The sequence below is a fragment of the Arachis hypogaea genome, chromosome 2, assembly GCF_003086295.3.
Source record: "Arachis hypogaea cultivar Tifrunner chromosome 2, arahy.Tifrunner.gnm2.J5K5, whole genome shotgun sequence".
NCBI lineage: Eukaryota > Viridiplantae > Streptophyta > Magnoliopsida > Fabales > Fabaceae > Arachis > Arachis hypogaea.
Window position 1 is genome coordinate 94,812,727 of NC_092037.1, and position 72,089 is coordinate 94,884,815.

General features: G+C 32.2%; 5 protein-coding genes and 2 long non-coding RNA genes across 9 annotated transcripts; 5 read left to right on the forward strand and 2 right to left on the reverse strand.

Annotated features, from left to right (window-relative positions):
- Positions 1-7,164: 7,164 nt before the first annotated feature.
- LOC112752164 (auxin-responsive protein SAUR36) lies at positions 7,165-7,638 on the forward strand. The gene has a single exon (XM_025801526.2). It carries the CDS (start codon positions 7,165-7,167, stop codon positions 7,636-7,638), a length of 474 nt encoding a protein of 157 aa, XP_025657311.1.
- Positions 7,639-12,353: 4,715 nt separating this feature from the next.
- LOC112752180 (O-fucosyltransferase 30) lies at positions 12,354-16,211 on the reverse strand. The gene is made up of 3 exons (XM_072220753.1): positions 15,300-16,211; positions 14,480-15,125; positions 12,354-13,963 (listed from the first exon to the last, which is right to left on the reverse strand). The coding sequence occupies exons 2-3, from the start codon at positions 14,887-14,889 to the stop codon at positions 12,904-12,906; spliced, it is 1,470 nt and encodes a 489-aa protein (XP_072076854.1). The 5' UTR covers positions 14,890-15,125; positions 15,300-16,211; the 3' UTR covers positions 12,354-12,903.
- A 2,934-nt stretch (positions 16,212-19,145) lies between these two features.
- LOC112752196 (plasmodesmata-located protein 8-like) lies at positions 19,146-20,673 on the forward strand. Its single transcript, XM_072210488.1, has 3 exons — positions 19,146-19,838; positions 20,011-20,180; positions 20,621-20,673. The coding sequence occupies exons 1-3, from the start codon at positions 19,192-19,194 to the stop codon at positions 20,671-20,673; spliced, it is 870 nt and encodes a 289-aa protein (XP_072066589.1). The 5' UTR covers positions 19,146-19,191.
- A 6,941-nt stretch (positions 20,674-27,614) lies between these two features.
- LOC140177397 (secreted RxLR effector protein 161-like) lies at positions 27,615-28,328 on the reverse strand. Its single transcript, XM_072210489.1, has one exon. It carries the CDS (start codon positions 28,326-28,328, stop codon positions 27,615-27,617), a length of 714 nt encoding a protein of 237 aa, XP_072066590.1.
- A 4,413-nt stretch (positions 28,329-32,741) lies between these two features.
- LOC112752213 (uncharacterized) lies at positions 32,742-35,633 on the forward strand. 3 transcript variants are annotated; one of them, XR_011874282.1, is made up of 6 exons: positions 32,742-33,233; positions 33,326-33,470; positions 34,177-34,610; positions 35,036-35,071; positions 35,218-35,284; positions 35,386-35,633. It is a non-coding gene; the product is annotated as an uncharacterized lncRNA (long non-coding RNA). The 3 variants fall into 3 exon arrangements; XR_003176679.2 differs by lacking the exon at positions 35,036-35,071 and having other exon boundaries at positions 35,218-35,260; XR_003814200.2 differs by lacking the exons at positions 35,036-35,071; positions 35,218-35,284.
- Positions 35,634-56,891: 21,258 nt separating this feature from the next.
- LOC112728609 (uncharacterized) lies at positions 56,892-63,800 on the forward strand. The gene is made up of 4 exons (XR_011874283.1): positions 56,892-57,899; positions 57,973-58,074; positions 58,155-58,298; positions 63,512-63,800. It is a non-coding gene; the product is annotated as an uncharacterized lncRNA (long non-coding RNA).
- Positions 63,801-68,242: 4,442 nt separating this feature from the next.
- LOC112752244 (uncharacterized) lies at positions 68,243-69,918 on the forward strand. The gene is made up of 2 exons (XM_025801529.3): positions 68,243-68,475; positions 68,608-69,918. Exon 2 carries the CDS (start codon positions 68,610-68,612, stop codon positions 69,081-69,083), a length of 474 nt encoding a protein of 157 aa, XP_025657314.1. The 5' UTR covers positions 68,243-68,475; positions 68,608-68,609; the 3' UTR covers positions 69,084-69,918.
- Positions 69,919-72,089: the final 2,171 nt, after the last annotated feature.

Consider the following 72,089-nt stretch of genomic DNA (forward strand, 5'->3'; position numbering starts at 1 on the left):
ATGAACTGGAGCTGATGCCCCAGAACTATCGACGCCAACCTCCAACTTCGCGAACAACTCATGTATTCTGACCTCCGGAAAACTCCTAACACAATGAAACAAAACCCTGATATCTTCATCAGCCGCTAGCACAAACGTATCATACTTAACACCGGTCGAGACTACTGTGATGGGAATCTTGTAGAATAGCTTCTTCACCCACTTGCTCCCAAATACCCCAAACTTCTACAAGATGTTGTTCTTGACATCTGACAAAGTGCTTGATGAACTAATGAATTCACTCAATGGTTCTCTGTCAGTGAACTTCACACCATATTTTTTGCTTCTTTTGATTTTTCCAAAGCAATGCACTAAGACAAGAAAACTCTCTTCCTCACTTGACATTGTGATAATGATCTCTTCACCAACTTGAATCTCACTCACATATATATAGAATTTCTCTCCTCATAAACCGTGGGAGCTAACCATGGTTTATGCCCATTCGAAATCCTTCATAAACCGTTGCTGCTAGCCCCGTTTTATGCACATTTGTCTTCATAAATCATGGCTACTTCCAACGGTTTCCATCTCGCATTCACCAAGGGTAAACCGTGGCTGCCTACCACGGTTTACGTTGAGCTCTTCTTGCATGTAAACCTTTGCTGCCAGGCACGGTTTATGTATAATCTGAAAATCGTGGTTAGCTCTCACGAATTATATAGAAACTGAAACAAGACATGCACATAACCATTTTCCAATTATTGTAATCAGGTAAACGTTTCTCAACTTTATTTTATATAAGTCAATTGCCCTATTTTTTAACTTTTTCATTATTCTTGTTAATTTTTTTATAATTATATTTTTTATTATTGTATTTTTCTTTCTCAATTTTTTTAATGACAAAAATAAATAAAAAAATAAATTTTTATAATTTATTTTAATTTATTATTAAATAAAATATAAAAAACTAATTTTTATATTTTTATTTATTTGTGTCTTATTTTATTTTTAGAGCCAAGCTAAGCTAAGGTCCTTTTTTTTTTTCCGTGGACAAGTTTTAAACAAGCCTCGGGAACACAGGTCAAGCATTGGGAGTTTGGGACAGAGTGTAGTAAATATAAAAAGGGTTCTAGTAAATATAAAAAACGTTTTTTTCTAAAGATTATTATTTTCACTTACATTACAGGACATAATACATACACTTGCTTAAATATTATTAAACCCCTAGTATTTTTATTCTCAAAAGATTAGGGGGAATACCACCTAAATGTACAAATCTAAAACAATAAGACAGACGATATCTTTTTAAAATAGTCTCTCAAAATTTGAACTATCGGCCTTGCAAATAAAAATGGTCTAGAATCCACATATTTTCGTTAAACTGAATGGCCTTATTTGCATTTTTCATATTTAACAAAATTTTACGGAAACAAAATGAAGAGAGAAGCAACGGAAAAAAAAGGAAAAAATCATAAGGAAAAAAAGTACAGAAATATTTTATGCTAAATTGAAAAAATATGATGATAAACACATAAATTATTTGAAAACAAACGCGTAGATGTTTGAAGAAAAATTATAAAAAATAAACATATAAAACTTTTTAATTGAGCATATAAATTTTGTGACAATAAATACACAAATTTTTAAAAGAAACATAGAAACCAAAACATATAAAATTATTGACAGAAAAAAGAAGTTTTTGTGACGATAAAGGTAAATACACAAACTTTAGAAACAATCATAGTAAACAAATATATAAATTTATTGATGATAAATACATTTTAAAAAAAGCAAATATAGATATTTTAGAGATAAAACATAAATGTTGTGATAATAAATACAATTATTTTTTAAGATTAACGCACAAAACAAGAAAAAAAATTTAAAAAACAAAAGCTAAAAAAATAAAACAAAACAAAAAGATCGTAACAACAGAAAAACACATAAAAGAAAAAGCAAAAAATAAAATAAAATAAAATAAATATAAAATTAAAGTACATGGCTCACTTACAAATTCACTCATAAATTTATGTGAATAGTTTTTCTTTTAAGTAACGGACCAAATTTGAGCCGATTTTCATTACAAACGTTTATGAAGTAGTTGTAGACTTTTATAATTGAAGTGATTAAAGATTTTTATGATCAAAGTGATTGTTTGTTTTAGACTTTTAGCAGTTAAATATTAAAAACAAAACTCTTTTATAATTTAATTTTAGGATTACATTATTTGAATTTACATAATATGTAAATATAATTGTGAAACACTATTGTATTAGATTTATAATTATGTAAGATTTATTAAATATATTATATTTTAAAATGCAATGTTCATATTATTTTCATAGATTTTTTTATTCTATTTTGAGGTGTAGATTTTAATATTGTAGTAGTTATTTATTTATTAGGATCAAAGCATTTGGAAATGGTTTATATATAAATTTGTTTATCTAAAAAAAAAACATGCTACAGGTATCGCGACAGTTGAAAAACGCTACTAGTCAAGGTTAAATTCAAAATCCTGTTTTACGGCGGTTGCCTAAACTGCCGCTACACATCTTCCATTCCTATTTAAAGCACATAGCGGCGGTTCCAAACCGTCGCAATTTTCCGAATGTCTCTGGCGACAATTATTCCAACGGTTCTTCAAAACCGACGTGGCTGCTTTGCCAACGGTTGACCTGGCCGCGCTTTGATCACCGCCGGAACCCGAAAATAGCGGCAGTTTTAACCACCCAAAAAACCGTCGCCACTTCTCTGTTTGTTGTAGTGAACGATGAGCCAAAATTTAAAAACATAAGTTGATTCGTATTTTAAACGAGTTAAGAAAATGTCAATACTTGACTTAATTTTTATGAATTAACGAGTTAAACGACATGGTTCGTTTTTTTTCTTTTAAAAAAATATTACACAATTTTATCAATTTTTTAGTTAATATTCATATAAATAAAAAATAGCATATACATTCATATATTTTCATAATAATAAGTTATCTATAATAAAAATAATAAATAATACAAATTCATCAAGTTTTACATATATAACAAAAAAAATCAAACAAGACAATTCGTATTTATTTGACATATTAATATATTATTTAACTCTTCAATTATCTAAATGGATCCAAATTGACTTATTTCTAAATAAGTCGTAATTTTATTAGTTCGATTCATTTGTATTTACAATCGAATCGAACTGACATACGAATCATAATTCGTTTTGATGAATCTATTTGCTTGAACCAATTAATTATTGAGTAAATGGTCAAATTCATCTTTGAAAGAGTATGCGATTTTCAAATTAGCCATCGAAAATTTTTTTAATCAAATTTATCCTCGAAAAATTTAGTTAATCACGTTATTAATCCTTCCGTTTATTTCTTAGTTGACGTCATTAACAAAAGCTGACTGTTCTGTCTCATCAGCACATTGTTAAACGACGTCATTTTGATGTTACAATGAGAGTTTGATTAAAACGGTGCCGTTTTGACTATCACAGCCTCCTCTTGAATTTATCTTCCCATGAGAAGAGGAAGAAATTTTCTTCATAGGTGTAGTTTATCAAAGGAGAAACTGGAGGCACTATTAGAGGCAGGGAGCCTTAGATAGCGGAAGAGAAGCTCGACACGAGATAGATCCAGAGGTGGCAACCGATCTAGGGACAGTGACCGATCTAGGGACAGTGACGTTGGGCAGAGGTGGTTAGCAAGCTTGAGGCAAAGCTAATTGGCCGACACGGGGTTCAATTACTGATCTGAGGAGGATTAGAGAGGCGAAGCAGAGCTGACCTTAATGAGTGAGAGAACTAGTGTTTTCCTTAGCATCGTAGAATGCATTTTCAGCAAAAGTCTTAACATCTTCTAATGTGACTCCAGCGTCTTCAACAACAACAACATCATTCAAATTCCTGCAAATTTTTACACACATAATCATACATACAATTACTACATACAAGCCAAAAAAGAGGTAGAGCACCAAAAATTTTGATGCTAATGTGAAGAGACTTGAACATTAAACTGAAAGCAAAATCCATCATCTGAAAACAAGACGCAAGGAAGTTAGTGACTATGAAGTTTCAGGTGGGATTTTTGGGACGGGTGGGACTGGGTCGGATGGGTTTAAATCTTTGTTGGATTAGTCTATAAAAAAAGTGACGTCGTTTTATGTGTTAGAGATGTAAATTCATGTCTGTTAATATTGTTAATAAAAAAATTGATAAAAAAAATTAATGTGATTAACTAAAATTTTTCGAGAACAAATTTAATTAAAAAAGTCTTTTAAAAATTAATTTAAACATCGTGTGATTTTTCATAAACGAATTTGACCATTTATTTATTAATGGTTAGGTTAACCTTATTCATGTTCACGTAGCACTACCGAATTCCGTTTACCATGATGTTGCGTATGTGTATGTGTATCGTATGTCATACTTTCCAGGAAACAACGTGCAAATGTATTATTCTACATTTCTACCAAGCGTGTGAACATTAATCGTGAATCATGTCATGAATCATCATCATTTTGATATATATATATATATTTTTCCATATGAAACCTACCTATGGTAGTGCCATTTAAAGTCGTCTCGACTCTCGTCACACATATTCTTTTTACATTATTTTATGTCACACTTGTTATCTTCCTATTGAATTCAATTTTGAACTTGTACATACACGACAATTTACTCATTGTACTCCACCCGTTACGGTCTGAATATTCCGTACATAATTCATGTAAAAAATGTGACATTTTATATGACACTCGATTTTTTAAGTCTATATATAGTTTTCCTTTTCCTTTTTCTTAATTTGATCAATTCAAGTTTCTAGTAACTTTCTACTATTATCTTAGTAATATAAAATGCACAAAAAAATTAAAATTTATCTTATTTAATATTTATTAGTTATTATAATAATTAATAAATATTAATAATTAATAAATATTAAATAAAGTAAATTTTAATTATTTTTGATTAATTTTTTTATTATTAAATATTTCTGTTATCTTATAATAGTGATTTTTCTTTTTCTGGTATCTAACATTTTTTCTAAAATACATATATATATATATATTATTTATATTTTAAATAAATATCATAAAATATTTTTATATTTATAAATTTGTACACAAAACCATTAATTGTTTTTTAACCATAATATACAAAAAATTCACTAATGGGTCCATTAATTCATTAGTATTTATAAAAAAATATTTTCTTTTATAAAATATAAATATATTGAGTATTATATAAGCTAAGATTAATGAGTGTTATATTTTATAAATAAAAACATATTTGATAAAGGAGTGTTGTGTAGTATTATCTGATTATTATCATAGAAAAGACTAGTTACCAAATAGTCATTAACAAGAATTATATATAATATTTTTCTTAGTCAAAACAAAGACTAATTCCTTAATTATAATCAGAACGTCAAACTTATACTCTCAAATGCTTTTTTTTTCAATAAACTAAACAGAAGATTATTCTAGGATTATCGGATGTCTCTACCAGACTACCACTACATATTATATTTAGGAGATTTGAAATCTTAAAACCTTACTTAATTTTCACAAAAAGAATTCAAAATGCTTGGACAAATCATCCGATTTATAATTTATTAAATATTAATTAATTAATTATTCATATTAAATAACTCATGAAGAAAAAGTCTACATGTACGGCAGTTAGCATCAAACCAAATTGCTTATTATATATTAGAAAAAGTATAGGTACCAACATATTATCCGCCAACTTCTGCAACTTTTATTTATATTTGTATTTCTTGGAAGTGTGTTCGTAGATGTGTCTAATAATTAATATATTTTAAATACATATATAAAGAGACACATCTAGAAAATATATCTATAAAGACACTTCTATTAAACACAGTTATAAAAAAGACATTTTTATTAGACACATCTACGAACACACTTCCATAAAAAACAATTATAAATAAGAGTTGGCAGAAGTTGGCAGATATGCTGTTGGTAACGTAACGGAACCGTATATATTATCATTGGTGGAAACTACGTAAATCAACTTCACATAAAGTTGATAACTGAGAACCATTAAATGATTTGATTGATTTGACTAAATTTTTATCTAATGATTCTCAGTTATCAATTTCACGTGAAGTCGACTGCATCTGAGTTTTCACTATTATCATTAGTGTATCAATAGACACTAACAAGTCTAACGGTTCACTTTTTTATTTATTAAATATATAGAAACATAACAAAAATTAAATTAGTTGAGATAAAAAGTAGTTTATAATCTTATTTTTCAAATATTAAAAATAATATTCTTTATGAATTATATAACAAAAAATAGTTTAAAAATAAAAATTAAAAATATTTTTTATATATTTTTATTAGATCAAGATCCTCTAAAATAAAAAAATTTATAAAAAAATAAAATAAAAAATAAATTATTTTTAAATTAAAATAATAAAACACACGTCTAAAAAATATAGATAAATAAATAAATTTTTATTTTATCATTTTAAATTTTTTCACCTTAAAAAATCTAAATTCATTTCCGTTATATATAGTAAGTAAAGATGAACCATTGAGTCCTTAATTAACCTTAGGTATCTAGTATTACCTTGCTTGACTCTGGTTCCTAATTACTACAACTAACACCTTTTCCGATTCTCTTTCATTATTTTTATTATAAATAGAGATCCCCATATGTTGCGCCACTTCATTGGCGTGTGGACCGCACAAAACACATTTCTCTTCACTTAGCTTCCTTCTACCTTCTTTCTTTCTTTCTTCAACATAATCGTCTTTATCTCTTAGATTCTAATATTCTATACTTCATCAACATCGATCATCGCACTTCTTCTCCCTATATACAAGCTTATGCATGGTTTTGAGTTATTAGATATCTATAAGTCTATATATTCTGAGTTTTTAAGGTGGTGGTTGTTGGAATGAAGCAACCTTCAACTCATCATATCATTGGCAACCATGTCAAACATACCCACTTCTCTCTCTGAAATTTGTCTCACTCAGTTTCGCTTAGCTATGTCCATAGCAGATCCATGGCCCTTCTCATAAGCCTCACCTACACCTTAGCATAACCCTCTCAATCTCACCACCTCAAAAAAGAACCCATAACTTCTGTTCTATAGCTCTTTTTCTTTTTGTTTTTATTTTTATTTTCTATTTTCTACTCTCAGAAAGCATGAGATTCAAGCTCGGGAAGCGTGCGCTTCGGGTCACCCGCTGGGTCTTCAGACGGATCAAGATCCGACCCGTGTACCAACGGTTGGACGGGTCATCACGGAAGCCCATGTCAAAGCTTCTCAATTGGGGCCGCAAGTTGACTAGTGGGGCGAAGTTGTTATGTAATTCTACAAAAATCGGGTCGGGCTATACTCGGGTTGGGGCTGACCCGAATCCTCCTGTGCCTAAGGGATACTTGGCTGTGTATGTAGGGCAAAAGGACGGTGGCGAGTTCCGGCGCGTGCTTGTGCCGGTGGTTTACTTCAACCATCCCTTATTTGGAGAGTTGCTTCGCGAGTCGGAGGCCGAGTTCGGATACCACCACCCGGGCGGGATCACGATACCTTGCCGGGTCACTGAGTTTGAACAAGTCAAGACCCGGATTGCATCCGGATCGGCTTGTAAGAGGCTGACGTGGCTGCGGCATCATTAATGATATATAATTGTGGTGGTGAATTCATTGGAATTAGATTTTAATGATATTAAAAAAAGAAAAGAAAAATGGATTCACTTGGAATTTTGTTTATATATTACTAGGTTGTAATTATTTCTGACCCTTTTTTTGTCAATAAAAAATTTGGGGTTACTCTTTTTTCAAGTTTTTTTTCCTGAATTTTTTTTTATATGCTATAGATATTTGTGATTGAATTGAACATCTGGTTAATGGAGCTTTGAATGTAACTACAAAATAGATTTTAATTTGCTCCTATCATGCTTTTGTTATATAGCAATTACGTAGTGATAATATGTATTGTCAATTGACAAATGACAATTACAGCGATATTGATAGTGTCTAATAGCAGGTTCAATATAGCCAAAGAAAGCAACAGTACTAGTAAAATAAATAATATTTAAATTTTAAAATACCCTTTCTTCTCATCTCAGGTTGGAGACAGTATTTAGATAAATTCATAGACGTGTTGACAAACACCAATTCTAGAATCCAATAAAAGGAATTAATTATAATTGTCTATTTTTTTTGTCTACTATATTTTCTAATCTAATATAGACTAAATATATCTTCGATCTTCTGTCTATTTAAAGATTTGTTAATTGCCATTGGTTAATAGATTGTCACATTTGTTTAAAATGATAAGTGAGTTAATTATTTGACTAACTTAAGGTGGTCAATTTTTTAACTTTTTTTATTGTTGATAGTACTCCCAACACAACAAGTAAATGATTAATATGTTACGGATCTAAGTCCCATTTAAAAAGGTTTATTGTTGGTTAATAAATTACTACATACATAATATAAAATTTAAATTCTGATACTTATTTAAAAGAATAAGTAAACTTATTATTTGATCAATCCAAATTGATTAATTTTCTAATTTGTTTAATAAAAAGCTATAGAACAAGAAGATTGGTTTCTAGTTGAAGCAAACATTAGTGGACTCAAAATAGGGTGTGACAAAGAACAATCACTGTTTTTTCTGTTGGGCCTAATTGTGCCTGTGGAGGCAGGTACAAATTGCAAAAGGTAGAACCAATCAGAACATCATCTTTCTTATCTTGCAACTAACTGTTACACACACCTAAGACACACAAACCAAATTTCACACGGAAATTAAATAACAAGAGACTCTACCTATAAAATCTCTAGGGAATTATTTCTGTCTCTCTTAAAATTTTGAAAATAAATTTTTCTTTTTTATATATTTGTATAATATATATATATATATATTTAATTATACATAATGAAATAATATTTTTTTATATAAATATGAAATATCGTATTTGAATTAAATCTTAGATAATAATTAACTTATTGTATTGTTTTTGTTATCACGAGCTTATAAAAATGAGAGAAATTTTTGTGTAATTCTAGAGTATATTTGATGTGTATTGATTAAATGTATGATTATTTGAAGTATTCAAAATATGCAAAACAGATTTATTATATAATAATATAACAAATATGATGATTTACTCCCTAATTTTAAAATAATACCAAAACATTGCCGATTTTTAGTACTATTTCCTTGTCTCGCATATTGAACTAATTTTTCATTTTTAGCAATTAAATGTATTTAAAAAAAAAGAGTGATCAGAAAGAATATATAACAATATAACATAACTCCTTTTCAATTTGTTAGAGTTCATTATCTAGGAGCACTAAGGGTAGAGAATTTGGTACGTTGGTTCTTCCTTTCTGCTTTCTTGTTTGCATATTTAATTCCTTGAAAAAGATTGTCCAAGGAATTAACAAAGACCTGCTGGGAACCTTTTAATTTCTCACCAAAAGTGTCCCTATCACCAAAGATAATGTGGGTAATGCAAAATCATATATATTTTGTTTAGGCACAGATCTTCTTGTATGAAAATTTCATAAGACTATTGTCAATAATCTTATTATTTTTAACTTTTCAATCAATAATAAAACTTAATATATAGTAATTATTATGTGAAATTTTCATAGAATAGAATATGGGATTGTTTATTATACTTATTCATATATTTTATGAAAGTCGCATCTGTGGTTGATGTGAGGAAATCAATCGCCATGAATGGCTGAAAAGGATTAATATTTATTAACAAGAGGTGGCTGAGTTTATTTTGGTTGATGTGGTCCATGCAAATTGTGACACTCTCAAAAGCCTAACTTAAACATGTCTTTGATGAAAGGGATTGTGCTCATATTAGGATTCTTTTGGAAGAAGTTTGGTATGTGGTGCAACTTGGGTTTCCACTTCAATCCGAATATTTTGTTTGGTCTTATCAATTTTTCGTTGAAACTTCTCTCAATTTTAAAAATTCATTTGATCTCATCGATTTTAGATTTTTACTATTGATTATAGATATTCTGAGAAAATCTGCGTTTGAGCCTATTTTGTTTATGATTTTTTGGAGAATTAGTGTTAATCAAAACAATCCATGACTTATAGAAATGATCAAATTGGTTCTTGAAATTGTAAATGGTAAATTGTAAATCTTTATTCGTCTTTAGTTCAACTATCGTCAACACAATGCTGACATATAATGTTAAAGCGTCAATGTGACATCTCTAATAATAAGGTGATGTGATTAAAAATTTAGTATGATTAAATACGTGTTTTAAATTAGTTAATTATACTCATTTTATTTAATTGGTTTCATATTAGCATAGATATTAAAATAAGTTCAATTAACCAATTTAAAATACGTATTTGATCATACTAAACTTTTAGCTATGCTACCTTAGCATTGTGGATACCACGCTAGCATTGTAACACTTTAAGTTAGCAGTGTGTTAACAACAATTGAATTTTAGGCAAATGAAAATTTATAATTTGTAAATTTAAAAACTAATTTATTCATTTTTAAAAATCAAAGACTATGTAATAAATGCTGAAAATTTTAATGACTAAATTGAGACTTCGATAACTATATATGATAATTGAGATTAATTACCTAGTTGCAGAGAAGGTGCAGTCATTCAGATACATTCTCTGAAAAGGATGTACTTTGCAAAGATTTGAAGACAAGAAGACAATCAAGTTCAGATTTTGTATTGAAACATAATCTAAACAGTATCCAGCTGCTCTTGTTTTCACTTAATGTTTTTTTTTTCACTGTCAATGATTTTCAGAATCATGTTGGTCGGTTTGGCTACTTAGTACGTATTAGATGCAAGCCAAATTCTGGTCAGTGATTGTTCTAGATTTTCATTCAAAATTGGTCTAGAAGCAATTAGTTTCAGCACTCTTTTGAAAGAAAAATATTAATTCTTTTACGTTTTCCGTTAGGATAAGTTAAGTTATCCATTATAATTACAAGAAAATTACTCTAGTGTTCTAGGTAAATTATGATCTCATGTATTATCATATAAGAATAGGGGTCTCAAACGGGTTGAAACTCGTTGGAACGACTCGCGTAATTCACTAAAAAAGGCGAACTGAGCTAGAAATTTGAGACCACTATAATAAAAAAAACACTCACTTAACTCGTACCATTTAATCCACGAATTTTGACAGATTTAGACAGGACGGGTTTACACGGTAGGTCCACCATTTTACAAGAGGATGAAAATGATAATTAAATTTGGAATATTACTTTTATATTTATATTTGGAATGTTTGTTTGTTTTGGTCCACTGTTCTACAAAAAGATGAAAATGATAATTAAATTTAGAACATTATTTTTGTATTTGTATTTGGAATGTTTGTTTATTTTATTCTGAGTTATAATTTTTTGGTTTTTATTCTGAGTTATAATTTGAACTATGTTTGATTGATTAGAGATTTAAACAATGTTTAATTTAATTATATATTTTAAATAATTAAACAATATCAATTTTATTATTTTGCTTCAAAAGACTTGATTAATAATTATATTTATTAAATATTTAGAATTATATAAATTTAAATTTTTGTGAATTTAAAAATTATAATTTTTTTGTTTTTAGAAATTATTTATTCAAAATATTTGTAAAATTATATATTTATTTTAATATTTAATGATTTAATAATAAAAAAACAAAGATTAGCGAACTTGGTCGCCAACCCGCCATTAGGCGAGGCGGTCACTAGGCGAAGCGAGGCAGAATAGCCCATTTACTACCCCTGTATAAGAAATCTGTTTTGTATACTTTTAATATAAAATAATAAAAAATTTAATCAATTTAATACAAGGTAAATTTTGAATATAAAAAGCATCTAAATCACGTATTAAATATATAAATTTAATTTTTAATAGACTATTAGTGTAAAGTAATTTTACATACATCTTTCACATTGATCGAATAAATGATCCTCTAAAAGAATAGATATAATTGCACAACTGTATAAAACGTTTTTTACTATCAGTGCATCAAAATTAAAATCTAAATATATTATAAAATTACACAAAAATCTCATGAAAATGTTACAATAAATTAATTATCTAAATCTAATAAATTTATTTCATATATTAAATGTGTACAATTAAATTTATTATGCAATAATATGTATAAATATAATCGGAGAATTGCCTAATTCGTAATTACAATTATTGGCATCCTACGCCTTAAAATTACAAACTTGGACAACCTGATTCGTCGTCCTCATCCAACTTTGAGAAATGATGTTTTGACTTGTAACCCTTGACATAGATATTAAACTCGAACCAAGGATCAACTTGCTGATACGCGCCAGTTGAACCAATAAAATACTAGTTGAACCGGTTAAGTAAGATATAATGACTGATGAGTAGTATTAACTTGCCTCACATAATTCAAACCTCAATCCACAGTATTAAGCATTTAAGCCTCTAAATTACAAACAATAAGTCCTAATGCTAGAAGGGACAACCACTTCAAACTTTAATAAACATGTTCATTCATCAGCCTACAGAAAGAACTAACAAAACATCTTTGTTGGTGGTGTTTTGTTTTAGACGCCAAAACAATAAAAAGGTTCTGAATTCTAAGTGCTTGAAAAGAAAAGTTACTTTTTCTATGGACACCATCCCCATCCAAAAGGGGTACCAGCCAAGTAAAATGTGAAACACTTGCTGCAACTACATTTTAGATACCAACATTGTTAGTTGAGATTCATATCCAGAGTATGAAAAACGGCCTCAACCGAAGTGTATCATGTTTCTTGACACGACTATGGTTTGGAGACAACCGATAACAAAATACCAGTCATGAAATCATCTCCAGGCACAGCATAATTGAATTTCAATTCCAATCAATCCAATAGGACTCAAAGATTGAAGGTGATCTTCCATGTAGGTGTTAACTCCGACAATAATCGGAGCCATATTTTCTCATTAGTTCGATATTTTCAGCAATGGTCGATCCAGAAGTTCCAACAAAACCAAGAGATGCACAGCCACAGACAGCCTGCTCAACATAAAGAAGTACATCAGGTAATGATGGATTGGAACAATACTTTTTACCGGCCACAGTTTTGGAGTTCGTAATGAACCTCTGCCCATGACCTGCCGCCATGAGTTTTACGGCTGCTTGTCTGACCACTTCATCAGTGTCTCTTAGGAAATACACTTTATAGTTATGTGCATCATTAACTAAATCACCTAAGTAGGTTCCGGTCCAATTATCTCTTGGCAGATCAGTCATTATAAATATATGGATTTGTTCGGAGCCTTTCTGCCCTAAAGATTCTAAGCTTTGTCTTAACCCTTGAAATGTAGCCTTGTGATGATTCTTAAACTGCCCGTCCAACAATCTAAGCTGTGCACAAAGAAATGGAGCTTTTATTGTTCTGCGAGCAAACTCCTTTCCAGCACTCATAATTTCCGGGACGAATGGAAGATACTTGATTTCTCTCATCAAAGATTGTAGCCTTTGATCCTGAGGAGATTCACGAATATCCATGTATAGCTCGGATCCTTTGTATGGGGATGAAAAAAGGCTTCCAAATGCCAGTAGTGAGGCTGATTCAACCTTAGAACCAGGTCCAAGAGACTTAAATACATCTCTCCTTTTCCGAACGTATGATAAGTTCTTTTTCTTCTTAAGTTGCTCATCTGGTTGGAATGGATCTAATGTGCCATCCTCACCACCACCTTGGTCATAAATCCATACTGTAGTTCTGCAGTCGTTACGGATAGCATGTACACACTTGTTATCACTCCCACGAAGCCCAGCTATAAGGGATCCACATTGCTTCAGGGTTTCAGAAACAGAGGATTGTAATGTTGAATCATTTAAGCAAGCCGAATCCAAGCTGATGCCACACCATATTGACACAAAATCCCTAAGGTCTATCACTCGGACAAGAGACTTAGAAACTAATGATGAGACATCTATAATTTCGGCAATAGAGATATACCTGCAAAAGAACAAAATTAAATTGTTAAAATTTCAAAATTTATACAAAACACTAAGGGGCAGTATTAGTGTAGTTTCAAACACACTATTTTTGTGATACTAGAGTAATTGAAGAGAGGCAAAAGGGAACGAAGTTTCATCAACTATACATGAAAACGAAACTACCATTTGAATGTTTGAACAAAACTGCTAATTCGCCAACTCTTGTCACAATTTCTGTGATGAAAAAAAAAGTTTCAAAATGCAATTGGCCTGTGTGGAAAATTTTGATCAATAACTATTCTTGATTATCAAATGAAACCCAGCTTGAAACTTCCCTTTATCCCCCCATTCCAGTTTCAAGACAACATAACAACCAAACTTTTCATTGTTCTTTTGAGAAGAACTTCAAGCACAAAGACCACGAAACAAAATTGTGTTATCAAAATCAATTAGCGGCATCTTTACCATCCAATATTCATTCATCAGGACAAAAGCTCTTAAAACTGAAAAAGAGGGACAAAAGAAGCTTACTAACCTTCTCTCGCGCATGAGCTCAATCACATGGTTCCAAACAGAAATCCGAATCTCATTCGGATCGAAAACCCGAAACTTCGGACAGCTGCCTAGAGCAACAGCATGATGATCTAAAATAGGAGGAACAATCAAGGTTCTATTCAGTATCCCTGCCATTAGAATCGCATTCTTGAATTCCGAAAGCTGGTTGCTGAACCCGCTGTGTGGCGCATACCAAACAAATTTCTCCCCTAATGCCAATGCTTGGCTAGAGCATTGCCCGGAATGTAATGCCATATTTTTGGACAATCCATTGAGGGATGAACTAAGCGTCATATAGTAGTAATAGAGAAACAGGAATGACACAACGATGATAACAACCGACACAGGAACAAGGGGAACTCTGTTCTGTGGTTTCCTCTTAGACAACATTCTGGTTAATATACTAGGATTCAATAATAACAATAATAATAAAGAAAATTGAATTGTCTGAATCTATCAACCTACGTTGTTATCTGAACTCAACTCGTGTATGCAAATGCTACCTTTTCATCAAATGCAAGTAATGTGAATCAATTGTTAAAAAATCTGAGGCACATAACTTGAGTTCAAAAACCCCCAAAATCATATGATCAGTCGCATGATCAAGCAGCAAACTTTATCTGTTTCTGAAACAAATTTCCAAAAATGAAAAACACCCATCATCAATAACCTAGCAAAGAACATATGATTAAGATGTAAAATTGAAGCTATGAGAAATGTTAGTGGGAATTGCTGTTAGAATCTTGATAGAGAAGGAAAGAGGCAAAAGATGAAGGTTAGAGTTGAGAAATCCATGAAACCTGAGAAGAGAATGAGTGAGATTCAGAAATGGCACACTCTTCGAATCAGAGAACTTGTTCCGCCGATGGAGTTCAGGGTGCGAACTTGTTCTTCACGGTGGTGCTCTCAAGCTTCTTGTTGCTTTTATTTTATTGTTTTTGGTCAAGACCCAAACCGCCAAGCCGGCCCAGATCTAAAGGGAACGAAGCTCCAAATCAAACCCGACCCGGAATCGCTAAAACACACGGATTTGTCTATGAAGCACGCGATTTAGTTTTAAGGTGCGATCTATCTCCTCTGTGAAGCGCTACTGCCCCTGTCTCCGCCCGTCACGCCGCCGTCGTCCACTTCATCGCCTTCGCCTGCCACGTCGCCGTTGGCTGCGTCACTATCGTCGGCCGCAACCTTCCCCACGCCTGCGTTGTGGTACTTGCCTACCGTCGTCTGCGCCTCTATTTCCGAACGCCACGCCGCCGTAGCCTGCATCACCGTTGTCGTTTGAAGCCCGAACAAAGTCTTCGCCGGTTGGCATCTGTCTCCACCAGTTCTTCTGAATGGTTGCTGCGATAACCACTGCATCTTCTTCCATTGTCGCCCCTGTTGAAGACGTTTTGCCGTCGAGTTTCAAAGAAGCTTCGCGCTTATCGCCCGGCCGGAACGAAGTGATTTGCTGCTCCCTCTCTTCCTGCGCCGCTGGACCTGGACATTGCATCACGTGTGTTCATTTCTCATAACCCGGCCCATATAGAGAACCCAATTCAGCTCACATAGTTGGACCGGGTTTGGGTCTATAACTTTTCTCATTTCTCTCTCAAGTTCAAAATCATATAAAACTATATATTTTCTTGTGGCTTTTTTCCCTCCTCACAGCAGAAACATAATTTTGTTTTCCTTTGCATATTCTTTGTTTTTAAGATAATACAAATTTATTTAAAAAAAAACCGAAAAAAGATAATACTCTTATTATCAATGATAATGATGAGCGCTTAAATAAATTCAACACAACTTATTGTTCTGTTTCTGAATTTTATTTTTTAAATAATAATGCTAGAAAAACAAAAAAAATAGTATAAATTTATCTTATTTAATATTTATTAATTTTAAAAAAATAATAATAAATATTAAATAAGATATATTTTAATTATTTTTTATTAATTTTTTTTGTTATTAATCATTTCTGTTTTGTAAAAGTGATCTTATTGTAATTCATTAAATATTTTGGCTTTTAAGCAGTGGGAATCATAGAAGAAGTGGATGTCAGAAATCACCAAAAGATGGTAAAGTAAATATTCAGCGCTTTAATAGAGTATGATTAAGTTAAGTTCTCACATGTGAGTTCAACTTGTCATTTTAAAATAGTTAAAGATGACCATTTACTTTTCAGAATGCTTAAAAGTTCAACTAAGAGTAAAGATAGTAAGTATTCAAAATGCACATTTATCATTATGCAGCTTTTTATGCTTCTTAGTTTACTGTTTTTTTTTTTTTTTCAATAGCATGTTCTGCCTGTTCTTTCTTAACTAATTTTGATAATTCGAGTAATAGAACAATTTTTTCTATACAAAAGTTTAAATAAGCTTAAAAATAATCCTATTAAAATTTAGAACATAATTTAAATTGTTTTCAAACATTTACAAAGATACGCATAATTAAATTACCTACTAAATTTAGTCTTTATTAATATAACTGTTTTTTTTTTTGTGATAGACAAGATCATTTTCTTGAAATATGAAATATGAAAGCTTTTCTATCTACCTATAATATGTAAAACCAACTTAGCCCTTGTTCTTTATATTGCTATTAGGATGAATAATAATATTTTAAAATATAGTCATAATTAATTCTACATTTATTAAATTTAAATAATTTTTTGTTACATAAAAAAAACTGGTTTTATTCTTTAATTTCAGGACAAAATAAAAATCAAATTCAATTAGGTAAATAAGTCTTATAAATTTATAGTAAAAAATCACATTGTAACTAATCAAAGGTTATAGACCTCACAAAATGACAATTCAAATTCGTTTAAGTCCTTCCCTTCTCATCATATTCAACCAAAATATTGTAACATTTCTTGATTTTGACTACTCTTTTACTATTATATTCTAGTTATTTTTTAAATTAAGTAAATATTTAAAAGTAGATGCTTAATTTAATATGGAGGATTAAAAATTATTTAGGGGCATTTGTCAGAAAGTCAAGTTGAAAATTTTGATTTTTTTACTCATTAAAAATAGAAATATCTTTTTAATCATTTCTACAAAAGTATTTTTAATAAATTACATAAACACCTAAAAATTAAAAATGTTAGGATGGTAGTTATCACTAATCATTGATAGATTAATTTTGACGGTATAATAAGAATGGTTTTAATATAAAATTAAAGTTTTACCTCTTCATGATCAACACAGTAAGGTAGTATTTGTTTTGAAGTACTGAGATAAAGATTAGGAGACTGAGATTCAATATTATATTTGTTGGTTTAAAGACTGATACTAAAATTTCTGTCTCTATTCCCAAAATTTCAGTATTAATACCTCCAAAAAATGGGAACACAGGAAACTAAAATTTTTAGAGATTAAGACTAAAACTTTAATAACTTTTTATACCTAAAATACTTTCATTTCAATTAATTGATTTCAATTTTACCCTTTGTACAAATTAAATTAGAATTTCATTCTTGTTTCAATTTCTGTCTCCCACTTTGCACCAAACAGAATACTGAGATTTATTTTGATCTCTTGTCTCTTAGTCTCTATCTTTCAGTCGCAGTCTTTTCGTCTCTGTCTCTCCACCAAACGATAAAACACTATATCAATGGTAATTTTCATTTTATATATATATATATATATTATTTTTGCTAAGCTAGTTATTGGTAAATTAGTGATTTTGACGAAAAATCAAACTTCAAATTTAAGTTAAAATCACTTGTGTACTGTCCACTAATTGTTGATTTGTGTTTTTACAACAAAAGTTGTATTCTAATTTTATATTAGGATCACTCTTGTTCTGACATTAATGTGTGACCAATAGATGTTTTGGCAATTTAAATTCTAATTTCATATTAAAATCATTAAATCACTATTGTATAGCCAGTTATTAGTCGCAATTAGTGTTTTAACAAAAAATTTAACTCTAACTTTATGTTAAAATTACTCATGCACTGTAAATTAATTGTTGATTAGTGTTTTGATAAAAAAATAAAATACTATAATATTATATTAGGATCACTCTTATACTGCAAGTTAAATTATTCAGTGCTTTAACAAAAATCTTATTTTAAAATGACAAGTTGAACTCATCACATGTGAACTAATTAACTTAACCATACTCAAAATGCATATTTGGCATCATGCAGTTTTTTTTTTCTTCTTAATTTACTATTTTTTTTCAGTAGCATGTTCCGCCTATTTTTTCTTTTCTTCCCTGACTAATTTTTTATAATTCAAGTAATAAAGCATTTTTTCTATACAAAAGTTTAAAACTAGTTTTATTTCGAATATATTTTAAATTGTTTTTAAGTATTTACAAAGATATATACATGTCATGAATTCACATTTTCATAAAAAAAAAATTGTTCATTCGTTATAACTCGACTCATTAAGATGACATATAAATTTAAAGTGATAAAAATAAATATTTATTTAAATAGACTAATAAGTCAATTACTAGAATTGATATTTGGAACCTCTTTATTTTCATTTGGATTTATAATTTTATATAGCATGACATGATAGTATATGTATATAAAAAAACTTTATAAAAAGAAAAAAGGTATCACGTGATAGAGCTTTGAAATTACCAAAAAAGAACCACATCTATACCTCACTCTTACTCAGCATATTATTATAACTCATAATGAAGAAATGAAGAATATAAGATAATCCATACAAGCTAAGAGGGGAAAGAAAAATGTTTACAAGAACGCTTCAATTTCAATTCCAATTAGACTCCATTGATCATAGAACAATTTTATTAGCTTTTAGACGCACTCTACTACTATTTCTCTTTTCTTCTTCAATTCTTATTAGTAGTAGTGTCCATGGCTACACCACAAGATCTTATATCTTCATCTATGCAACTTGTTCTCAAGAGAAATACCAACCAAACACACCCTTTGAACCAAACTTAAATTCTTTATTATCTTCAATTGTTACTTCCTCTTCAGATGTTTCTTACAATAGCTTTTCCATTGTTAATAATAATGGAACCTCATCATCAACACCTTTATTAGAAGGTTCCATATATGGCTTGTACCAATGTAGGGGTGATTTGGACCCAATTGAATGCTCAAAATGTGTTCAAAATTCAGTTAACCAAATAGGGCTAGTTTGTCCCTATTCACTTAGTGCATCTTTGCAACTTGAAGGGTGTTACATAAGATATGAACATTTTGATTTCTTAGGAAAACTTGACACAAGTCTTAGGTACAAGAAATGTAACAAAAATGTTGTGAGCAATGATGTTGAGTTCCTTAGGCGAAGGGATGATGTTCTTGGTGATTTGCAAGCAAGAAGAAATAGTGACTTTAGAGTTAGTAATTCAGGACTTGTTGAAGGGTATCACCTCTATAATGCACAAATATTTTATTTAATTTGTACTCAAATATATAAGTATATTACTTAATTTGTTATATTTGTTGCTATTTTTTATGTTAAATTTCATATCTTATTAGGTATTATATATATTCATGAATACTCTTATTTTTGTATTTGTGTAACATATTATTAGGTATGCTCAGTGTTTGGGAGATCTAAGTGCTGAAAATTGCAACTCATGCATGGCAGAAGCAGTGATGAAGTTGACGAGATTTTGCGGATCAGCAGTATCAGGTGATGTATTCTTGGGACAATGTTATGCAAGGTATTGGAAATCTGGCCACTACAACGATGATGAACCAGGTTTGTTTAGAGTTGGTTTGATTTGTATTTTTATTTTATTTTTAATATTTTTGTATTAAAGGTTAAAAATAAGAGAGTAATCGAAAGAAAATGACTGTGTATTATTAAGTGTGAATCGAACGTACAATGTACAAAAATATATATAAATGCTAGAATAATCAAAACAATAAAAGTACAAAATTTTATAATTTTTTTTGAAAGGAGAAGCTCAACACAACAAGTGGAGCATAGATATAACAAACAGACACAAATATAAAAAGGAGTACGTTATAAAAATACTAAATGATCCCCACTGTCATCTTCGGCATTGCCATCAACACCAGAAGGGATCCACGCCTATCCACTCCTTGTAGTGTATGGAGGACTGGTAGATGATATCTTCAATCCCTTTTCTTTGATTCTGAAAAATCCGCCTATTTCTTTCCAACCAAATGTTCCAGATAATGGTACAGAAACATACCATCCACCTCTTGCGCTCCTGTTTACTAGTTGATAACTCAGTCCAACTTTGAAAATGCTCCTTTAGCGTTCCCGGGCATGACCATGGTCTTCCAACAAGAGACAGCCAAACACACCTCACCTGCCAAGAGAATCCACAACCAAGAAATAAGTGGTATCCAGATTCAATACTTTCATTACACAACACACAGACAGTATCCTCCTAGTTAACCACTCCCAGCCGACTCAGCCTCTCCTTCGTATTCACCCTTCCAGTCAAGACAAACCATATGAATAGTTCAACTCTAGATGGGACTAAACCTTTCCAAACTGTCCTAGTAAAGCTGTAGCTCGCTATATCCTCTGGAAGCATTTCCACCTGCATAGCCTGCACAAAGGAATTAGTAGAAAATACACCATGTTTATCAAATTTCCACACAACTCTGTCCTCCCTCCCATATACTAAATTAACCAGTCTTAATGTTTCATGCAACTGGTTGACTAAGTCCAACTCCCATTGGAATAGCACTCGCCTCCATTGGAAGTTCCATCTCCACTCTAACCCGTCCCAGAACCCACAATCCCCTATGATGGATCCTCTTTGGTTTGAAACAGAGAAAAGCCTTGGAAAAAGATCTTTCAGGGTCCCACCACGTAACCATAGATCCTCCCAGAACCGAGTTCCTCTTCCGTCACCAATCTCCATGGACAGTCCGTCAATCATTTTCTGTTTCAGTCGTTGATCCTTGAACTGTAACTGGCATATATCCTTCCATGGCCCCCCCGGGTAGGTAGTACCTGAGATGACAACATCACATTGGGGTTGAGGTTGTTACATGAGCATACTACCTTCTTCCATAAGAGGCAATCCTCCTTCGAAAACCGCCACCACCACTTAAAGAGAAGAGCTGTGTTACGCACCATGGCATCACCAACACCTAGCCCTCCGAGCTTTTTGGGGTCTGAACTACCTCCCACCTAACCATGGCCATACCAAGTCTACCATCCTCCTTACTCCATAGGAACCTTCTCTGTAGGGAGATCAGTTTTTCGGCAACAGCCTTTGGCATCTTATACAAACTCAAATAATAGACTGGCAGGCTATTTAAAACAGATTTAATCAGTACCAGCTTACCAGCTTTACTTAGAGTCTTGGACTTCCACACGCTCAGTTTCTGTTCCACCTTGTCTATAATGGGCTTCCAAGTCTTCACCAATCTCGGGTTCGCCCCTAACTGAATCCCCAAGTATTTCACTGGAAGAGAAGCCACCTTACAGCCCAACACTCGAGACATACGTTGTATCCACTGATCATCACAATTTACAGGAATCAGGCTGGACTTATCAAAATTAATAGTCAGACTTGACATGAGCTCAAAGCAACACATGATCCTCTTGTAATTCTTTATGGTTTCTTCTTCCGGTGGACAGAACAGGACAGTATCATCCGCAAACTGAAGATGTGACAGCTCGACGTGATCTCTACCCACCAATAACGGCGAAAGTCGCCCATTTCTCACCGCCTCCCTGAACATCCGATGCATAACTTCAGCAACCAGAACAAATAGGAACGGAGACAATGGATCCCCCTGTCGCAAGCCTCTTTCCATCTTGAATGGCTTTGATGGCGAACCATTTATCAACACTGACATACTGCTCGTACTTACGCACTCCATAATCCAATTCCTCCATCTTTGGCCAAAACCCATCTTTTGCAGCATAAGATCCACAAAGCTCCATCTGATTTTATCATATGCTTTCTGGAAATCTAGCTTTATTATTACCCCTTCCTTCTTCGTCGCTTTCATCCATTGAACAGTTTCGCAAGCAATAAGGGCCCGTCATGAATCTTGCGTCCTTTGACAAAGGCACTCTGAGTCTCACCAACCAGTCGTGGCATGATTGCTCGCATCCTCCTTACCAGTATTTTAGATATGACTTTATACACACAACCTACCATACTGATCGGTTTCAGGTCTTTAATTTCTTTTGCACCAGTGAACTTCGGGGCCAATGCCACCCAGGTGAGGTTCGCATCTGCCGGTAGCTTGCAAGTCAAGAAAAAATTCATCACCGCCTCTGTGAAATCAGAGCCAATTTCAGCCCAACACCTCTTTATAAAGTTCATATTATAGCCATCACTGCCCGGCGCCTTGCTTGATTCACAATCCCACACCGCTTCTTTAATCTCCTCACGAGTCGGTTGCACCTCTAGAGCCAAAACGTCATCTTCACCAATCATTTTCACCAATCCGTTCCTGAATCCCACCAATGGAGTCGCTTCCTGATGATATAAATTCTTGTAAAAGTCTCTAATCGCAATCTTGATACGAGCTTGGTTCCTTACCATTCTCCCATTAATGAGAAGCACATCAATCCTGTTGTTTCTCCTTCTTGCAGAGGCTAGATTGTGGAAATACCTTGTATTCTTATCAATATCCTTAGCATGTCTAGATCTCGACATCTGCTTCCAATGTAGCTCCTTCCTTACATACCACTTCTCACAGCAAGACACTAACGCTTTTCTTCTTGCCTCCAATGTTCCATCATAAACGCCCTCACCCACCATATCATCAATCTTCTTGATCTCTTCCTCAAACTTCAAGATTTTCTTATCCAGGTCCCCAAAATTTTCTTTATGCCATCTTCCAATAGGAGCTGTCATAGCCTTTAATTTTTCTGTGAACTGTGTCTCACGTAAATCTCTCCATTCATCTTTGACCATCCTTAGGAATCCTTCATGTGTAAACCACGAGTCAAGACTTCTGAAAGGCCTTGGACCATCTTTCTGCCTCATGCCTTCCACTATAATTGGGCAATGGTCAGACAAACCCCTTGGACCCCCTCGTAATCGAATCTCTGAAAATTTTTCAATCCATTCCAAACTAACCAAAACCCTGTCGATACGACTGCAGGAACTACCTCTGAACCATGTGAACTTTCAGTCTATAATCGGCAAGTCCACCAAATCCATGTTATTTATCCAACTCTTGAAGTCTTCAGCTGACAGGGATAATCTAACTGCACTCCGTCTTTCTTCCACCTGTACAATCTCATTAAAATCCCCCATGAAACAGCAAGGAATCTGACATAGACCGGCTATGTAGCTTAACTCCTCCCAAACAACCAGTTTCTCTTGTCTAAAATGCTCCCCATATACCAGAATAAAAGCACAATTAAAATTATATTGCAGCAGCTCCCCTTCAACACATATCCATCTCTCCCCTTTGTGGCTAATTCTTAATTTAAAAAAATCATCATCCCATATTAACAGTAACCCACCAGATGCACCATTAGATTCCACAAAATCCCATCCCGCACAACTACTTCCCCAAATTTTTTGTACATCAAATTTAGTCACCACCTGTCTTTTCGTCTCCACCAGGCCTAGCATGCTTAATCTAAACTTCCTTTTCAAGTCCTTTATCATCCTTATCTTACCATCTCCCTCAACCCCCTAATATTCCAAGATGTAAAAATTATTTCAATAAATTATTGCACACCTTTTTGTATGGTTTGGGTCTGCTCCGCCTTGCTTTTGCTTTTTGTTTCGCCAACTTTTTTTACGAGTAATTTCTTCGTTCTGTTGCTGAAGGATCGCCATAATATCCTCTTCTTCGTCATACAGCACAACTCCTGACTCCGTTGCTAGTTCCCAGGTTCTTTTATAATAAAATACATAAATACGCTATATAAATATAAATGATACTAGCTGATCTTAATTGATCCTAATTATACTTTTTACAGTGAAAATAAGAAATAAAAATATAATTTTATTGTTTTTATTTTTTTATAAAATTCTAAAAACAAAACATATGAAAATAAAAACTAAATGCACTTTTAATTTTTAATTTTTCATTCTTCAATCTTTTCTGACAATACTAATTAAACTCTAAATGTTGAAATGCTATGTGCTTATATTGGATATATAAGAGATATCCGATTAACTCATATTTTGATTTTTTTTTTTATTGCATAGGATGTGGATATTATTTAAATTGAATTAATATGTTGTTTAATAGTATTTAAGTAGAATATAAATTCAGATAATATTTTATGAAGAAATGATAATGTCATTCTAATATGATTTTTTTATATTATATATTTGTATAAATTTATAAAAAATATCATTATTAACATAAAAGTCACAATATTTATTTTTTTATTTTATTATATACATAGTTACAACAAAAAAAGATTCAATATTTTTATACAGTAACTAAAAATAATTATTAAGTATAATATTCTAAACTGGCAATCAATAATATAAATTAGCTTAGCAACAAGTTAATTATTACATATATTTACCTCTTCAAATTTTAAAAAAATTATTTACTCCACTAATTTTGAAGTAATTTTTCACTAGCAATTTGTCAAACGAAACAGTCAAAACGTAATCTTTACTTGTAACAAAATTATTCTCTAATTTTAAACCTTTTTTTTTATGCTTTATCTGGAAATGCACACCGTTATTCCTCTATCTGCAATTCTATCTGAATATATACACTTTCTAATAATTTATTGCCTTTAAAGTGATTTTATTTTGTATAATGTATATTCACCTATATACAGTTCAGGACCCTGCATTCAGCCTGAAGTTGTCTTAAAAAAAAGCTACACTTTTTTATTAAAAATAATGATATTATACATGGAATCTCAACACCTTTTTTTCTGTTTTTGTTTTGTAATTTTTAATCTAGAACACTGAAAAATTCTTTATTTTTTTCTCTGGTTTGAAATTTTGAATTGCCATATACTAATTCATGTTTTTTTATCATACTATTTGCAAAACTCTTCAATAAATTCAAAATGTTTTTTTGGTGTCAAATTCACTAAGTTGTTTTGGTGTCAAATTCACAAGTTGTTTATTAGGAACAAGTTTTGTTTTTAAACATTTAATCATCAATATCTGTTTCTTTTTTAATTTGTATGTTGCAGATTCTTCGAATGAGGACCAAGTGGGGAAATCAATTGCCATTATTGTAGGGGTTGTATTAGGTCTAGCCATTCTTGTTGTTGTTCTCTCAATCTGCAAAAACGCCATGGTGAAAAGAATCCATTGAGGTTAATATAATGCCACATATAATATAAGTAGGACTTGCACTCAAAGTAGGGATTAATCGAGTTCTGAAAATGTTAATCTAATTTGAAAGGTATCATAATTTTTTGTGCGCTAAATTAAATTAATAATTATTGGTCTTCCAAAATTATATGTATAATTTTTATTCTTGACTTGGTTTGGTTTAAATTTAGGACCATTTTTTTTAACCCACGGTATCTCTCAATCTAAGGAGTAAAGGACTAATCCGTAGCGAATTCAAACCCTCGACGCTTGCTTAAGCGGACGAATGAGTTGAGACCAACCCAAGTTGGTTAAATTTAGGACAATTCTATAGCGTCTACATTTTTTTATACACACTAGAAGGAATTTCTATTTTTTGTATTCCTTGGTTTTGAACCCCAGTACTGCTTGATGAGAAGAAGCCTATAAATCCTCAGCGGCGGACCTGCGGTTACAATGCTTTCCATTTGCAACTTTTATTTTTGGTGTGGATCCATTTGCAGCTTTTATTTTTGGTGTGGATTATTTGCAACGTTTTAGTTTTTGTTCATTAATGGGCTGTTAGAAAGCCCAACCCACACCAAATAGACATGAATTACATAGAAGAGGCTCCAATTATTTGCAAGTTTTTGGTCTTTACTTTTGGTCAGATTTTTCATTCAAAACAAAACAAGCCCATCAAATGGGAAGCCCATTTCGTCCTCTGTATATATGGGTTAAGAAATGTTTAGAAAGTTTAACCCAATAATTAGATAAAAAAAAAAAAATTGGTGCATAGATACATAAGAATACATAGACATAAGAAGATACTAATTTTATATTCTGTTTGGTAAGTTAGACATGACAAAAAATTATAAAAAAATTAGTGCCTCAAGTTAAAAATTAGTGTCTCAACATTTTAGAGAGATACAAAATACATGTTTTTAATACATGCTTGTGTACTCCCGTGTCTTTCATCATTTTTATCTCACTAAACAAACACCATACATGTACTCCTGTGTACTCCCGTGTCTATGTTTTGATGGACATGTATACCAAAAACAAACGCTACCTAAGATTGGGTAACTAGGATCAAATGTATAATCATTCATATATCTTCTTTAATTTTATTGATTTAAGATTTTTAAAAAAATAATTTATTATATACTATTAAATTTTTATGACTTAAAAATATAAAATTTGATTTTTATTGACAAAAAAAATTTAGTATAAGATAAACAAAAAATACAAAAATTTATACAAAAATTTACACAAACTTAAAAAGAAGTTATTGATAAAGAGCTATGGTTGAAGGTAAAGCACTCTCATAATCTCTATCATATGAGTTCAGGTGTGAAGAGAAGAGAAGAGGAATGCAGAAGGAGAACAAAGGGAACAGAAAGGATGTTAGAAGAAGAGAGAACAAAGAGAAGAAGTTGAAAGAGAATCTCCACTATGAAATTGAACATTTCAAAATTAGCATTCTCACTAATTATAGAAATGAACAGTATCCTACTTATAGCACTTACTTTGCTAAGCTATTTAATTTACCGGTTTCGCTACGTTACCAACAGCATATCTGCCAACTTCTGCCAACTTTTATTTATAATTGTGTTTTATGGAAGTGTGTTCGTGGATGTGTCTAATAAAAATGTCTTTTTTATAGCTGTGTTTAATAGAAGTGTCTTTATAGATATATTTTCTGGATGTGTCTCTTTATATACGTATTTAAAATATATTAATTATTAGACACATCTACGAACACACTTCCATGAAACACAATTATAAATAAGAGTTGGCAGAAGTTGGCAGGTAATATGTTGGTACCCTATACTTTTCCTTAATTTACCAATTTTCTAAGTTACCAGTTACACACAAGAGTCAAAACCTTTTAGTCACTTCTAACATCTAACTAAATATACAATTACTCTAACTAACTAACTAAGTAATGCATCTCAAATAACATCCCCTCTCAAATTTGGATTATAGATGTCCAATAGTCCGAGTTTGCTTTCACATGACTTGAACATGCTTGGTGCCAGTGCTTTAGTTAGGATGTTTGCTGTTTGTTCACTGCTGAAAATTGGTAACAATTTGATGACCCCCTCTTGCCACTTCTCCCTCACAATATAGCAATTAACTTCTATGTGCTTGGTTCGTTCATGATACACTGCATTGGCTGCTATGTGTAATGCAGATTGACTATCACAATAAATGATTATCGGCTTCTGCTGCTCTATCTGAAGTTTCTTCATCATGTAGGCTAGCCATTGAGCTTCCTTTGTGGCTGATGCAAGAGCTCTGTATTCGGCTTCACACGAAGATGTTGTAATCGTATCTTGTTTATTGCTCTTCCAGTATATAATCGATGTCCCTAAGAAAAAGTAATACCTAGTGACTGATCTTCTAGAATATGGGCAGGTAGCCCAATCGCTGTCTGAGAAGCCAGATGGAGTAAAATCTGTTGTGGCAGAGAAGAACAGTTCCTTTGTTGGTGCTCCCTTGGCATACTTGAGGACCCTCAAGGCTGCCTCAAAGTGTTTGTCTGTGGCACAGTCAAGAAATTGACTCAACTTACTAACCACATAGCTAATTTCTGGTTTGGTATTTGTGATATACAAGAGCCTGCCAATGATTCTATGATACTCTGAATTAGAAGCTAGCAACATTCCAAATTCCTTTGACAAGTGAGTGGTGTATTCGTGGGAGTAGAAGTTGGTTTGGCAGCCAACATCCCATAATCTTGAAGAAGGTCTAGGCAGTACTTGCGTTAACACACTGCAATCCCCTTTTTGCACTTCGCAACCTCCATGTCAATGAAGTACTTTAGCTCTCCAAGATCTTTAATCTTGTACAAATCATGCAGATAATGCTTTATCCAATTAATTTTGCCTAAGTCATCACCAGCAAGAACAAGATCATCAACATAGACTAGGATAACAGTGAAATCAGTTACAGAAAGCGTAGTGAACATGCTATAATCATGCTTGGATTGACGATAGCCAGCTGTTGTGAGTGAAGCTGCCAATTTGGTATTCCATTGTCTTGAGGCTTGCTTTAATCCATACAATGATCTATCTAACTTGCACACAAGATCTGGTTCCGGAAGGTACAGTCCCAGAGGGGATTTCATATAAACAACTTCATCCAAATCACCATGTAAAAAAGCTGTATTTACATCTAATTGATGTAAATTCCAATTCTTGACTACTGCTATGGCCATCACTATTCTAAAAGTATTCATTTTAACGACCGGACTAAATGTGTCATTGTAGTCAACACCTTGTGTTTGGGAGAAACCTTGGGCAGCTAACCGTGTCTTGTACCTTTTCACAAAACCATCAGGGTTGAGCTTGAGTTTAAACACCTATTTGTACCCCACTACCTTCTTTTCCACAGGTAGTTTGGTAAGAGTCCAGGTTTTATTCTTTTCCAGAGCAGAAAGTTCACTGTTAATTGCTTCTTTCTGGTTTGAACCCATAACAGCCTCATCATAGGTCTTTGGTTCCAAATGCATGAATGCAGCTAATGCAAATGATTTGTGTTTCAAAGAGAAATAATTACCTGAGAGAGAGGATATCTTCTCATTGGTGATGAATTGGAGTTAGATGAGCTATTAGAAGATGCAAGCATGTAATGGAAGTCTCTTAGGTATGAAGGGGAACTCCTTTCCTTTTCAAACATTCTAAGAGGATGTCGTTGCTTAGGGTGAGCACTGTGAGATAGATTCGAACATAAGACATCAAGTTGTGATCCTCCAATAGTGTCAGCAGTTGCATCACTATTGATTGCAAAATAATTTTAGATTTCATGAGATGTAATATGTGTTGAGGAGTGATGAGGTGAGTGAGGTGATGCATTGGACGGACTGGATATTATTGATGAAAAGTCAGGTGGTGCATTACGGGTTAACATGTCAAAAGGATCAAGCTGTGTCAAAGGTGATGAAAGTGAGTGCATTGGAGTGGGTGTTGGATGCAATGCAGTACCTAAATTAGACTTTGTGATAGTGTGAAAGGAAAAAGAGTTCTCATAAAAAATTACATTTCTAGAGATGAAGATATCTCTAGTTGAAGGATCATACATGAGGTACCCTTTTACGCCAATTTTGTGTCTAAGATATACACATTTTTTTGCTCTTTTATCTAATTTAATTCTATGAGCCATTAAGGTAGATGCATATGCAAGACACCCAAAAACTTTCAAACACTCAATTGATGGTAATTTATTTTTCAAAATTTGATATGGTGATGCATTTTGTAACAAAGTACTTGGCAATCTGTTTATAATGTGCACTGCATGTATAGCAGCATAATTCCAAAACTTTGTTAGTGTTGTAGAATGAAACATTAGCGCTCTTGTCACTTCAAGTAAGTGTTGATGTTTGTGTTCCACAATCCCGTTTTGTTAGGGCGTTTCAATGCAAGTAGTTTGATGCACGATGCTTTTTGAGTTGTAAAAATGAGGCAATTTGAATTTCAAACCATTGTCTGTTCGAATTTTCTTAATGGATGTGTTAAACTGATTTTGAAAAGTATGGAGATTCTTGTGATATTCTGTATGATTAATTTTTTTTCATTTAATCCTCGTGAATGTATTTGATATTTGAAGCTAAAAATATATGCTAAACCCAACTACTAACTAGAAATTTTGTATTTTTTACTTTGCTATATGTTATTTATTGCTTGGTTTTTTAAGTGTTATATTAAGAATATTTTCCCTTGTAGGTGTAGATTGTATACAAATAAGGATACTAGTGCCTTTATTCCTTTATCTTGCATTACATTTTTTTCTTCATTGTCCTTACTCTAAACTCTCATATACATAGCTATGTTATGCTCTGTGGTTTATATTGTACCATGCATTACTAACAGTACTCTTCGATCTTCAATTATCAATATCCGATAAATAAATTCCTCTACTTTTACAAGCCTTGCTATCTAATCTGTTGCAGGAAAATCTTTAACATCGGCTGACTGACTCAAAAGCTTGAGACCAGTTTGTGATTCGTGCTGGCTCAGATACTAAGGTGTTGTAGAATGATGCAAGACATTTGAAGCTTGATCTGGTTTATAAGCGTGCAGTGAGTAGTTTTCGGGACCTTTACTTCATTAATATGATAATATGATGTTGTAGTCAAAGTTTTTGCATGATTCATCGCTTCTTTAAGTTATCTTTGCTTTTGAGATTGTCTGCCGTTTAATGTATCTTTCATGTGTAGTTCTGGACTGAAAATTTTGTGCAATGGTCTCCAATGGATACATACCTGGCAACCATACATAGGCAAGGAGCAGCAGTTTGGGGAGGTGCCACAACATTCAATTGTCTCATGCGATATGCTCATCCCCAGGTCAATTTTGGCCCTTATCCATGCAATATTATTATATGAGCTATGTTCTTGTTACTTAAGCAATGAAGATACCAACTGCAGGTTAAACTTATTGATTTTTCACCTGGTGAGAAGTATTTGGTAACCTATAGTAGGCATGAGCCAAGCAATCCTCGAGATGCAAATGTAAGATTTCCTTGTTTTAGTGTCTATTTTATTCTTACAGATTCTATGGCATTGTCTTACTAATCCAATTAACCTTCTAGAGGGTTGTGATAAATATATTCGATGTGAGAACTGGAAAAGTCATGAGAGATTTTAAGGGAAATGCTAATGATTTTGCTATTGAAGATACTGGAGGTGTTGCAGGAGTGTCATGACCCATTTTCAGGTAATTATTTGTTTTCCTGGCTTGGCTTGTGACGGTGATAGTAGTAATAATTACTATTGTTATCATTAACTTATTGGAATGATAATATTTCTTTTAGATGGAGTGGAAGAAAGGACGACAAGTACTTTGTAAGACTAGGGAAAAATATAATCTCTGTGTACGAGACAGATACATTCTCTCTTGTTGACAAGAAATCCTTAAAGGTTGAAAGTGTGATGGATTTCAGCTGGTCACCAATTGATCCAATCCTTGCACTTTTTGTTCCTGAATTGGGTGGTGGGAACCAGCCAGCTAGAGTAAGTTCATTTTCTGGTCACCTGTTGGTCGATTCATAATACTTGCTGGATTGAAAGGCCTGAATGGACAGCTTGAATTTTATAATGTGGATGAACTTGAAACCATGGCAAATGCTAGTTAGTTAATAGATTTAAATGATGAAGATGGTGATGCGTCTGAAGAGTGATTATTTCATTGTAGTTGTGATGTTAGTTAATAGACTTTAAATGATGTAATTAGTAATTTGAGAGTGTTGTTTACTTATTGGTGTTGTCTATGATATTGAATTGATGAGTTATTTTGGTTATTGTTTAGGTGTGTTATGTTATTTTGGTTATTGTTTAAGTGTTGTTTGCTTTTATGTGTTAAGGTGTAGGTTTTCTGTTAATGATTTTTCAATATTTGATGGCTTAAATTAAAATTTTAGTAAAAATGATAATTGAAAAGTTAGGATCAGCCATGAAAATTTGGTCACTAAAATGTTTGGTTGCTAATTAGGCGACCGATTTAGCGACTGAAATGTTGGTTGTTAAAATCCAGGTCCCTATTTAGCGACCGAATTAGAGACTGAAACGTTGATCACAAATTAGCGACCGAAATAACGGTTGCGAATTGGAGACCGAAACACTGGTCGCAAATTAGCGACCGATTTACTTAGAGACCGATTTAACTACGGAAAATTTGGTCACAATTTAGCGACCGATACTCTTTGCTAAGGGTTTGGTATCCTTGTTAACAAATCGGTCGCTAAAATTGGTCACTAACATTTAGCGACCGAAGTTGGTCGCTATTTTCTGATTAGCGACCATGGTTTTAGCGACCACCTAAATCGGTCGCTAAGGCTTTAGCGATCGAATTTCAAGAAAAATCTGTCGCTATTCTGGTAATTTCTTGCAGTGAATTAATTTTAGTGACAAATTTTAAATGACAATAATACAATAGTAATTATTTTTTTAATTTATGTTTTGTGATCATTATATATTTTTTATTAATATTATATATTATAATAACAATTATTAATGCTACTAAAAATATGAAAAGAAACTATTTTTAATATTAGTATTATTTTTATTAAAATAATTTTTTCTTACTAATAGTTGGACAATGCGATAGAGGAGAAATGGGATCAGAGGGAGTTAGTGTGAAAAGATACTCATAGGGAACGGATATCTCATCGCCGAAACCCTAAGTTAACTGTCGCCGTCGCCGCCTTAGGTCATCTCCACCCTCCGAATCGGTGCCTCCGCCTCCCCTGACATCTTCCTCCACCTCCTCCCCTCCCTCTTCTCCAATCCCCACGACCTCCACATCGACGAGCGCCTCTCCATTCCCCTTCCCCTCTCACTTCCCGTTTCCGCCGGAAGGCGCTCTCTTAAGGTGCATTGCGTTGCTGACAACATCTCCTCCACCAAGACTAATCCCGATTCACTCTGCTTATCCAATGCCGACTTGGCCGCTCTCGGCGAAGGCATTCCTAGGCTGGAGCGCTTGAGATTGATCTGGTGCTCTAACATCTCGAGCGACAGTTTGAAATTCCTTGCTTACAAATGCACCTTCTTAAAATCGTTGGACTTGCAGGTAATTTCTCACCCTGTTTTACTTCAATTCAAATAACGCTGATTTGATTTCCCCCTATCAATGCAATTTATAATTTGCTGAGAATTTTTTAGGGTTGTTTTTTTGGAGATCAAGGTCTGGCTGCCATTGGACAGTGTTGCAAGCAACTTGAAGACTTGAATCTTCGATTTTGCGAAGGCTTGAAGTGGTTTCACTGAATTTGTATTGGGTGTGGGAAAATCCATGAGTTACTGATAAGTGAGCTCCTCTCTCTTGGAAATTTTCTTCATTATTTTTGGCCTTGTATTTTTTTTCCTGGATTTTGCTTCATTTTTTATTGACTCTATTTTGCTTCTAATTCCGAGTTTGTGAATAGAAGAGAATGCCTTAACGCCTCTAACCTCTGCTTTTGCAATGTACTTATTATGCTGTTGTTGATGTAGCATTTTTGTTTCTTTTTCAATTAGTTCTGGTTGTCACTACTCTTTTGATACTTAAATTTCTCTTTTAAGTGATGTGTAGTTGGTGAATGTGTTTCACTAATGTTTTAAAATTGTAATGATGCAGTCAAACTCAGTTGTTTAAGCATTTAGTAATGCAAAGAATGTAAAAAAAATTCAGTTCTAGATAAGGACTTTCTAGTTTCTGACTCTTGGTTCTATTATTATATATTAGCAACTAGCAATTGTAAATTAATAAGTTGAATTGCTGAGTCTTCTGAGTCTGGAAATTAACTTATTTTTGTAGAGGCTTAGGAAAAAAGCAGCAAACAGAAACGAAGATGAATTTACTTTAAGATGATCGAGACAAAAACTGTTGAATAATGAATATTAACTTTCTGTGCTTATTTATTTTTCTATTGCTGGTTCAGTGATTGTTTCTTTGCTTCCTTTTTTTATTATTTTTTTTTATGTTGTCTTGCATGGTTGGATTGAGCTCTTGATGGGTTTACTTCTTTGTGTAGGAGTGATGCAAACAACTATACCCAAGAAGAACTTCTGCTGATGAAAACACAGGATATAGGATATATTCTTCAAAAACTTTAGATTTCATCTTGCAGTACTTTTTATATTGTAAAAAATTGATTAGTTATTCTATCAGCACTGATTTAAGTGATTCACGCATTTCACTTTAGATTTCATCTTGCAGTACTTTTTATATTTTACAAATATTAGTGTACTAATCTTTATGAAATCACTTAATTAACTCAACCAACAAACATGATGGTAAAGTAATATATTACATAAAATGCTAATGTCTCAAAGGACATATATATGTTGCTTTTCTAGGAACAAACAGCATTGGCAATGCTATTTTTTCTAAAGACTACTCTTCCAGACAGCTTAACATTGTACAAGAATGCAGATGTTATAACACACAAATTTGTCAATACTTCAGGTAAAAACTATTATCTTACACTAAGCTGATTCCAGTTATCGCTACAGCATAGTTTATTATTCATCGGCATTTTTCTTGTCTTATTTTCTTTTTGAATTTGTAGCTGAGGCTCGTGAGAATTAATGCTTTTGTGATTCAATATCACTCTATTTTAACTTTTAACTATTATTATAATTTGAACGGTCAGAGACCTTGGATCGGTTCAATAGTATATACCTCAGTTTTGTTAGTTATGTAATGAGCTATGTGTAAAAATGAGTGTCTTGTGATTTTTTATACAAAAATTCCAATGATTGGACATGCATATACGTAGTTAATAATCTTATCTAGTAGGATAAAACTCCTGTTATTGCTTTTATATATGAATCTCCATGATATATGGTCCACTTCTTCTACTTTGGTGTTTCTCACCCATGTGCTTGCAGGGTAAAGAAGGTGCTAAGCTTAGAAGTATTGCTTTGGTAACTCTCAACATAGTTGTACAGCAGTGTCATGAATTAGCTCACAAGTGCTGCTGTTCCACTTCTTTTCTTTCTTGTCATTACTATTAACACATGTATCACTCTAGATGATAGCCTTGTAAGAAATTTTTGTATGTTCTTGTTAGGTATTGTGAGAGTTATCTTCCAATCTTACTAGAAGAATGTCAGGTCAATAATTCTTAAATTAAAGAGGTTTTATTTCCCCATTTCCCCATGTTTGTTTTCATTGGTATTACACTTGTTAATCGTCATGTATGTATGCTCAAATTCTTGTGTCTCTCTATATTTTTCAGGAAGCAACACGTGGAATTCGAATGTGCAGAATTTGGAACACCTCATTTGAAGCCTCTTGTCAATAGTACCCTGTTTGTCCCATAATAATGAATGCGTTTTCTAAACTCAGTTGTTGAAGCATTTCGTAATGCAAAGAATGTAAAAAAGTTTTAGTTCTACATAAGGACTTTCTAATTTCTACTCTTGGTTCTATTATTATATATTAGCAACTAGCAATTATAAATTAATAAAGTTGAATTGCTGAGTCTTCCGAGTCCGAAACTAACTTATTTTTGCATAGGCTTAGGAAAAAAGCAGCAAACAGAAACGAAGAATATTAAGATGAACACATGCAACAGCAATGCAAGCAGACGATTCCAAATGTTGCATTTATTTTTGGTTTACATATGTGTATGGTCCTAAGCCCAAAAAAAATAAAGCTACAAACTAAATTGAACAGAAGATTGTCCAAAAAAAACTTACAGGGAATTTTAACCCCAATATACAGGAATATAGCCATTTAAAAATTCAAGTGGATTGTTCAACTCCAAGAACAATGGTAAAACCTACTCTAAAGCCCCATCTACTAATCATTTGAGAAGGCCCCAACAGGTTATCAATAATACAAAGCCCCATAATACAATTATCATCCAAAAAAACAATGGCACTAACATGACTGACAATAATGATGTACAGCAAATGAGGCCACATACAATGAGCAAAAAGTTCAAAATCTTGAAAATCTTGCCCTTAGTCCCTATTCTAACTTCTTTTGTTCGACATCCTAATAGCAAGTAGTCCACAGTAAACCACAAATATTTGGAATTCCACTGGGTGTGTTTAGGACGGAGCTTCAATCTTATTTTCAAAACAAGTGAAAGAACAGTAACAAGCACAGCAATGAATATAATGAAAACATCACTCGGGTGTGAAAGATTCAATAGCCTCTCAACCTCAACTTCCTCGTCATCAACAACCTCATCATCAACACGCACATCATTCTCCTTATTGGCATCAGCAACCTCGTTGGTAATCTCATCGTCAACACTCGCATCATTCATAATCTTATCATTACCAACCCTTAAATCATCATAGTCAATGAAATGTAAGATGCTAAAAATTAAAGATTAAATTGGTCATACAACAAATGAAGAAAACATCTACTTTAGTACATTTAATTGGAAATTTGTGGCAATAGAAAACTTTACATTATTACACTGAGGTTTGGTTTGATAAAGCTTTTATTTTTTGAAAATATTTTATAAAAACTGTCTTTTAAAAGACAGCTATTTAAAAGCGGCAACACTTGCGTTTGTTAAAATCAAATTAAAAATGACTTTTAATAAGCATAAGTACCACTGTTGTATTTAGTAAAACAGCTCTTAAAACTTAAAAAAATTATAATAAACATGTTTGTGATGAAGAATAATTTATTTTTTCAAATTTTTTAAAATTTTATATAATATTTTAAAATAAAATAATTTTAAAATAAAAAAATTCATAATAAACATAAATATAATAAATAAACTCTTTAATTTTTTACTTTAAAATTTTATATAATGAACATTTATTTAACCTAAACATCATCATTAAAAATACTAAATCACCTAACTCAAATTTTAGAGACTAATAGTTTAAATATTTACTTAATTGTACTAATATAGAGTTATCATTAGTCAATAATAAAATTTGTATGTAATTCAATATTAGTACTCACAAAAAAATAATATAAATAGATAGAAGTTCATACTTAATATGTGATAGAGATGTATTTGTGTTGAAATTTGTGAAGATTAGGTTGAAACATAAGAAATTTGTGAAGATTAAGTTGAAAAATAAAAAATATATGAAGATTGTGTTAAAATTTGTGAAGGTTAGAATTAGAAGTTAGAAATATATAAAGATTTCAATGGCAATATAATAGCGAGAAAATAAATAAAATTTGATAAACATAAGCCAACTTTAAAAAACTTTTGCTTAGGTGCTTTCAAAAGCACTCCTAATTTTTTAATTTACTAAACACAAAATTAGATGCTTGTGCTTTTAGCACCTCTTGAAAAAGATTTCCCAAATCCAGTCTCATTGTATTGAATTTCCTCTGGAACCAACGTCTATCACCATTCATGAATCATGACCCACAATGAAATAGTAATAATTATAATATTTTATTTTCATATTTTATTTTAATATAATTTGAAACTTAATCAAATGTTTTAATTTGAAATTTAATGACTATTTTATTCTAAAAATACTAGTTAAGGTGTTCAATAAAAAAAATGTATGTGAAAGATAAATAATTGAAAATTTTAATATATTTATAATATATTTATTTAAAAAATATAAAAATTCTCGCGAGAAATAACCTTAAGAAATAGCATAAACACATGAATGATCACGTATTTACATTTATAATTAAGAATAATCTTATATGACTAATAAAATTTATCTTTTATCAATATTTTTGACTAATATTTTAAACACGAAATATTAATTTTTAACTTTAAATCCTAATAATAGTATAAAAATAAAATAACTAAAATATTAATTAATATTTATAAAAAGCATTAAACCTCTAATATTTTTCATTATCTAAACATGCTTGGTTCATAGATATAATAAATTATAATCAAATTAGATTTACATTTATAATCAAAATACAAATTAAACAAAGAAGCTAACCTCACAGATACTTCTCTTCTAGTAGATTTTCTGTTGCTGTTTGAGACAATGAATTCTTTGTTGTGATTCTCTTCCGCTAGATCAATCTCACCCATGTCTCTAGAAAAAGTAAGTTCTAAACAGAATCAAGAACAGGAAATTGAATAAAAAAAAAAGTGAGATCAAAGAGAAGAGAAAGAAAGAGCCTTTGACCAAGCCTTTCTTGTTGATTTTAAAAAATATGAAGAATCCGACTTATATAATATTACACATAAGTAACAGCTAGCATTGCTAATCAGTTATTAGCTACTAACTGCTTTCTTTTCTAGCGCCAATTCTTAGCCATTATCAACGTTTCTTGAATTTCACTATTGCAATTTATTATCTATTATTATTTATATTATACTAGTAGTAAATTCGTGCAAGTGCACGGTTTTAAACAAATTCCTTTTTTTAATTTAAAGAATAACTATAGTATTATTATAATCAATTTGTATTTTGTAGGTAGTAAATCTAATCAATGTCCAAATAGTATCGTTTCAATTCACTTCTTTATAAAAATTAGTTAAACCAAATTGGAGATATTTAACTTTTATAATTCAAGGAGGGAGAATTCATCTTTTGTATATATACTATTATATTCGAGTAAAATATTTTTCACATAATAGAAACAACAATATAATTAAACTTATTTAAACTATTGTCCTTTTTTAAGATAATTTTAATCCTTTTTACTATTTCAAAGTATTTAAAGAAATTGAAAAAAAACATAATTTTTGAAACGGGCAAAATAAATATCTTAATATCTTTATACAATAATTTGACTATTTTTAGAAACATACATATAGAGACGGATCCAAAAATATTAATATGGGAGGTTAATAACATATATAATATTAAAAAATTATGCAAAAAATGATATAATGTAAAATATATTACAAAAATATACCAATAAAAAATATATTTTAAAGTACAAAAAATATGTATGTACTTTTTACTAACGAAGTGGTCGATTATTCGTATCATAAAATTTATCTATAATGGAATCTGTATTAAATTTTTCAGCAGTTTTCTTTTCAATATAATTAAAAGACAATTAGTAAAAAATTTATCTTTTATTTTATTTATAAGTTATTCTTCACAATATTTATACCTAAAAAGATATCTCATTTGTACTATGATATCTCATTTGTACTATGTTATGCAACATCTGAGGCCTACGCTATGTGAACACTTGGACTTGATATTCTTATGAATAACATCTTTCATAACATGAAAAAAAAAATTTATATTCAATACAATACAACTAACATTCATACAAAGGACCTAAGTAAGATTTTAAATATAAATTAATATAATATTTTTTATTGATTACACAATTTTATATGGATCACGTTGAATTCTGAATCTTTCATACATGTAGCATGAATTCTTGGACTATTAATAGAATCTTGTTTTTTTTTTTTAAAAAAGAAATAATAAATAACATTAATATAATTACACAACATAAATGACACACCTTAAAAGAATTCAAAATCTCAAACTATACAAACAATAAATATATTAAGATTTTTATATAGAAAAACAAAATATGAAAGCTTTGTTTTAATGGATCACATGAACCTGAAACAACACTACCAACAAAATGAGAATTTTAATGGAAATAATATTTTTCTCTAAAGGAATATGAGGACCATCAGCATGTAGATTGAACAACTGCAATAAATATAAAAGATAACTTAATAAACAAAATATCTTTTAAACAGAGACACAGACAAAGACAAAAATAGATAATTAATATTTAACAATATGTAGAGATGTATTCAATTCATATCTAACAACACTTAAATTTGCCACAAATAGTAACTTCTTATTGATCAAATCAGAGATGATTTTAACAAAAATAGTGTAGTCATAATAAGACTATCAAAGAAAATAAAATAAAAAAAATCAATAAAAGACACAACTAATAATATAATCAAGTTGAAACTACATAGTAAAAAATACAATAAAAAGAGGCTGAAATAAAAAAAAAAAATTTAAGACCTAAACTGAAATTTATATATAATCCATAGGAATGAGACTCCACCCTTTATATGTTCCATAATAATGTGACAATATAAGCGTAATTTCTGTCAATAACTTTTGGCCAATTCACGCCTTGTAGACCATTACATCTAGTCAAAAGATGGGACAACAACAACAATCTGCTTACCATCTTTTATGGTTAAAGATGGATCATGCTCCTGAAGACTTCCAATAATATTTGCTAGTATCCTTGCCACAATGTTTTAAAACAAAGAAATGAAACAATTCGACAACATTAATAATCAACATTTTCTTACAAAACAAATCATTGATCAGGTAGAATTGCAAGTAATAATCATTCTCTAAAAGTTATTAATTTATTAAAAATGTCATTTGCATACTAAAATCAGCTACTAAAATTAATTACTATATATTTGTGTATAAATATATATATTTTATTTGTGTATAAATACATGTATAGTTTAACTCATTTTTAATGTGTATTTTATATTCCAATATGTATTCTACTTTATTAGCTTAGTGATTCATTGTGATGTACATCTAGCTGGTTGTTAATTTATATTTGTGGAAAAGGACATCTTTTAACATTGACAATTATTATTATTAACTATTTTCTGTCAATTTTTTGTATAGAAAATACAAAGCTCTTGAGAGACACCAATTTTGAATAAAAGTCTTTTTCTCTTATGCAAAGGTCAACTTGTTAAAATTCACATAAAATAATTAAAAGTAAAACAAACTCACTTGCATTAACGAAGCTCTTTTAAATAACAGCAATTTCACCAATAATCACGCCAGTCCTATGATCTAACGAAATTTCCTCTCCAATTTTTGCAGCAAAAAATGTAAATGTAAGTTCAAGAACCAAAGAGCTTACACTATCCTAAATGGAAGATAAACATCCTTCAAGATAAAAACTAAAAAATTTTCTTGCTAAAAGCAAAAAGTGAGGATATCAATTATTTATATGCTTCCAAGAATTAAAGAATAATAGCCATCTACCTAAAAACCTCTCCACTTATGGCCCAAACAAATCTCTTCACTTTAAAAAATTCAAGATAAAGTTAATCCCATTCTTTCAACATTCTTGTTCAACATACTCATTTTTTCTAGTAAGATGGTAACTTAGAAACAAAACAACAAAATTGATGGAATATAAAATTATAGGAATATAATTACACACACAAATAAAACACAGAAACATCCCTGATGTCATATCTCACAAATTATGTCTTTTTCTTCGTTACACCAACACTGGATGCATTTTTTGTGTGTACACTGCACAAAATCAAATAACAACAGATTTTTTTTTTTTACAGGATAAGCTACAATTATCTTTTGCACTATAATATTTATGTTTCGATTCAAAATAGCATGTAGTAAAATTGAGTATTAAAAGGGATGAAAAATGTATCATATATATGTTTTTTTTTTTCATTTTACTTTCATATATTTTCCTTAGGTGAGGCACTCTACATTTGGACAAATTAACTTGATAATGTCAAGGAATTTGAATAAATGTTTAATTGTTTGCAATGAAATAACGATTGAGAATTTCTCATTGCAATTTAAATGAGGAAATAAAAGTAAGACGTGAAGCATTGGTCAAATTAATAAGAATGATACTTTTTTCATTTTACAACATAATGTCGAACTACTCTATAGCAATTTAATATATGAAGCAATGAATATAGAATTTAGAATTTCATCTGTTACAACATCAAGACTTCAAAGTTAGAGACTTAATCTTTTAAGAATCATCTTTTCTCATGGGATCTCCTAGCTTTCAAGGCAAATTTAATGATTCTAATGTATTTCAACTCTTAGTATCTGTGTGTTTTTCTTTTTGGGATGAATTTTTTTTATATAATTAAAATCATCAAGTTCTCAAACAGCATACAAATCCCATGTTCAGCATCACAGTATAATCTCTAACCACTTTTTAAAACAAAACTATCCAAGTCAAAACAAACAAAAACAACTACACAAGTAACACTAAAATCAATAACAAATCAGCTATATTATAGGATTTCACCTATCTCTTCCACCCCATCAGCTCGGATTTCTCTTTCCTTTTCCCATGTATCTCGCAAATATAACACCTCATTCTTCATTTCATCAAAGTTTAAAATCTTATTTTAAAAAATAATGCTATTCCTTGTTCTTGATATGGTCCATATTGTTACAAAAATGGAGACTCTCATACCTTTTTCTCTCTTTGCTATACTTGCCACTGGCCAAGCTTCAAAGTATTGTTTAGTTGTTCCTGACCATATCTAAATTTATTTCTAAGCCCCAATAATGCAGTCCATAAATTTCACGCTAACCTGCAAGAAAAGAAAAAGTGGTGCATGTTCTCCATCTTTTCCCTTGGATCATCTGAATCCCTCTCTACTCTCTTTTTCACTAAGTATCCATCCACTAAACACCGATAATAATTCCTCAAGCCACTGCATCCTTATTTTGTGTCTGCCTCTCCTTTTTCCATACTTAGCTCCACTGTTTTATTTCCCATATCAGCTGCTCAAGTTCTATATTTTTTTCCTCTAAATATCATGTTATTGTTGTTGTTAGGAGACAACCTCCTATGAAATAATGTAAATTACCCGCAGGCAATAGAAGTATAGAACCTTTCAAATTTCAACTATCAAATATTAGAAAAGAGTCCGTACATTCTGTAAGGGTAAGCTATGTATGTATTACATAGATCTAGATAATTTTTCTCTCCATTTTAACCACATACCAAACTTATTCTAAAGATAGCAATAAGATTAATGGTACCACATATAGAATGAAAGTTATACCAAAGAGTCTTTGATTGTCTCCACAAGTAAAGTTTGAAAAGAAGTGATTGCCTCCTTTCTTCAAATTTTCACCTGCACCCTTTCCATTTCCAGCTCCTCTCTTTCCTTCCTTTTTGGAAGCTCCCGTTCTCTCTCTCTCAACGTATTCTGTAAATAGTTTGAATATAATTAACATGTCAAAAAAGCTATTTAAAATAAAATGCTGAGTGAATGCCAGGATACGACTAAAGCAATAAATCAACATAAATAATAGATGCAGAGAATCAGCTACATAAAAGAAAAGTCATCTCTGAGATGTATCACAAAAGTGCTAGAGAAAGACATTTATACCGGCCGCTCCTCCCTTTTAGCTTTGTTCTCTCATTTTGCAGCATATTCAGCAGCTTTTAATTCAGATATATACTTACTGAACAAAATCTCCTTATCCCTGTGTCTCACATACTTATATCTTGTTTCATCCCTTAAACAAGATATTTTTCTTTCTCACTAAAAATGCTGTAATCACCGCTGCACTGCAACAAAATCGAGGGTTCTTATTTCCTAATCCTCAAAACAGGTTAGGATTTCGTTTTCAGTTAGGTTCTGGCTTAAACTGCTTCCTTGGAGGTGAACTTGCGACTCCAATGATTTTGCATCTTCGCTAAGCAATTTTACACAAATGAACAACACTCCTCAAAAGGAAGACCAAAAGTGGATGAACATATGCATTCAATAATTCAAAAAATTTACACTTGATACTTTGAGACCCAATATTCTTATTCTTCAGCTTAATCATATTGATTAAAATGATCAAAAGTAGAAGAAAATTTTTCTAATTTAATAGGAACATATAACCTATCATAGCTCCATAACTATCAATATCACCATGGTTCTTCTACCATTACTATCATTATCATTCACCAATTTCACTGTGATGTCTTGTACTGCCACCTTTTCTTAATCATATAATCTCAATATTAAAATTTAAAACTATATTATAAGAGCAATGATATTTATCATTATTAGATTATCAAAAGTAAATTTCAATTATATTAAGGACATAAAGCTCTATATTCTAAATCAATTATGAAAATAAGAATGTATATTGAAAGATAAGCCATGCGAACAACTAATATGAATCACCATAATCATTAATTTGAGTATAGTACCATGCAAATAAGAGCATATTTATTATTGCTATTATGCAAATTTAAATATTTCATCAAACGGGGATAGAAATATCAAAGTGTGTAAAAGTGAAAAAGTTTAGAAACAAACATGAGCATAGAACCAAGTTTAGAAACAAACATGAGCATAGAACCATAATAGGAAGGTATAAGTGAAAAATGTAGAGTGTATATTCTTTTGCTATATAAAATGATTCTCATACTAAATGAAATGAAGCGAGAGATGACAACATCAACAACAACACAAGTATAAAAGAACAAAACTTGCATTACACGTTTTACATAAAGTGTAATCTTTTTTCCTTTTTTCTTTTTAGTTTATGTCATAGGTGTAGACTTGGTCACTATTTAAAACATGGTATTTTGAGCTTTGACCTGAATCTATAGTTTTGAATGTATAGTACAAAAGAACATTGATTTTAGATCATTAATTTGACAATTGACATCTAACTATTCACAAGTGACTTTTATGTGTCTTGTCTAAACCTAACTCTACTTTCTTAGATTTGTTTATTAAGATCGCCTATTACCTAGTAACTAAACCTATTTCTGGAATAGAAGAAAGAAATTACTGATTTGACATCTATCTATTGACAGTTGATTTTTATGTATCTTGTCTAAACCTAACTTCATTTACTTAGACTTATTTATTAAGGTTGCCTATAACTTAGTAACTATTGATAATTATTTTTGGTATAGAGAAGAGTGAAAAAGAAAGTGAAAGAGAAAGTGGAGTAAAACACAAGTAAAATAAGTGCATCACCTACTTCCCTTGACTCATATGCACTCATTGACTCACTTATTCTCCTTGACTAAAATTTCTTGATATTTTCTCACACCAATGACGTAACAGCAATAAAATTCAGCAAACAATGTACCTAACCAATGACATCAAGTTAACCATTTCCAAGTTTAACTTCTATTAGAATCAATGTCGCATCTATAAGAAATAACTAACTATCTCAGCTTTAGGTAGAACAATAATGATACACAATATCCAACACAGGTTAAGCATAAGATGGTGATGAAAAGCTTACAAAATTAAAGTAACATTAATAATTGAGTGAGACAGAAAAGGTTGACTCATTAGAAGATGACATTGATTCCCACTAATCTACAAATATACTCAGCTTTTGACCTGCCAAAGTCATCTTTTAAAGTCATAATGCATAAAATAATGACATTGATCAAAAATGGAATATATCAGCAATATATAGATGTTTGAGTAAAATACATTTACACTCACCTATTTTAGAATTGTGCCACCAAATGGGAATGGTTTTGTAAATCAAACAACATAGTATTTTTTAAATCATACTGATACATATGTATCTTTTTTTTCTTTTTTCTTGAAATATTTTAAGTTCTTGATAAAACTTATTAATTTCAACAACAAACAATGCCCATATATAAAGCACAATCACAAAAACTATAAAAATTCAAAGGTAGTCTTCTTCTATTTACAATGGGTTAACAAAAACTCTTCCGTAACTAGAAATTTTGCCATGACTTTCATTTTTTCTTGTCCAAAGACAAAAAGGACCATACCATTGAGAATGAAAAAGTACATAAAAATGCCACAAATCTAAACTAACTCAAAGAAAATAGAACATAAAAGAGATTGTTGTAATAAATAAATTTCTATTTTACAACCCTCTAAAACTGCAAAGATATTTTATACCATTTTTATGGGCTAGCATCAATGCCCACACTCCAACTATAATAAAATTTAGCACTACTTTCTTAAAATCACCCACAATGCATTTTATTGATTTAGAATATACAACTAATCTAGTTAAGTGAGCTTAAGAGCACAAAAGTTCCTTGAAAGTGCACATTATGCAGATTAAAAGTTTTCACCACAGAAACAATGATATAATGAAGAAGAAACATAAAGCATAAAAGGAAAAAGAGCACCGCATATGTTAATTCTTAGCTCAATATCTAACCAAAACTAACTATAAAAAAAATTGAATTCCATCCAACTTAGGCAACCCAAATCACTTTGCCTTGTAAATTGTAATTGTAACTTTTATATCATGCTCCCTTTTTCAGCTAGTAAAATTATGCAAGCAACACATTTTTCTAAAAAAAAAAAACACACCGAAAAACATGAATTAGCAAAATATCATACCTTTTAACAATAAGTTGAAATTCTTGATTCTGGCCCAGTTATTGAAACCCCTCACAAGTATCACCAACACTTTTAACAAATATTGATCATTGGAAAATCTAATCACTGAAGTTAACATTTGCCATAGTTGGGTCTACCAGAGGGGCACAATGAAGAAAATAAACAAAATAACAAAATTTTGAAGAAAAACAAGGATCATAGAAGTAAGAAATCAAATCAAAGTTGAATAACGTACGAAATTAGCGGTATTATTATAAGCAAGCCAGGATGGGTTCGATTCCTCACTACCTTAGCGCCGTGCCAAGGTGGGTTTGATTCCTTACTGCAATCGCGTCCCGTCCAAGATGGTTCGACTCCTCACTCCCATCGCGCTGCCCAGATGGGTTCCTTTTTCTTTTGTTTGGTGCCGCCAAAATTAGAAAAGTGAATTAGAGTTGGTTGCGGTGGAGTTTGATGGAGGCAGAAGAGACTGTTGAAGAAACAGTAGATGCTGCTGTAGCTGATTTGTGCAGATTCTTCAGCGGATGAACATATTCATTCATTTGAATGGATTGATTCCTCTTGCGAAAACTCAAAATGGGAAGAAGGGTATTTGAGTTTTTCAATAAAAATAAAAGAAGAAAGAAAGGATAAGAAGGTAATAGGAAAAAAAAAAGTAAAGTAGAGAGCAAGTTTTTACCAACTCTTTTTTACTATTCTCACTTAATTATTTACTTTTTGAATTTTTAAAATAAAATTCATTTTAAAAAAAATTCGAAATACTAAGAAAATTACATGTCAGCACTAACTCTTCTTAGTTTACTAGTATAAAAGATTACTAATTTTATAACTAAAATATGTTACATATCTCTTTTTTATTACAAATTTAACAATCAAAATATATAATATAATATTTTTAAATTATAATTAAAATTAAATTAAAATTAAGATTGAAATATTGAAATTGAAATATATCTATATTATATCTATATATTATCTTTTACTAATTTTACAACCAAAATGTGACACATGTCACTTCCTCATTGCAATTGAAATAAAATATTTTCCTCCAAAATTAAAGAGTTCTCTCTTCCTTTCTCTATCTCTCATTCTTTCCTTTACTCTATCTCTCTTATATATCATTATCAAAGATTAATTATAAATTTGACAATCAAAATATGAAATATGACATTCTCTAATTGTAATTAAAATTAAACTAAAATTGAAATTGAAATATTAAAATTAAAATATAGCTATATTTTATATTACTAATTTAATAACCAAAATATTAAATTTTCTTCTTCCATCTTCTTATCTACTTCTCTCTCCTTCTTTATTTCTCTCTATCATTCCTACTCTATATATAACTTATAATTTATATTTTTATATTACTAATTTGACAAACTAAAATATGTCGTGAAATATTCTTTCATTACAATTAAAATAAAATATTTTTTTTAAAATTAATAAACTCCTTTCCTTTTTCTTCTTTATCTTTCTCTCTTTTTTCTCTCCCATTCACTATCTCTCTATCTTTTTTCTACCAAAATAAAAATTAATAAAATAACATAATTCAATAAATTCATAAAATTATAAGAAATAGATTAAATTTATAATTAAATATAATTAAAAAATATTCATAATATTATTCGTATAAAAAATATATTATTATTTTATACACACTTTCTAATTTTTTATTTAATTTTAAATTTTATCGCTTATAATTTTAATTTATATTTCTATCTTTTTTACTTCAAATATTTATTGCATATAATTTAGAAAGAATACTAATGTTGTGATTAATAATTAGAATGAAAATTCAATTAATTTAAAAAAATAATTTTGACTTAATTTTATAACTATCCATGTAAATTTTTTTATACTAATACTAATTAATATATATATAGAGTATTATTTTTAAATAAAAGCATATTTTTATTTGTATAAAAGACTTAACACTTAATTAAATATAAAAGTATAGACATTAAATTCTTTCAAGTTAAATAATGAATATTAAAATTAATTATTAATAAAAAATTAAACTCTTTTATATAAAATAATAACTAAAAAGTTTATTATTTAATTTTTTTTTATCTACAAAGACCCTTGTCTTCTTAGTCGATGGAGACTTTTGTCCCCTACGACCTTTTTGTAAAAGTAATTTGATTTCATAAATTTTTTCTGCCATAATATATATTGTTAGAATAAAATCGACATAATTTCAAAAGATTTATATTTCTGTAATATTATTACAGATAAAAAGACTAGTTATTTTCTAAATTAAGTAAATATTTAAAAGTAGATGTTTAATTAAATATGGAGAGATTAAAAATTGTTTCGGGGCATTTGTCAAGTCAAGATGAAAAAATTGATTTTTTTATTCATTAAAAATAGAAATATCTTTTTAATAATTTCTACAAAAATTATTTTTAATAAATTATATAAATACCTAAAAATTAAAAAACTAGTATATGTTAGGAGGCTAGTTATCACTAGTCACTGGTAGATTAAATCCACGGTATAAGAATGGTATTAATAGAAAATTAAAGTTTCACCTCTTCATGATCAACACACTAATAAAACATTATATCAATAGTAATTTTCATAATATATATTTTTTTGCTAACCTAGTTATTGGTAAATCAGTGATTATGACGAAAAATCAAACTTTAAATTTAAGTTAAAATCACTTGTGTACTGTCAACTAATTGTTGATTTGTGTTTTTACAACAAAAGTTGTATTCTAATTTCATATTAGGATCAGTTTTGTAAGACCCAGAACTTTTGAAAAATCTTATTATGATCAAGTCTCAAATTATATAGTTATTTATAACCTTAATTTTGGAAATCATTTTATTAAAGATAATTAAGGCAAGTGTGATTTATTGAATTTGAGACAAGTTATGATTTATTATCCAATTTGATAATTATTGGATTATTTTCTATAATTATATTATAAAGTTGGTAGTTGTGAAATAATAAGGATTTTTATATGATTCGGATTAAATAATTAATATTTTAAATATTAATACTGTTACTTTGGAAAATAAAGGGTTTAATTATATTATTTCTAATTATTTTGATTTGGGCATTTTATGGAAAATAATTTGTAAGATTGATGAGCAAATAGTATTTTTCTATATACAATTAGTGTTGGATTTAATTTGGGTTTCAATTACTACATTATTCCCAATTTCATCTGAAATTACTAAAATGCCCCTAACCCTGGAAATCCTAACCCGACCCGATTTCCCCCAACTGCTGCAGTCCCTCTCTTCTAACAGCAGCAGCAACACTTCCCCTTTCCTCAAACCAATACACTCAGCAACAACAGCAAATCTTCCCCCCTTCCCCAACAGATCGCAGCACACACGGCTTCCCATTTCCACGAAAGAAAGGAACTGAGGCAGAGAAGGAGAGGGAGATTGAGTTGCGGCTGAGGAGAGGCATAAGGAAGCTCACCGCGTTGCCGTCGCCTCGCCGCCGCGCCAATGCGTCCTACCGTCGCCGTCGTTGCTAGCCAAAGGGAGAAAAAGGATCTGTTCGCGCCGTCACCACGTGGTTGTTGAGCCGTGTCGTCGCTGCCATTGCCAACTGGTCCTTGGAGCCTGAGCCGCGCCTCTGTCACTGAACCAGAGGAGCTCATCCTTGCTGAGTCGCCGCCATCTTGCCTCTTCCGGTGAGCACGAAGAGAGAGGGAGATGGGAGTTTGCACAGCAGAGAGAGAGGCAGAGCGCAACAGGGGAGACCATCACCACCTGGGTCGTCGTCTAAGCCCGTCATCGCCAGTCGCGTCGTCGCCGTCTCTGCCCGGCGCCGCCGCAGATGGGTCGTCGGGAACCGCCACTGAAGCCGTGTGGTCATCATCCTTGCCAACAGCGAGAGAGGAGCAAGATGAATCCTTCTGCCTCTGTTGTTCTGGTCCGCTGAGAAAGGGAAGATGCTGCCTTTGTACTTCACGCATCGCCAACAAGCACGGAGAAGAGGAGCTGTGTTCGCGTCAGTGCCGTTTGAGGGGCTGTGCTTGGCCGCCGTTGTACCGCCCTGCTTCACCATGGTTGAGCTCTGTCACTCCCTGCTCTTTGGGCTTATGATGTTGCGGGAATCACTACAGGAAGAGGAGCAGGCTGAGTCACCGTGATTTGGGATGCCGGGAGTGATTATGTGACTTTCGGGATCACTGCCGGAGCTCCAGGCTGAGCTTCTGCCACTTGAGACCCTGCTGCCACCGTGTTCCACCGCCGGTAAGATTTTTGAGTTTGGTTTCTATTCTGTTGGAATTCCGGAAAGGTTGTTAACGCCGTGTGGTTGTTACAGTTACCGTCACCGGTGTTTTTGCTCGTGATTGTCACTTGGGGTTACTGACGGAGCCACTGCCAGGTTGATAAGGAGCTGCGGCTACTTCATTTTGTTATTTCAGTGAGTATTTCGACTTTCGAAAGCCCTGCGTTAGTGCTCTGTTCCGTGTAATAAAGTATTTGCGATGTTAATGGTTTTAGGAGTTAGAATCTGGTTTGCTTATGCCGCTTGTAGCTGTTTCTGCTTTCGAGAGAGCAAGCCGAGCCAGGTTCTGATTGCCGGTGATTTCGGGCAGAGCGAAAAGAGTTCAGTTGACACGCTTGGGTTAAGTTTTGCTTGCCGAGGTAGGGGCGCTTTCCAAAAACTATGTTTTAAGTATTGGAATTATTAGATAGGGATACTATTGTGAGATATTGTGTATTTGGTGATTGTATCTGCCTTATGTGTTATTTGATTGACTCGAGTGATTATGGATGTTGGTTTGGTTGAATTGTTGTGTGGCTTTGTGAAATGTAATGTTTTGAAGTGATTCTTTAAAGATTTGAAATCTGAGTTTAATCCGTTGAGGATTGATTTGATTTAAGTCAATTATTTGATGATGTGAAAAGCCGAATGCACTTTTGAATTCAGCCTGGTTTACTTTAATTGACTTGATCTTGGACAAATGATTTGTTACTGAACCGTTTCTTTAAAGCTTTGGAAATGAGTTAAATCGGTTGATATTGAGTTGATTTTGAAATGGTTTTCTTGAGATATGCCACTGAGGTGACTGTTGGATTTAGCTTGCTTTGAATTGATTTCTGGTTTTGAGCTGTTGAAAAGGAATGAGAAACGGTTTAGTTGGGACCTGAACCGGGTGGCAAAAGTCCAAGTTTTAGGGGAGGTGCTGCCAAAATTTCTACAAAATCTTAGTCTTGTTTGAAAAGTTATTTAGAAAGGATTGGATTTGGGAAGTTGTATTATTTGATTTATTAAGAGAATAATATTATTTTCAAGCTTAATTTATTTAGTGAACTTTATGCCTTGAGTTTGACTTATTTAAAAATGAACTATTTTTACCGTTTGAATCACTGAAGGAAAGAATGATGCTCTAATATTGATTTCAATATAAAAAGGAGCTTTAGTGATTTCAAAGGAATCTAGACTTTTGATTGAGTAATTAAGTTTGAGGCATTTTGGAAGAGTTAGAAAAATGGGTTCCAAAAAGAAACCTGAAAGTGGTTTGATTCAAATGAATCGGTTCCTTTTTAAATGAGTTGATTTTTGAACCGGGTTGGAACTTGTGATTTTGTATGGTCGGTTTCATAATAAATTCAGTTTTATTTACTTGAACCGAAAATCCATGGTTTTAAGAGTTTCAATGAATTTTAAGGAATTGGTATAGGTTGACCTTCCTTAAAGACTTGAGACTCTGCCAAGGAACTTTTATTATAAAATCCCATTGTTGGATGGGTGATTTTGAATGTTTCAAAAGGAATCTTTAACTTTCCATGGTTTTGGAAGTTTTGGAAAGAGGAATCTGAGAGTGGCTTGTTTTAAAAGGGGAATTTTTCTTGAGTAAAAGTGGCTTATGAGCCTGAGATAGTTTGAGAAATGAGATCTTTAAAGCTAAGGCTGAAAAGAGTTGAAATCTGATTTCAAAGTGAAATGAATTGAGAAAAGTGATTTATGGCTTAATTGCCGGTTTTATGAATTTGATGATGTTGAATGGTGGAAGTGCTGTTTTGTTGTGAGCCGGAATGACTGTGTATGATATGAATATTGGCTGGTTCTGGATTGAACCGAGAGCCGGATGGCTGAGATGGATGTTGATCCATGGATGAGAATGAAAGCATATATGTTGAGATATTGATAATTGTGATTTGCACTTTCACTATCGGAGATTTGAGTTTCCCTATGTCGTCAGGGTGGCTGGGCACTGTGAAATTCCCAGACGAGCTCACCCCCATAAATATTCACCAGTGAGGGTGATGGATATGGATCATGATTATGATCAAGCTTATATTGAGTATAACTCGAGTTGGGGAGACACGACAGAGGGACAGTCCAATGGTTAGCTACCAGGACTTGTCGGGTTGGCTCTATAACCGACAGATAATATCATCAGCCACTAGGGACAGGCATGCATCATATGCATCTATGTGATATTATTTGGGTGTGCATATTATACTTGGTTTGCCTATGTGATTAACTGCTAATTGTCCTACTTGCAATACCTATTTGTTTGTGCTTGAACTTCCTATCTGTGTTTGCATCTGGGACTCTGTTGGTGTGTGGTGATTGGTTGTTGGATTGGATTGTTTGGGCCTAGGGCCGTGGTTGAATTGAAATGGACTGATGGTTGGCTTTTTTGGTTTTGTGTTTCTGGTTTGGAAAAATATGAAAGGCTATTTTGGTTCAGCATAGATAAACCTTTTTGAAAGGCTTTTGATGTTTTTTAGAATTGAACGGTTCCTCTTTCAGAAAAAGATTTCCGACTTTACTTCTATTGTAAATCGTTGTTTTTGAAAAAGAGGCATAAGACGGGTATTAATCACTGGTATGGTTTATCTTCACATATCCTATTACAGTAATTCCCAAAAACCCTCTACTGAGAACCCTTTCGAGGATGATGTTCTCACCCTCCTACATTTTCCCCTTTCAGGGTATGGGCGCAGAAGTCGCGAAAAGTTTATTTAGTTGTTGTTGAGATGCTCTGTATTGCTTTAGTATATTTTTGTTCCCTCGCCTTTATCTTGATACATTCTGTAAGAGGGATAGGAATTGTGTTGGGTAATGTCTGTAATATTATATATATATATATATATATATGGATGTACTCTTTATGAGTTTTGTAAGTTATATGGTATTTATGGATGTATGTTATCGGATGAAAGTATTTTTGGGAGCGGTATTGCGGTTTAAAGTTTCAAACAGGCTCATATTTTAGTATTAAATAGTATAAGTGTCGTCGTAATGTCCGAGCTATCAGAGTTGCGCAGCCGGAAGCATGAGCTTTGGTAGTTAGGGTGTTACATTATGGTATCAGAGCAGTTCTTCCTGTAGAGCCTGAGGAATGGACTGACTATACTTCAATTGCATACTCTGAGTGTTTGTCATGTATTAGGTCTTGTCGAATGACGAGAATTAGAGCTTTATGCACATGACGATCTATTGATTTAATGCTGTTAGTCTTGCATTGCATAATTCCTGATATTATGTTTGGCCGGCTTAATACTAGTGAATTATGTATATGAAAGCACTGATGGGTTATCATAGATGAAATACGAGTTTTGAGTAAAGCGAATCGCGGGTTTTGGGAGCGTTAAAAAAACTATTTCTCAAGGCTATTCAGTTGTGTGTCTTGAATTCTATTTGAGTCGATCTGTTCTTTGATATCCTAACTTGAAGTTCTTGTTTACTAATCCTCTTGAAGAGTAGTTTGATTTTTTCAACTCTATTCCTCTATTCATATGCCTTCTTGATTGATCTTAAGTGCATATGCTTGTTTGAAATCCTTGTTGCATCTATCTTCCTCTGTTTGAGTTCTTCCTGATCCCTGTATTCTTTGACATGGCTTTGAACTGGTCCTAATGCATTGTGCATTTTAACTCCTGATTTCGAGCACATTCTTAGAAAAATTGTTGATTCACTTTTTCTCTTATTTGATAGTGATCATAGCCAATTCTAAGATTTTTATGAAAATTTCTGTTAAAAAGACATATACTTATCTATATGTGAAGCTTTGAAGATTTCTTATCCAGTTTAACAACTATTTATTTCTAATACCTCACCTGTATTTTTACTAGTTTGCGGAACTGCATTTGCTTCAAATACAATTTGACTTTATAGTAATTTTACTATAGTTCCAACGCACATCTTCATTTGATTATGTATTTGGATATTTTTCAAAATTCTGGAAAAAAAAAGGGATTTTTCGCTTTTATCCCGGTTGAGTTTCGTTTGATAAACTTACTTAATTCATTTTTATTTGAGTTTGATTTAGTATACTACATGGTTTATGCCATTGTTGTTCTTTTGAAAATGTTGGACTCGTAGCTTTCTTCTTATGAACGGACTCATTCCTTCTTAAGTTTTTCACCTCTATGAATGTCATACGTGATTCTATTTTTTAACTAATCTTTTACATCTTGTGAACATTACCACTGATCTTGATTCGTCCTCTCTTGTGAATCTCATCCTTATGTGAGTCAGTTTGATTCGTTTCAAAATGGTGCATTGTTTATCCTCTCATTGTCTTTACCAGAGTTTTAGTCAAAGATTTATCCTTGAGAAATTACTAATAATTGAGTCGTCTTTCGTATGACTTTTGTATTCTTTTGGATCAATTGAAAGCTTGTTTGATGACTCATGCTTAGTGAATCTTGTTTGAACTACTTTGATTTAAGATCCTTTCTTGTATGGCTTGACTCCTTTTTAAGTACATCCTAACTTTCTTGAATGTTCTTCTGAGATGGTGATTTCAAGAACACTTTTGGAGTCTTGTTTTAAAATTTTTAAAGAAGTTTTGAATTCTCTTGTAAGAAGTTTTAAACGGAATTTATTTTTTTGTTGCTTGATTGAGATTGAAACCATTGTTCAATTTTGACGAAGTTAATTCAAAGTTGGCATGCGCTATTTTCAATGAGGTTTTGAAAAGTTTTCTTGTTTAGTGGAAACTGGTTCGTTTGTAACGCACCACTTCTTTCCTTTACCAATTTACAAGCAAACTTTTACCTCGGATTTTCTTTTCCAAATAGAGCTTAACTTTCTCTTTCGACATTGCTAAGATTTTTATACACGCTAGTTTGAATATGGACTTGGAGAGTTTTTGAACGAGCATTTAATTTTTCTTCCGAGTCTTCTGAACTACTTTTGGTTAAGATTGTGCACCTAACTATCTTTCTAAAATAGTTGAGGAAATATTTTTTCTCTTAGCCAAACCTGTGTACAGTTTGTTTTTAAAATTCTACATGATCTGCTTCAACATGAAGTTGTATTACAGCAAAATCACGTTTATGCTTTTGTAACTCTCTTGAAGAATGTTTATTACTTGACTTCCTTCTAAACTGCGAAGTGATTTTTCCGCAAATTTTTTATTCTTTTATGAACAATGTATTTGGGAGTATTTCTAATCGTGCTCTTGAGTTCTGTGAGCTTTGTCTTGGGTCTGAGATATTCTTTTCTATAGACCTCATACTTCTTCGACTCAGCTTGAGCTTGTTCCAAACTGATGCGCTGGTTTTCTTCCTATTGGTCCTATTGAATTCCTTTGATTCAAGGGTTATTTTTGAAGTTATCAATGAAATTGTGTCTAGCAAACTTCATTGCTTGAGCATCCTTGTTTATCTGGAATTGGATACATTCTCTCAAATCTACTAGTATTATCTTTGACATTTGCCTCTCCTTTCTAAAGTCTTGTATCCTTCTGAGTAGACTCGAGAATTATTTTGATATCACGTGCAACTTGTAGACGTAGTAACGCGATGCGTTAGTTCTTTAAGACGTGATATGTGTATATGGAAGGTGAAGCGGTAGGTGTGTGACGTTATGATGAGTTGTGGGTGTTTTGTCCCTTGCAAACGAGCTTGCGATCGTTAGGCTTATGATCGGTTATGGGAATTGTAAAGCGCTTGATGGAGTTGGAAGGTTGAAGCTTTGAGGTTGAGATGAGATTAGTGTATGGATGTTGAGCACGTCGTTGTAACCTCATCATGTTTTATAACCTTCAATGCCTTACCTTACAATCACATGTTTGACCCATGTCACCTTTTGCATTGAGCCTACCTTGTAGCGTTTGCTTTGCACTCACACTTCTACCTTTGCATCCTTATGCATATGACAATCAAAGTATTTGAAAATCGTATATATGTTTATATGATGAGATATTTTTGCTACTTCCTTAAATATGTTCAAGGATGAACTGTTATGAAATTTCTTTCGTTTTGTATCAATTTTCGAGGACGAAAATTTTTATAAGGTGGGTAGGATGTAAGACCCAGAACTTTTGAAAAGTCTTATTATGATCAAGTCTCAAATCATATAGTTATTTATAGCCTTAATTTCGGAAATCATTTTATTAAAGATAATTAAGGCAAGTGTGATTTATTGAATTTGAGACAAGTTATGATTTATTATCCAATTTGATAATTATTGGATTATTTTTATAATTATATTATAAAGTTGGTAGTTTTGAAATAATAAGGATTTTTATATGATTCGGATTAAATAATTAATATTTTAAATATTAATACTGTTACTTTGGAAAATAAAGGGTTTAATTATATTATTTCTAATTATTTTGATTTGGGCATTTTATGAAAAATAATTTGTAAGATTGATGAGCAAATAGTATTTTTCTATATACAATTAGTGTTGGATTTAATTTGGGTTTCAATTACTACATTATTCCCAATTTTATCTGAAATTACTAAAATGCCCCTAACCCTGGAAACCCTAACCCGACCCGATTTCCCCCAACTGCTGCAGCCCCTCTCTTCTAACAGCAGCAGCAACACTTCCCCTTTCCTCAAACCAATACACTCAGCAACAACAGCAAATCTTCCCCCCTTCCCCCAACAGATCGCAGCACACACGGCTTCCCATTTCCATGAAAGAAAGGAACTGAGGCAGAGAAGGAGAGGGAGATTGAGTTGCGGCTGAGGAGAGGCGGAAGGAGCTCACCGCGTTGCCGTCGCCTCGCCACCGCGCCAACGCGTCCTACCGTCGCCACCATTGCTAGCCGAAGGGAGAAGAAGGATCTGTTCGCGCCGTCACCACGTGGTTGCTGAGCCGTGTCGTCGCTGCCATTGCCAACTGGTCCTTGGAGCCTGAGCCGCGCCTCTGTCACCGAACCAGAGGAGCTCATCCTTGCTGAGTCGCCGCCATCTTGCCTCTGCCGGCGAGCACGAAGAGAGAGGGAGATGGGATTTTGCACAACAGAGAGAGAGGCAGAGCGTGACAGGGGAGACCATCACCGCCTGGGTCGTCGTCTAAGCCCGTCATTGCCAGTCGCGTCGTCGCCGTCTCTGCCCGGTGCCGCCGCAGATGGGTCGTCGGGAACCGCCACTGAAGCCGTGTGGTCGTCATCCTTGCCAACAGCGAGAGAGGAGCAAGATGAATCATTCTGTCTCCATTGTTCTAGTCCGCTGAGAAAGGGAAGATGCTGCCTTTGTACTTCACGCGTCGCCAACGAGCACGGAGAAGAGGAGCTGTGTCCGCGTCAGTGCCGTTTGAGGGGCTGTGCTTGGCCGCCGTTGTACCGCCCTGCTTCACCATGGTTGAGCTCTGTCACTCCCTGCTCTTTGGGCTTGTGATGTTGCGGGAATCACTACAGGAAGAGGAGCAGGCTGAGTCACCGTGATTTGGGCTGCCGGGAGTGATTATGTGACTTTCGGGATCACCGCCGGAGCTCCGGGCTGAGCTTCTGCCACTTGAGACCCTGCTGCCACCGTGTTCCACCGCCAGTAAGATTTTTGAGTTTGGTTTCTGTTCTGTTGGAATTCTGGAAAGGTTGTTAACGCCGCGTGTTTGTTACAGTTACCGTCACCGATGTTTTTGCTCGCGATTGTCACTTGGGGTTACTGACGGAGCCACTGCCGGGTTGATAAGGAGCTGTGGCTGCTTCATTTTGTTATTTCAGTGAGTATTTCGACTTTCGAAAGCCCTGCGTTAGTGCTCTGTTCCATGTAATAAAGTATTTGCGATGTTAATGGTTTTAGGAGTTAGAATCCGATTTGCTTATGCCGCTTGTAGCTGTTTCTGCTTTCGAGAGAGCAAGCCGAGCCGGGTTCTGATTGCCAGTGATTTTGGGCAGAGCGAAAAGAGTTTAGTTGACACGCTTGGGTTAAGTTTTGCTTGCCGAGGTAGGGGCGCTTTCCAAAAACTATGTTTTAAGTATTGGAATTATTACATATGGATACTGTTGTGAGATATTGTGTATTTGGTGATTGTATCTGCCTTATGTGTTATTTGATTGACTCGAGTGATTATGGATGTTGGTTTGGTTGAATTGTTGTGCGGCTTTGTGAAATGTAATGTTTTGAAGTGATTCTTTAAAGATTTGAAATCTGAGTTTAATCCGTTGAGGATTGATTTGATTTAAGTCAATTATTTGATGATGTGAAAAGTCGAATGCACTTTTGAATTCAGCCTGGTTTACTTTAATTGACTTGATCTTGGACAAATGATTTGTTACTGAACCGTTTCTTTAAAGCTTTGGAAATGAGTTAAATCGGTTAATATTGAGTTGATTTTGAAATGGTTTTCTTGAGATATGCCACTGAGGTGACTGTTGGATTTAGCTTGCTTTGAATTGATTTATGGTTTTGAGCTGTTGAAAAGGAATGAGAAACGGTTTAGTTGGGACCCGAACCGGGTGGCAAAAGTCCAAGTTTTAGCGGAGGTGCTGCCGAAATTTCTACAAAATCCTAGTCTTGTTTGAAAAGTTATTTAGAAAGGATTGGATTTGGGAAGTTGTATTATTTGATTTATTAAGAGAATAATTATATTTTCAAGCTTAATTTATTTAGTGAACTTTATGCCTTGAGTTTGACTTATTTAGAAATGAACTATTTTTACCGTTTGAATCACTGAAGGACAGAATGATGCTCTAATATTGATTTCAATATAAAAAGGAGCTTTAGTGATTTCAAAGGAATCTAGACTTTTGATTGAGTAATTAAGTTTGAGGCATTTTGGAAGAGTTAGAAAAATGGGTTCCAAAAAGAAACCTGAAAGTGGTTTGATTCAAATGAATCGGTTCCTTTTTAAATGAGTTGATTTTTGAACCGGGTTGGAACTTGTGATTTTGTATGGTCGGTTTCATAATAAATTCAATTTTATTTACTTGAACCGAGAATCCATGGTTTTAAGAGTTTCAATGAATTTTAAGGAATTGATATAGGTTGACCTTCCCTAAAGACTTGAGATTTTGCCAAGGAACTTTTATTATAAAATCCCATTGTTGGATGGGTGATTTTGAATGTTTCAAAAGGAATCTTTAACTTTCCATGGTTTTGGAAATTTTGGAAAGAGGAATCCGAGAGTGGCTTGTTTTAAAAGGGGAAATTTCCTTGAGTAAAAGTGGCTTATGAGCCTGAGATAGTTTGAGAAATGAGATCTTTAAAGCTAAGGCTAAAAAGAGTTGAAATCTGATTTCAAAGTGAAATGAATTGAGAAAAGTGATTTATGGCTTAATTGCCGATTTTATGAATTTGATGATGTTGAATGGTGGAAGTGCTGTTTTGTTGTAAGCCGGAATGGCTGTGTATGATATAAATATTGGCTGGTTCTGGATTGAACCGAGAGCCGGATGGCTAAGATGGATGTTGATCCATGGCTGAGAATGAAAGCATATATGCTGAGATATTGATAATTGTGATTTGCACTTTCACTATCGGAGATTTGAGTTTCCCTATGTCGTCAGGGTGGCCGGGCACTGTGAAATTCCCGGACGAGCTCACCCCCATAAATATTCACCAGTGAGGGTGATGGATATGGATCATGATTATGATCAAGCTTATATTGAGTATAACTCGAGTTGGGGAGACACGACAGAGGGGCAGTCCAATGGTTAGCTACCAGGACTTGTCGGGTTGGCTCTATAACCGACAGATGATATCATCAGCCACTAGGGACAGGCATGCATCATATACATCTATGTGATATTGTTTGTGTGTGCATATAATACTTGGTTTGCCTATGTGATTAATTGCTAATTGTCCTACTTGCAATACCTGTTTGTTTGTGCTTGAACTTCCTATCTGTGTTTGCATCTGGGACTCTGTTGGTGTGTGGTGATTTGTTGTTAGATTGGATTGTTTGGGCCTAGAGCCGTGGTTGAATTGAAATGGACTTATGGTTGGCTTTTTCGGTTTTGTGTTTCTGGTTTGGAAAAATATGAAAGGCTATTTTGGTTCAGCATAGATAAACCTTTTTGAAAGGCTTTTGATGTTTTTGAGAATTGAACGGTTCCTCTTTCAGAAAAAGATTTCCGACTTTACTTCTATTATAAATCGTTGTTTTTAAAAAAGAGGCATAAGACGGGTATTAATCACTGGTATGGTTTATCCTCACATATCCTATTACAGTAATTCCCAAAAACCCTCTACTGAGAACCCTTTCGAGGATGATGTTCTCATCCCCCTACATTTTCCCCTTTCAAGATATGGGCGCAGAAGTCGCGAGAAGTTTATTTAGTTGTTGTTGAGATGCTCTGTATTGCTTTAGTATATTTTTGTTCCCTCGCCTTTATCTTGATACATTCTGTAAGAGGGATAGGAATTGTATTGGGTAATGTCTGTAGTATTATATATATATATATATATATATATATATATATATATATATATATATATATAGATGTACTCTTTATGAGTTTTGTAAGTTGTATGGTATTTATGGATGTATGTTATCGGATGAAAGTATTTTTGGGAGCGGTATTGCGGTTTAAAATTTCAAACAGGCTCATATTTTAGTATTAAATTGTATAAGTGTCGTCGTAATGTCTGAGCTATCAGAGTTGCGCAGCCGGAAGCGTGAGCTTTGGTAGTTAGGGTGTTACAACTTTTGTTTGGACATTAGTGTGTGACCAATACATATTTTGACTAGGGGTGTGCATGCCCGGTCTGGGCCGAAGACCCGGTCCGACTCTGAACACTTTAGGGGCTAATTTGGTGTGATTTTATCGAGTTTAGGACTGGGTAAGGGTCTCAAAAATAGATCCGGTCATTATTTTGGGTCGGGTCCGGGCCATGGCTCGGGTCACCCGAAATCGGCCCGGTGGCCTAGTCATCATACATAATTAATATTTTGTGTATTAGTGATGGATGATGGCTATTCTTATGTGGAATTTAAGTATTGTAAACCTTAATATTTTGTGTTATTAGTTATTATAAGACTATAAGTTAATGTTTTATGTTTAAAATGCATAAGATTTTAGACTAATTAATGCATAATATTGTGTTATTTGTATTGATTTAAATATTTAGTGTTATTAGACAATATTAGTATTGATTATGGTTATGCTTTAATTTTAGAGAAAAGTTGGTTCTTGTTATATTTTTCTAAGTGAATTTTACCATGTCAAATAGTGGTTGGAGTCTTGAAAATTTGGATATTTTCACATGCTAGTTTATAAGAAGGTATCAAGGTAATGTAATGTTAACGGCCCGGTTTTCACCCAGTTTTTACCTGATATAATCGTGGCTCGAAAGTGTATAGGTTTCATGTAAGGCCCACATCGGTTGGAGAAGGGAACGAAGCATGCCTTATAAGGGTGTGGATACCTCCCCCTAGCATGACGCGTTTTGACGAGTGAGTGTGGGGGCTTCGGCTAGCATCCCTATCGTCAAAGGCAAAACCGTGAGGCCTTGTGTGCCAAAGCGGATAATATCGTGCTAGCGGGTGGTCTGGGCTTTTACAGATGGTATCAGAGCCGGAACCCGGATTGATGTGCCAGCGAGGGCGCTGGGCTCCCTTAGGGGGTGGATTGTAAGGCCCACATCGGTTGGAGAAGGGAAAGAAGCATGCCTTATAAGGGTGTTGATACCTCCCCCTAGCATGACGCGTTTTGACGAGTGAGTGTGGGGGCTTCGGCTAGCATCCCTATCGTCAAAGGCAAAACCGTGAGGCCTTGTGTGCCAAAGCGGATAATATCGTGCTAGCGGGTGGTCTGGGCTTTTACAGATGGTATCAGAGCCGGAACCCGGATTGATGTGCCAGCGAGGGCGCTGGGCTCCCTTAGGGGGTGGATTGTAAGGCCCACATCGGTTGGAGAAGGGAAAGAAGCATGCCTTATAAGGGTGTGGATACCTCCCCCTAGCATGACGCGTTTTGACGAGTGAGTGTGGGGGCTTCGGCTAGCATCCCTATCGTCAAAGGCAAAACCGTGAGGCCTTGTGTGCCAAAGCGGATAATATCGTGCTAGCGGGTGGTCTGAGCTGTTACATTTCATCCGGTCTAGGGTCGGGTTCGGATCTAATAAAGGCCAGGTATATATTTCGGGTCGAGTCTAGGTCACATCAAACCCGGTTTCACCCGGCCCATACATACCCCTAATTTTGACAATTTAAATTCTAATTTCATGTTAAAATTACTATTGTATAGCCAGTTATTAGTCGTAATTAGTGTTTTAACCAAAAAAAAACTGACTCTAACTTTATGTTAAAATTAAATTACTCCTGCATTGTAAATTAATTGTTGATTAGTGTTTTGATAAAAAATAAAATACTCTAATATTATGTTAGGATCACTCTTGCTATTCCAAATAGTGATTTATAAGTATTTTGCAAGAAGTTATATTTTAATTTTATGTTAAGATCACTCTTATACTGCAAGTTAAATTGTTCAGTGTTTTAACAAAAATCTTATTTTAAAATGACAAGTTGAACTCAGCACGTGTGAACTAATTAACTTAGTCATACTCAAAATGAATATTTGGCATCATACAGATTTGTTCTTCTTCTTAATTTACTATTTATGATTTGTTCTTCTTCTTAATTTACTATTTTTCTCAATAGCATGTTCCACCTATTTTTTTCTTAATTTTTTTCCTGACTAATTTTGACAATTCAAGTAATAAAGCATTTTTTCTATACAAAAGTTTAAAACTAGTTTTATTAAAATATATTTTAAATTATTTTTAAGCATTTGCAAAGATTTATACATGTCATGAATTCACATTTTTATATAAAAAAAAATTAATTCGTTCGTTATAACTCGACTCATTAAGATGACATACAAATTTAAAATAATAGAAAAATATATTTCTTTAAATAAACTAATGAGTCAATTATAAGAATTGGCATTTGGAACCTCTTTATTTTAATTTGGATTTATATAGCATGACATGATAATATATATATATATATATATATATATATATATATAACTTTATAAAAAAAAGAAAAAGACAGATAGGTCCTGATTTTTTAACTTTTTGACAAATATATTTTTAACAAAATTTAAATACAAAAAAGTCCCTGATTTTAACAAACGGAGGACAATTTAGTCCTTCCGTCTATTTGCCTCTCATACACCAAACGGAACTGGCTGACGTGGCTGAAACGGTGTCCAGGTGTCCGTTACGGTGCCACGCTGGAAGGGGAATAAAGTTCGAAGGACAAATAAGTCCTTGACGTCATTTTGCAAATAAAGTTCGAAGGACAAATAGGTCCTTGAGAATTTTTTTTTTCATTATACTTCTATTATACTTCTATTATGAGAATTTAGTTTATAAAATTATGTTTGTATTTTGAAATCTAGTTAAGTTGTTGTATTCTGCAATTTAAATTATTTGTATTAAAATTGTAGAAATTGAGCTTGTTCTGTTTCTACTTTTTTTCTTAAATTGCATTAGTTCAGTTTTAGTGTATTTGTGTATTATATTAGAATTTGTTAAATTGCATTAGTTCAGTTTTCATCATACCAGTGGCATTAGTTAGCATCAATTCATTTATGCATCAAGTTAGCATTAGTTCATTTGTGCATCATTCATGTATTAAGTTAGCATTAGTATATTTGTGTATTATATTAGAACTAGTATTTTTATTCATAATAACATTACGAGAATAATTTTTTTTTAAAATTATAGTTCACTTTGTTCTAACAGTATAAATTATGCATGACACATAAGATTTATAAAATCAAACTACTTTTACAAAAAAGTCGTAAGTTGACAAAAGTTTTTGACTAAGAAGACCAAGATATCTGCAGATAAAATTAAATAATAAGACTTTTAGTTATTATTTTTATATGAAAAAGTCTAATTTTTTATTAATAATTAATTTTAACATTCGTTATCTAAAATTTAAAATAATTTAATGTGTATACTTTTACATTTAAAATATTTTAATTGTAAAAAATATCTAATAACATATTTTGATTTGTAAAATTACTAATATAAAATATAATTATATATAGAGTAAAAATTGTAGAGAGAAATATAAAAATGGAGAGAGGTAGATGAGAGAATTTAGAAAAGGAGTTTATTAATTTTGAAAAAAAAATTCTGAAGGACCTATTTGTCCTTCGAACTTTATTTGTAAAATGACGTCAATGACTTATTTTTCCTTCGAACTTTATTCTCCTTCCAACGTGGCACCGTAACGGACACCTGGACACCGTTTCAGCCACGTCAGCCAGTTCCGTTTGGTGTATGAGAGGCAAATAGACGGAAGGACTAAATTGTCCTCCGTTTATTAAAGTCAAGGACTTTTTTGTATTTAAATTTTGTTAGGAATGTATTTGTCAAAAAGTTGAAAAGTCAGGACATATCTGTTTTTTTTTAAAAAAAAAGTATCACGTGATAGAGCTCTTGAAATTACCAAAAAAGAACCACAGCTATACCTCACTCTTACTCAGCATATTATTATATAACTCATGATGAAGAAATGAAGTAATGAACAATATAAGATAATCCATATTGCTATTTGAAAATACAAGCTAAGAGGGAAAAGAAAAATAGTTACAAGAACGTTTTAATTTCAATTCCAATTAGACTCCATTTATCATAGAACAATCTTATTAGCTTTTAGGCGCACTCTACTACTATTTCTCTTTTCTTCTTCAATTCTTATTAGTAGTAGTGTCAATGGCTACACCACAATATCTCATATCTTCATCTATGCAATTTGTTCTCAAGAGAAATATCAACGAAATACACCCTTTGAACCAAACCTAAATTCCTTATTATCTTCAATTGTTACTTCCTCTTCAAATGTTTCTTACAATATCTTTTCCATTGGCAGAACCTCATCATCAACACCCTTATTAGAAGGTTCCATATATGGATTGTACCAATGTAGGGGTGATTTGGACCCAATTGAATGCTCAAAATGTGTTCAAAATTTAGTTAACCAAATACGACTAATTTGTCCATATTCACTTTGTGCTTCTTTGCAACTTGAAGGGTGTTACATAAGATATGAACATTTTGATTTCTTAGGGAAACTTGACACAAGTCTTAGGTACAAGAAATATAACAAAAATGTTGTGAGCAATGATGTTGAGTTCTTTAGGCGAAGGGATGATGTTCTTGGTGATTTACAAGCAAGAGGAAATAGTGATTTTAGAGTTAGTAATCCACAAATATTTTATTTGTACTCAAATATATAAGTATATTATTTTTTTTTATATTTGTTGCTATTTTTTATGTATAAATTTCATATCTTATTAGGTATTATATTCATGAATACTCTTGTTTTTGTATTTGTGTAACATATTATTAGGTATGCTCAGTGTGTGGGGATCTAAGTGCTGAAAATTACAACTCATGCATGGCAGAAGCAGTGATAAAGGTGAAGAATTTTTGTGGATCAGCGGTATTAGGTGATGTTTTCTTGGGACAATGTTATGCAAGGTGTTGGGAATCTGGCCACTACAACGATGATGAACAAGGTTTGTTTAGAATTGCTTTGATTTGTATTTTTATTTTATTATTAATATTTTTGTTTTGAAAATTTTGTGAAAGAAGAAGTGAAAATAAGGGATGAAAATATAATTTTATTATTTTTATTTTTTATGAAATTAAAAAAAAAATTAAAACATGAAAATAAAAACTAAATGCACTTTTAATTTTTCATTCTCCAATCTTTTCTGACAATACTAATTAAATTCTAAATGTAAAAATGCTATGTACTTATATTGGATATAGTTAAGAGATATTGGATTAACTCATATTTTAATTTTTTATTGCATAGTATGTAGATATTATTTAAATTGAAATAATATGTTGTCTAATAGTATTTAAGTAGAATATAAATTGAGATAATATTTTATGGAGAAAAGATAATGTCACTCTAATATAATTATTTTATATTATATATTTTTATAAATTTATAAAAAAGATAATAATTTCTATTTTTGTTTTGTATTTTTATTTTATTTTTAATCTTTTTGTTTTGAAAATTTTGTAAATGTTAGAAATAAGAGAGTAATAGGAAGAAAGTGATTGTGTATTATTAGTATGAATCAAACAGTATAATGTACAAGGATATATATAGGTGCCTGAAAAATCAAAGTAATAAAAACACAAAATTTTACAATAAAATACATAAATATGCTATATAAATATAAATGATACTAACTGATCTTTATTGATTCTAATTATACTCTAACAGTGAAAATAAGGGATGAAAATATAATTTTATTTTTTTTTATTTTTTATGAAATTCTAAAAACAAAAACAAAACAAAACATAAAAATAAAAACTAAATGCACTTTTAATTTTTTTATTCTCCAATCTTTTCTGACAATACTAATTAAACTCCAAGGGTATGTTTATTTGAGGTAAAAATAAGAGGAAAGAAAAAAGAGAAAAAGAATTTGGAAGAAAAATATTTATCTTTTTTTATTTGGTTGAATGAAAAAGTCAAAGAAAAAAAATGAATAGTATAAAAAAAGGTGGGATTTACTGAAATTTTTTTCCTCCAATATTGGATGAAAAATGAAAGAAAAATGTACTTAGCTTTTGTTTGGTTGAAAGGAAAGAAATAGAAAAGAAAAAAATAAAAACAAAAGAAAAAAAATTGAGTGAAATTTATTTTTCTTAGTATTAATATTTTAATATTTTTCTTTATTTTTAATATATTTTAAAATATATAAGAATAAAATTATCTTTTCATAATATTATATAATATTGTATTTCTTCTCATTTTTCTTTCATCTAAACATATCTAAAAAAAATAAAATTTCACTCAATTTGTTTTCTTTTTATTTCTTTTCTCTTTATCTCTTTCCTTCCAATCAAATAAAGTCTAAATGTTAAAATGCTATGTGCTTATATTAGATATAGATACGATAGATATTCGATTAACTCATATTTTGATTTTTTATTGCATAGTATGTAGATATTATTTAAATTGAATTAGTATGTTGTCTAATAGTATTTAAGTAGAATATAAATTGAGATAATATTTTATGAAAAATGATAATATTACTCTAATATGATTTTTTTATATTATATATTTGTATAAATTTATCAAAAAATATCATTATTAATATAAAAGTCATAATATTTATTTTCTATTTTAATTATATACATAGTTGCAACCAAAAAAGATTTAATATTTTTGTACAGTAACTAAAAATAATTATTAAGTATAATATTTTAAACTGGCAATCAATAATATAAATTAGCTTAGCAACAAGTTAATACATATATTTACTTCTTCAAATTTTAAAAAGTTATTTACTCCACTAATTTTTAAGTAATTTTCCACTAGTAATTTGTCAAACGAAACAGTCAAAAGGTAATGTTTACATGTAACAAAATTATTCTCTAATTTTAAAACTTTTTTTTTATGTTTTATCTGGGAATACACACCGTTATTTCTCTATCTGCAATTCTGCATATATATACTTTCTAATAAGTTATTGTCTTTAAATCCAAACATAATAGTGATTTTATTTTGTATAGTGTATATTCACCTATATACAGTTCAGGAACCTGCATTCAACCTAAAGTTGTCTTTAAAAAAAGTTACACTTTTTTTTTTATTAAAAATAGTAATATTATACATGGAATCTTAGAACATCTTTTTTCTTTAGTTTCAAAGAATAAATTACCATTTATACTTACAAAAGATACAAACGCTGATAAATGTAATCATAGAAGTAAGAAACTCACCTTGTAACTACGGAAGATGACCTCTATGTGCCAAAAATACTCTGACCTTGGTTTCGCACTTGATCCGTTAATATCTGAACCTACGTAGCAACAAAACCACTCCAAACCTATCTACGTGTAACCCTTTTTTTATTAAGAAATAGAAAAAAAAATCCTTACACCCTCTCTGTGTCCTAGCAGAGCTCCATTGTTGTCACCACTCACCACTGCCATTCCAAATCGAAGAAGAAGACCGGAGCACCTCCATTTCGCAACAGAGATATTTCTCCAGTTTAATCAAGTCGTTGCTTTACCACCCGCAGGCCACTATTGTCTGCATCTCGCCGTCCACACTACCCGTAGTCCACCATTGTTGTATGCATCTCGTTGTCCACTATCCATAGCCCACCATCGTTACTCCATAGAGAACAGAGGTACGTGATTACCAATTTTTTCATCTTAGAATGTTTTCAGAATTTTTGGGTTAGGGTTAGATTTTCAATTACTATGTTGTTGTCTGTAATTACATGGGATGGTACCTTATATCTATACTGTATTGGTTGCAGCGATGGCTACTGTGCATATTACTCTGTGTATTAATCATAGGGGGAGATTTGAGCAAGGTCCATGTGGAAAGCTTGGGTATGTTGGTGGGGAAGTAACAGAGATTGAGAGGGTTAATGTGGATACTCTCAATGAATTTTTCATAAATGATTTGCTAAAGGACATTGGATATACATCCATTACTGATTTTTATTGGCTAGAACCTGGTAAGGAGCTTGATAATGGGTTGAAATTGTTAAGGGTTGATATGGACATAGTTAAGTTATATGAGGCTGCTGTAAAGAATGGTAACAGAATTTACTTATACACAGAGCACCCTGTAAATGATCCTGTTATTGTTGAAGAGAATATTACTCCATCAAAGGTGAGATTGAAGACTTGTGCTAAGAGAAATCCAACTCCAAAGAAGACTCCAAGAAGAAGACTTATGGATGGTGAGGTCCAGAATAGGAAAGAGGTCCATAAAGCAAGCAGCTAGATTGAGGTTGAGTCCCAAAAGGAGGATGTTGTTAATGTGGCCCGACAAATATCTCCAGCAAAACAGATGTCTCAGCCTCCCACAACACCTGTGTAACCAGATGAGGCGCATTCCAATCAATCACAGCCTTCACAAAATCCCATTGAAGAAGAGCAGCAACCAATACATATTGCTGGTTCAACATCTCCAAGTGCAGTTTTTGTCTCATTATCTAGTGAGAACGAGGCCCAAGCAGCTGAACAAGTAACCCAATACATTCCATAGCTATATAGAAATCCACTTTCACAATCAAACCCTGAATCAGACCCAGTCCCACCATCTGATACTAATAGTACTCGATCCTCAGAACAATCAGACCAACACAGATGAGCAAGTTGAGGGAAGACCTAAGGTGAGCAAGAGAAGATCAGCAAAAAGGTCTCCCCCAACTGGACAATCCTTCATACCCAATCCTGATCCTGACAAGCCTCCATCCATCTATGTGCCTGTTGAGTCAGAAGAATTTTCGGATGAAAATGCTGGATACCATTGTTATGAATCCGAAGAATTGAGAAGCATAGCAAGTGATGAAGATGCTGATCAGCCTCCAGTCTTTCCTCAGAGCAATGCTGATGCTCCTGTTAGCCAATTATTTTGATGAAAACCAATTATTTTGATGTACTTCTTCAATCTTGTTTTAATCTGAATTAGACTTTTAGGCTTATTTTTTTGGTATGTTTCATGTGATCAAGAGAGATGACAGACTCTTCTGTTTCATTCTGTCGTTATGATGTTCTGAGCACAGTCTATAGACTCTTTAATTTTATTTTGGTAATATGAGGTACCTTTTAACAAATACTACACTCTTGTATTTCTCTATGAATCCACAATGTATCACAAACTGAAGTTTGTTTTAACTTTCAAAGACAATGTTATAGAATTATAAACTTATGTTGCATTTTTGTACCACAAGAATTAATACATGACAAATGTACATTTTAGACAGCATCTCATTAATCTTACAGGACCTGTTTAGTCAAATAAAGCAAATACACATGATTATCTATGCCATCTAATTAATCATTCATGACTATTCCTATCAAATATAACAAAGTGAATTGGTTCAAACTAGTTTGTCATTCTTAACAACAAACAATGTTCATAAACAACAATCTCCAAATTACATTAATCTTATATTTTCATCACTAAATACAAATTACAAGTTAAACAAAACACAGCGACCACTGCTATAGTTACAAGCAACACTCTACTTGTTCTAACTTTGCCCTTGAATTTTTTCATTTTTCTTGCAATCATGGAGAAGTTTTCTTGATTCTCCCTTTTAACTGCAGTGATTGTCAACCCATCTTCACATATTGTATAACAATGCTCTGTATTTCTTTTAGCTAATGATCTTGCAAGACCTTCCCAACCTTCTTCGATCTCATCCACCCACATAAAATATTTGCAGTCTCTTGTTTGGAAAATCAAAATACCCATATCCATCCAACTGTCAACAAAAATAAAAAAATGGAACCTTCACAAAAAAAAAAAAGAAAAAGAAAAAAGAAAGATGCTACGCCATTACCTTCCAGAGAGGACATCGAATGAACCATCTATTTAGGTTTGTTACCGTGCCAGTCCATTAACGCAACCTCCAGTCCACAAAAGCATCTCCCATCAAGCTTCTTTTCCTTCTTCTTCCTCGAACTCGTAGTATTACTGCAATTTACATTACTTATAGCAGAGTTACATTTGCGCAAAGACATGGCCAGGGGTTAAAGGATTTTTCTTTGTCAGTGTTCGTGTTTAAAGAAGAAACGAAAACGAAATAATTTCAATTTCTGGATTAGGGTAAACATCGGAGAAGAAAGGAACAAGAAAGGCATGCTAGGGTTTCAGTTTTTGTAGAGGTATACATTGAATTACACGTAAATAGGTTTGGAGTGGTTTTGTTGCCACGTAGGTTCGGATATTAACGGACCAGGTGTGTAACCAAGGTCAAGATATTTCTGGCATACGGAGGTCATCTTCCGTGGTTACAAGGTGAGTTGCCTTCTTCTATGGTTACATTTGTCAGCGTTTATATCTTTCGTGGGTACAAATAGTCATTTACTCAGTTTCAAATTTTGAATTGCTATATACTAATTAATGTTTTTTTTATCGTACTATTTGTAAAACTCTTCGATAAATTCACAATGTTTTTTTGGTGTCAAATTCACAACTTGTTTATTAGGAACAAGTTTTGTTTTTAAACATTTAATAATCTTCTTTTTTAATTTTTATGTTGCGGATTCTTCGAATGAGGATCTAGTGGGGAAATCAATTGCCATTATTGTAGGGGTTGTATTAGGTCTAGCCATTCTTGTTGTTGTTCTCTCAGTCTGCAAAAACGCCATGGTGAAAAGAATCCATTGAGGTTAATATAATAATGCCACATATAATATAAGTAGGACTTGCTCTCAAAGTAGGGATTAATCGAGTTCTGAAAATGTTAATCTAAATTTTTGTGCACTAAATTAAATTAATTATTTTTGGTCTTCCAAAAATGTATGTATAATTCTTATTCTTGACTTGGTTTGGTTTAAATTTAGGACAATTCTATAGTGTCTACATTTTTTTATACACACTTGAAGGAATTTTATTTTTTTGTATTCCTTGGGTTTGAACCAGGGTGCTGCTTGATGAGAAGAAGCCTATAAATCCTCAGCGGCGGTTACAATGCTTTTTTTTTTTTGCAACTATAGTTTTTGGTGTGGATTATTTGCAACGTTTTAGTTTTCGATCATTGTAATGGGCTGTTAGAAAGCCCAATCCATACCAAATAGACATGAATTACATAGAAGAGGCTCCATTTATTTGCAACTTTTTTTCTTTACTTTTGGTCAAGATTTTTCATTCAAAACAAAACAAACCCATCAAATGGGAAGCCCATTTGGTCCTATGTATATTTAATGGGTAAAAAAAAAAAGTGTGAAATATTAGGGCGTAAAAGAACCAGGGAAATTTGTAAAAAAAAAAATATAT

Coding starts and splice junctions, on each gene's coding strand:
- LOC112752164 (XM_025801526.2), top strand. CDS start 7,165: ATGAGATTCAAGCTCGGGAAGCGTGCGCTTCGGGTCACCCGCTGGGTC.
- LOC112752180 (XM_072220753.1), bottom strand. CDS start 14,889: ATGTTGTCTAAGAGGAAACCACAGAACAGAGTTCCCCTTGTTCCTGTG. Junction 13,964..14,479: donor GAGCTCATGCGCGAGAGAAG/GTTAGTAAGCTT, acceptor GTTCTTTTGCAG/GTATATCTCTATTGCCGAAA.
- LOC112752196 (XM_072210488.1), top strand. CDS start 19,192: ATGTTTACAAGAACGCTTCAATTTCAATTCCAATTAGACTCCATTGAT. Junction 19,839..20,010: donor AATTCAGGACTTGTTGAAGG/GTATCACCTCTA, acceptor ACATATTATTAG/GTATGCTCAGTGTTTGGGAG. Junction 20,181..20,620: donor CTACAACGATGATGAACCAG/GTTTGTTTAGAG, acceptor CAAATGTTCCAG/ATAATGGTACAGAAACATAC.
- LOC140177397 (XM_072210489.1), bottom strand. CDS start 28,328: ATGTTGCTAGCTTCTAATTCAGAGTATCATAGAATCATTGGCAGGCTC.
- LOC112752244 (XM_025801529.3), top strand. CDS start 68,610: ATGGCTACTGTGCATATTACTCTGTGTATTAATCATAGGGGGAGATTT.